We start from the raw sequence: 61,854 nt of genomic DNA, 5'->3' as shown, positions 1-61,854 counted from the left end.
TGAGACTCCAGCTTCTGCCCTTTACTGGTTGGGTGAGCCTAGGATAGTGACTTGCCTTCTCTTGGCTTTAAAGGTTTCCTTTGTAAAGCATGGGCGCACACACACACGCACGCACGCACACACGCACGCACACACGCATGCACGCACGCACGCACACACGCATGCACGCACGCTCATGCGCAAAGCTTATGACCAACATATCTCTGTCTTTCTCCAGTGCAAGTCCATTGTTAGAATGCACTGAGAGCAGAGAAATCAGATGCCTGCAGGAGTCTTAGGGAGGAGATGGTGGAAAAGCTGCAGAGAGAACCAGGTCTTCTCAGAATGTCAGCGAGACACCTGCCTCGGGAACCCTTAAGTCCGAGGAATCTCCAGCAAACCTTTTCCCACTCTCTGGATAGGATCTAGCTTTGTCCCAACATCTCGAAAAACAAAGATGCAGAAATACTTGTGTGATTTCCTGTACACATTCTCAGTCAAAGACCCAGCAGAATCCATACAAAGGCTTGTGGTCAGAATACCCAAAACTTGCCCCACTTTCTTGGTGTACTGATTCAGCTCCTCCTATCCTCTGAATCCCTGATTCTTGGCTAAGAGTCGATCAGAGAGGCTCGGCCCAAGGGGTGTGCGTGATCCGCTTCCTTGAAGTACCAGGAGAGGGAGGATTCTGGGACCTCCGCGGAACTTGTAGAGGGTCTCCTTTGACTAAGGGCACAGCATCCCAGGAGCAGCTTTGATAGCAATCTGGTTTCAAGTTATCACTCAAGTTGGGGAAAATACTTCACTCCCAACTGATGAATGGGCCAAAAGGAGGAGGAGGGTACAAGGGATATCTCTGCTCACGCTACCGTGTTAGAGAAGAAGGAGGGTTTAATCTAGGAAGAGTCCTGGACTTTCCTGCGTCCCTACACCATTCCGGACACACCCTCTCTACCCTTGTTCTTTTGGCCAAAACTAAAGAACGTGTTTGATTGCTAAGGCGATGCCGCTTCCTAACATCCTTTCTTGTCTCTCAATGCCTACCCCTCCATCCTGAAAGAGCTGTTTCTCTGCTCGTTATTTAATTTCCACGAGTGCTTTGATCAGAGAGGTCTTGATCCCCTGAAAGCCACAAAACAAGGTAAATAAATCAGGAAAATCCCTGCGCAGCCGGAGCCACACCAAAACCACAGGAAAACCCGAATTTCTTGTGGCTTGTTCAAAGTAGTCTCGGGGCAGGCAGTTTCTTCTGTGCAGAGCTCCACCTCTGCACTCAGTGCTCCTGGGTTGCTAGGGCAGAGAGGGCGTGGTAGGAGGGAGGTAGTCTTGTCACGCCCTCCCGCCCGCCGCTCTAAGCTGGTCCCAGTAATTGGTCTCATTAGTAACCTGACCGGAGCCATCCAGCTGTGCGGATTCGAGAGCACTGTCATCCGCTTAGCGCCGTCGCACCACCCGCGCTCCCTCCCTCCCGCCACTGCCACTGCCACCGTCACCCACAACGTCGCCTCTGCTCTCCTACCGAGCTCAGGGCATGCTCCGAGGTCCAGCACCCGGCCTCGGCAGTGGCCAGGCTTTCGACCCTTCCGCGGAGACATGAGGCGTGGCCCACAGGCCGCCCTGGTCCTGGGGCTGCTGCGCATTTACCTAGGTAAGCGGCGAGGGCCCTGGAGGGTGGGCGTCGGTACCCCCCAGGGGAATGCGAGGACGGAGGCTGCATTGTCCAATTGCAGACCTCAGGAAGGGGGCAGGTTTCCCGCCGCGAGGCAGGACGATGGGACTAGTCCCTGGGCACTTCTTCAGAGACTTAGAGGCAGCATCCCGGCAGGCTCCTAGCTCTGCCACTAGATGTTTTGTCTCCTCCAAACTCACAGCGAGTTTGAAGCAGGGGGGCTGCTTGAAGCAAGGGGTCTGAGTGAAGGTAAGAAGTATGACCTTGGCCGGATACACTGCCTCTCTCTAGGCTCTTAGATAGGATAGGATTGTCCGTTAGCTTGTTTCTAAGTGCCTGCTATAAAATGTGTCCCTGAAGAGCTTGATCTCAGCCCAAGCATACCTTCCCCAGGTGCCCTAGGGAGGAGCTCCTTGCAGGGAGGCAAGCCCCTCCTTTTCATTAGCTGGGACCAGACAGGCGACTTTGTTGGTGTCAAGCTCTCTCAGGTTGTCTGGGTGTCTCTTTGTCCTCCTCTCTTCATTCTTTTCCTAGCCCAGGCCAACTTTGCCCCTCACTTCTTTGACAATGGAGTGGGCAGCACCAACGGAAACATGGCCCTGTTCAGCCTCCCAGAAGACACTCCTGTAGGTAAGAAAGTAGCTTTGGCCATATCAGCCATTCCGGGTCTCCCCAGAGGGAGTTTCCCCCAGAGGGCAAACTCACCTCCCCAGAACTCAGTGACACCACTTACTCGTGACTCCCTCTGGCACGCGCATGCCACACTGTGTTGGCTCCCGTGGGTACCCTGTTTGTGCTCTGAAGGCCCCAGGGTAATGGCAAAGAAGGTCACTGCTGCCATGGTGACCTAAACCGGACCCCTGGTGGAGACTGGGATGGGGTCTTCCGATGATGGGGTTGGCTGGCTCTCTCAGAAACTTGGTGCTCCTTAGGGGGTGACCTTGAACAAGCAAACATATTTGCATGTACAAGCCTACTGTATTTAGGATTCAAAGCCAGACAAGAACCTTTAACCCGCTGAGAGTGGTGGGGAATTGAGAGGAAGGGTTCACACTCGTACTTTACCTTGTCATGGTTCATCCTGGGAAGAGAGCAGAACAGAGGAGCTTGCATTCGGAAATCCCTGAAGAGCCAGGCCCTTCATTGGGAGGCAGTCAACCCCCTCCTGGGAGTGTCTGTGCCTTACTCCACCTAGTTTCTGATCCAAGAACCCCTCTAGTTTCAGCATCTGGGAGAGAACTCATTCCAGGCAGAGGGGAAGTTGCTACCATTAGATACCTCCTTCACAGGCTGTATTACAGATCCCAATCTGTGAAGTGGTTAATGAGAACATCTGAGGACTTTGAGGAAGAAAGATTAGTAGGAAGCAGGCAGCATGGCTGAGGACCTCAGCACTGAATAGTAGTAGTTGACTCTCTAATCTCTGTTTTCAGGAAAAGTTGGGTCCCCAGGTCCAGATGTTCCCTTTGTCTCCTTCCAGGTTCTCATGTGTACACGCTAAATGGGACTGACCCCGAGGGAGACCCTATCTCCTACCATATCAGCTTTGACCCCAGCACTAGAAGTGTCTTTTCTGTTGACCCCAATTTTGGAAACATCACCCTGGTGGAAGAGCTGGACAGAGAGGTATAAACAAGAAGAGGGGGAAATTGGGCCACTGCTTGTTAATGTTCAGACACCTCTGTGCTGCTTCCTGTGGAAGAGGGTGTAAGGGAGGGGGTGATCCCCATACTGCAGCTGTGCCCCTAGACTGTTTCTCATGAGCAAAGACTTCCTTATTCTTCTGGTGTGAATAGTGGCAATCCCTTCAATGGCACCTGTTAGCTTTGCTTACCTTTAGACATGTTTAACTAAAAAATTGTGTTTAAAAAGTTTCTGAAATAACCTCCCTTAGAGTGGGATTTTAAGCCTAACCTTGGAGGAGCTCCCACAAACTACAGGGAGCACCACAGACTGGGCTAGAGAGAAAGTGAAAGAGTGCATCTGACTTTAGAAAACAACACTGATTCTGGACACTTCTGAACCCTGGAATAACAGAGCTTGGGTTTCCTTTCCCTTCCCTTTCGAACATAACCCCACCCGAGCTGTGGAGCTACTGCTGTTTCCGGTTCCACAGTAAAACCTACTGACCACAGGTCAGCAGAGGGAACAGGAGAGAGGCTGAGGGGAAGAGCGCTCACCACTGCGGTGCGGGCTTCCTGACAGATCACTGCCAGCACACTGCCCTGCGAATGTGTGGATCTAGTAACTTCCCGAGATCCCACCAAGTCCTAGGAAACACTTGTGACATGAACATGGACCGTTGCCAAATCCTGGAGTGTGGAGAGATGTGGGAGGGTAGAGGAGACGTGAAGAGGACTCCTCTCTTGAGTCCAGCAGGGTTGCCCCTCTTGTTTTTCAAGCAAGACAACATCCGCTGGGGACACAAGGAACCCTCTGGCTCTCTGAGAACTCTGGACACCCAGAGCATCCCCAGATAAGGTGTGGCAAGAAGGAGCTTCATAGGCCTTGCATACTCTTACCTTGTTCAGCTCCTGGGCTCCCTAAAACAGCCTTCTCTGACAGGGGTGCAGTTTAGCACAGCCTTAAGCAGCTCTCGGCTTTTCAGAATCTACACACTCACTCAATGCCTTTGCTTCACAGAGAGAGGATGAGATAGAAGCCATCATCAGCATCTCCGACGGCCTGAACCTGGTGAGTCGGTCTTCCTCAGACAGTGTTCTGGCCTGAAGGGCGTATGGTTCCCTTTCCAGTTGTGTGACTCCCTGATCAAAGCAAAGCCAGGACAGTGAAGACCTACTCAAAGCGCCCACATCTGAGGGGCATAGTGAGACCATAGGTGAAGGAAGGCAAGAGACAAGTAGAGACTAAGACTTCTGAGCTTCACGTTACCCTGCGTCTTCTCATACCCATTCCCTCATTCTCTGTCTGCCACTGTCTGCCACTGTCTGCCACTGTCTGCTGCTGGCTCTTGGCTCCTGGGTGCCAGGTGTTCTTCCTCACCCCACCTCACCCCCCACTCCCACAACCACCACTTTCTGCCAGCCACTTCAATGTTGACAGGATTACAACAGGCCTCAGAGGGCTCCCTGACCACCCAATCTGCATTTAAAGTGCTGTCACAGCTTTCACTGTGAAACCTAAGTCTGGCGGCCCTCCAATTGTGAAAGCACTGACAGCTGGCCCTCACCTCCCCCAGGATGAAATCCAAGTCACCCTGCAAGGCCTCCCTGTAGGTGCCATCTGCTTCTCCCAACCCTTCTCCCCATCCATCCATCCATCCATCCATCCATCCATCCATCCATCCATCCAGTGTCTACTGTACTCTGAACTCCCTGTGTGCCCCTCTCCTCTTGGCTTTGCACATTGACACCGACTTCCTGGCTCACTTGTGCCTCTTCGCCCTGGCAAAGTCACTTGAGGATTGACACCTCCTATCCCAGGGGCTCCCAGCGTCCACCATCACAATTCAGGCTCCTTGCAAGGCGTGTGGGCGCAGCATTCAGCATGAAGGGCATGTTGGCACAGGTTATAGGCACAAACTACCTCAAGTGGTTCTCTTTAGGGGATTGTTCTCAGGACTCATTTATTACATTGTCATTCTAAATGCTATCTCTAAGCACTGGTTTCTGCTCATAGCTAAGCCACTGTGGTCCCTGAAATATCCCATCAAAGGGTTCAGTTCCTACAGTGCTTACTTGTCATTGAGGGATTGCCTAACAATATTGTTTGCATGAATAAACAAAAGGAGGGACGGAGAGGGGGAGAAAGGGAGGGAGGGAGAGAGAAGATACACCTGGGCACGTTAGGAGCTGTTATTTCTACTCCCAAGAAGGTCTTCCTGCCTCAACTGCTGACCCTTCTACTCCACAGGTGGCAGAGAAAGTTGTGATAGTGGTGACAGATGCCAATGATGAAGCACCCAGGTTCCTCCAGGAGCCTTACAACATCCTGGTTCCAGAGGTGAGTAAGAGATCTCTGGAAAGGGATGAAGCTCCCACATGGGCCCATGGCCTGACCTCAGGCTGCCCTATGACCTGTGCAGGGGACAGGGCCCTGAGTATAGCACACCTGTCCATTACTCATTGCTCCCAATTGCTATTTTCACTCTAATCATAAGTGCACAGTCATTGTAGACATTTTATATGTGTTTTTAAAGCCCTCTACTTTGAGATCTCTCTAAATTTTGGTGTATTTCTTTTTTAATATTTTTCCATGTGTGGTTATAGGGTTTTTAACTCCTTTTGCCTGACTTAAAAGATGCTTTCTGAATCCAGTTTTTCCTTTCTCTATAACAGAATTCCATTCCTTCAGTATCAAGCTTAGGTCATTAGCATCATTTTCATAGCTTCTGTCAAGTGAACAGCCCAGCAGACACAGATAGAACCAAGAATTCCCTTAGATTTCTATACTTAAGCATTAAATTTCTACTTCCATAAAATATCAACCTTTAATTACAGCTTTTAGAAATATTTACTTATTATTGTATGTGCATGTGTCCATGTGTGTATCACATAGATATGGGACCTTTACAGGCCAGAAGTAGGGTCAAGTCTCCTGAAACTGGACTTAGAGATGACTCTTGGCTGTCACGTGGGTGTTGGGAACTAAACCCATGTCCTTTGCAAGACTCAGTGTTCTAATCCACTTAACTATTTTTCCAGCCAAATACAGTCATCTTTTCCCCCTTTAATCTTGATTGCTTTCAACCTGGATGTGATGATACACATCTGTAGTCTTATTTCCTGGGAATCAAGAGTGTCGCCAAAAGGTGTCACCAAAACCAAAAGGTTTTGGGCTTTTTGTTTTTGGGACAGCTTCGCTATGTAGCAAGAATGACCTTGAATTCTGGTCCTCCTGTCTCCACTTCAGATCATTTTGTCTTCTGACTGGGGGTGAAGTCCAGTGACATAAAACTAGCCAATATTGACTGGGACTCTGTATGTCCTCTAGTACAAAAAGAATTCTTAAGACGGAGTAAAAAATTTGAAGTTACTCTACTGAGTCACACACATAAACTCTTTTAAAATTTTTTATTATTTATTTTTATGAGCATAGCGTTTCACGTGAATATGTATCTGTGCACCACATGTGCACAGTGTCCCAAAAGGCCAGTGTTACAGATGATTGTGAGCACCATATGGGTCCCAAATTGAACCCAGGTCCTCGGGAAGAAGTCACTTATTTCTTATGTTTCCAAAAGAAAAAGACCAAAAGGTCACCTTGTTTATTTATTCTCTGCTCTACTGTACAAGAGAAAAATTGTCTCCTCTCTAACGTTTACAAAGGGGGCACTCACATAGATGACTGGCTAGAAGCTCGCAATCCCGATGATCTGAGTTTGATCCCTAAGACCTACAAGACTGAAAGAGAGAATACACACACACACACACACACACACACACATACACACACACACACACACACACACACACACACACACACACACACACACACACACACACACACACACACACACAACACATGCACACGCACACATACACGCATGCTTCAGAAACATGTTTTCTAAGTCAAGTCAGTGGTGGAAGATACTCCATTCTTGCTGTTAACCATGTATGTGTTCTCTGATGATCCTGAATATGTCCATGTTTATGATCCCGAATACGAGCTTTGCCGTTGTTTATAAATTAATATTTTCTTTTAAATCCTTTAGCACTTAGGGGCCTAGTATTTTCTTCTCTCTCCTTGAGGACATCCTCGGCCCTCTTGGCTTGCCTTTTGTCCCTTCCTTTGCCTTGTATCCACTCCCTCAGACCCGCTGTCCCTGTCCCCCTCCATTCTTGTTGGATGCTTTGTTTGTCACTGCCCCTCACTAATCTTTGATCAGCCATGACCCCTCAGTCCCATGGCGCCCATGCCTCTGCCTCCTCCACCATCTTGTCACTGACACTGACACATCTCTGTGTGTGACCCCTCAGAACACGCCTGCTGGGAGCAGCATCTTTAAGGTCCAGGCAGAGGACAAGGACACAGGCTCTGGAGGCAGTGTCACCTACTTCCTTCAGGTAAGATGGGACGCACAGGATGCATCCAGAGCCTTGAGATGGGGAGGGTACCTGAGTGTCTTCTACTCCCTCACCAGCTAACCCCCATACACCCACTAGTGCCTCTTCTCCAGGATACTCCGCAGGTGCAAAAAGCAGAAAGAAAGAGGAACTCTTCCTCTCATGGGCCCATCTTGGCTACCTCAGAGTTGGCCTACCCCCACCTCTAGGATTCTGGGCCCCTCAGCTCTCTACTTTCCCCATTCCTTTCCTTAAAGAAATCCTGGACATTTAGCACCCACACGGGATGCAAGAAGTCCATTTAGAACTGAAACAGTCAATAGGAAAAGGAGGAGAAGAAACCATCCCGAAAAGAGAGCCAGGATGCCCCAGCGCTCACTCCCATCCGTTCTCTCTGTGTTGGCAAAGACGGAGGCTTTTCTCCTGAACCTCTGCCTTCTCCTGGTCTCCTAAGAGCTGCTGTCCACCCTCTCATGGCTGCTGGTTTTGTGCAGTGCCTCCTCCCTTTCTTTCCACATTTGGTCAACTGCTCTCAGAATTCTCAAAGTAATACAGCCTCACGGCGAAACCTACAAGTCCTAGAGAAACCCTCTGAACTCATAGGCGTTAGGGAGGAGCCCCATAAACACACACTGACCACTCATAGTCCCCCAACACGTTCCTTCACTCTTCTACCTCAGCTTTCTCAGGTTTAAGCCGGGAATGAGAAACATTGGTTTGCTTAGTCAACCAACATGTAACTCTCCAATTACGGTCTCTGGGGCCTATGTCCTGATTCTTCCCAACTGGAAGAGGCCCTGAGCACCTTGCCAGAGGCGAGTGCTTTTACATCCTGGTTACTCACCATCTCCTGTCACACACTACATCTTATTACCACAGACCTGGTGTGGTTTGAAGGTCCCACCTCTCTCTCTCTCTCTCTCTTGCTACCACACTTAATCTCCAGCTTCAACCAAGTTAGAACACTCTTTGAATGTTTCTTCCTGCCACGAGCCAGCAGGATTTTCTGGGAGGGAATGAGATGCTTTTGACTGAGGGATAGAAAACCCAAGCAAAACTGGTGAAGGAAAACCTCAAGTTCAGACAGGGTTCTTGAACGTGGAATCTAAGCCTGAAAGCCCATGCAAGGAAGACCAATGACTCATTCAGTAGTCAGAGCAAGTGCTCTTGGTGTAGTTTTCTCCCTGAGTTCAGCTGCTCCCCAACTTTACAGAGCCTACACTCCTCCAAGTTCACCGTAGACCGTCACAGCGGGGTGTTGCGACTCCAGGCTGGGGCCACACTGGACTATGAGAAGTCGAGGGCTCATTTCATCACTGTGGTTGCCAAGGTAACAAAGGAAGATACAGTGGTACTTCAGCCTTTGCTAGGTTGGAGCTCAGTGAGGTTCTATGAAGGAGCGGGGATTTTCAAGAGCAAAACACATAATATGGGTAAAGAGGGACCAGAAGGCAACTGCTTTGAATCTCTTCTGCTTGAACACGTTTTCCAGGAAGGCTGGTGTTGTTAGCCTAGAGAGACCACATTTCCCTCTGAGGGTTATCATACAACTCCTCAGAAACTTAAATGTTAGGCCCTTTCATAGAGGAGGCAGCCATGACACAGATATTTGCGTCCCTCTCAGAAGCCCCACTGCCTCTCTCTCTCTCTTGCTGGCCTGACTGGCTCGAGAGGCTCTTCTTTGTTGTGTGACCAGCTACCTTCTCTGAACTCAGTTTCCTCATGTCCCCATTACTGAAAATTAATGAAGGCTCTCATTTCAGTTTATGAAACACACCATGGGAGGTTGGGAGTTAGCAGGTCCTCAGTCAAGCCTCTTGCACAAGGGAGAAGGAAAACCCAGTTGTCCTATTAGGCCTGTTGGATTCTTCTGCATCAGTCCCTTTTCAGATCACTGCTTTCCTATGGGCCACCCTCCTACAGTCTGTACCAGGAGATTGGGTACCACTCTACCTGCTAGCTGCTACTTCCCTTACTCTTAAACAGAGAAAGGCCCAAGTCATATTCCTGGGATGCTTTGGTCCCTAGCATAGACTGGACATATGGAAAGTTCTTAGAAATTACTTGAGGCTTGGTTTTCAGCTAGGAGTAGGAATTTAGGTCTGGTTCCTCCTCCTAATCACTCATCATACATAATGTACCTGGAGAGTTAATTAATCCTGTATCCAAGAAACCTGCCAGACATTTGCCTTAAAAATTCCATGCATCATTGCTTTGGCATGGGCAACAGCAGTGAGAAAGGAGAATGGGCCCCAGAGACCCAAGAACAAATAGGCACTAAAAGTGCCCAGCTGGCTTCACACCCAGGGGGAGGCTAGAGTCCCATTCAAGTGGAGCTTGTCACCCTGAGGACAGCTTGTCTTCATCCTTCTCTGGACCGATTCCTCCCCAGGATGGTGGGGGCAGGCTTCGAGGAGCTGATGTGGTGTTCTCAGCCACCACGACTGTCACCATCAATGTGGAAGATGTTCAGGACACGGCCCCTATCTTCGTGGGTACACCCTACTATGGTTATGTGTACGAAGACACCCTTCCGGTGAGTGGTTGAATCTCTCAGCCAGTGTTTCCCTAGGACTACCCCGACGATGACGGAACTCACCACCAGTCTCCCCTCAAAGCAAATGGCTAAGAGTTAGGAGGCAAAGAGTTTCTGCAAACTCATGCTTTGATTCTGGGGGCAGGGAGTGGTGAAGTTCACTCAGGTGGTTCCTTCAGCCCTGGGAGGACATAGCAGGGTCACCTTATGGAGCCACCCAAAACCTAACTCTTTACCTGAGTGGGATGATACCTCTTGTCCAGGATGGGGCAGTGTTGGGTAAGGGGAGAAACCCTCATTACTAACAACCTCAGAACAGCCTCTCCTGTTCTCCAAGGGCTCGGAGGTGCTGACGGTGGTTGCCATAGATGGAGACCGAGGCAAACCCAACCACATCCTCTATAGGCTCTTGAATGGTAAGTGAGGGTAGCTCTCTGCCTTGTTTCCTCACCTATGGGAGGGAAACGACAGGAAGCTGGTGCAGGGGGTGGGGGGTGGGGCTAGTCCCCTCAGATGACAACTTTGCTCTATCCCTGCTTGTCATTATATCCAGAGAAGAAAGAGAGAGAGAGAGAGAGAGAGAGAGAGAGAGAGAGAGAGAGAGAGAGAGAGAGAGAGAGAGCGCCACAGGCTCCTGAGAGCCGTGTGCACTCTCTTTGCCCTGGACATGGTCACCAATGGCATGTGTAGCCACATTTCTCACACTTTGAGAACTGATCTGTTTTGTTCTCACTCTCTTTGACTGGGTCAGAAAATCAAATGCATTAGATACAATGACATTGTGGCATTTCCATAGCACCAGGCCTGGGTGTTGAATACTGAGGTTCAGAGGAGCTAATAGACACTGACTACTTCGTGATTTTACAAAGTCAGATAACTCTGGAATGTTCTCTTAATATAACTGGACTATTGCCAAGCAACAGCAGTGTCCCTGGGGTGAGCGCCACAACCCTCAGGAAACCATGTCAGATCCTAGATGCGTTCACAGCTGTAATTTCCCCGAGACACACTGGAACACAAGAGTTCAAATCCAAACATGCCCATGACCATCCAGAAATCGCCCATGCATGGGCCCCTTTTCCAGGTGTCTTCTCTCACCCCACCTCTGGAACCATCTTGCAGCTATAGGCCATTCACCCCATGCCCTGTCCTTACCTCTGGGTTACACCCTCCATCTTCAAGTTGCTTCCTGTCTTTTCTCTTCCCTCCTTCCACTCCCCCCTCTCCACCATCTTCCTTTTCTTATATCCTTCTCTCCTTAGGTCTTCCGGTTCCTTTTTTCTTACACACACACAGGCACACACACACGCACACACACACACACACACACACACACACACACACAAAGGGACATGAGATAGATTCTGAGAGCAGTAAAAACAAGTTTGAATCTAGATCTGTACTTCTTCACTGGCTGGGGGACCTTAAACAAGTCCCTCTAAGACTCAGTTTCCTCACTGGCAAGACGCAGAGGGTTGCAGTATTATAGTCTATGAGAAGCCCCGTCCACCGTGAGATACCAGAGGAATATGTGGTATGACTCCCTGGCTTCTGACCTTATGCTAAACTGCAGGATGTTTTTCTGTGACAGAGAGTGATGGACTCTTTGAAATTAATGAGACATCTGGAGCCATCTCCGTCCTTCAGAGCCCTGCCCAGCTCCGAAGAGAGGTGTATGAGCTTCATGTACAGGTGACGCTCCACTAGTCTGGCTTGCCCCACCCACTTGTCAGTCCTAGAGAGCAGCAAATGTGATGGGAGCCACGGGCTCAGTCTGGGGAGGGAAGGAAACATTCCTCCAAGGAACCTGCATCAGGCTGCAGAAAGCACTTGCAGAGGGGAACATGCGAACAAGCAGGAGTAGTGAGAATGCAGAAGGAGCATCGTGTCATGGGCTTGGCCCTGGATTCAGTACAAGAAGAGAAAGCTAGATGCGTTCTAAGCAGGAGCAGGCCATCAACACAAGCATGTACATTCCTCATGCTCTTGACTGTGAATGGGATATGACCAGTTACCATTAAGCTCCCACTTCTGTAACTTTCTCAGCCATGATTAGCGGTTCCTGAAACAGTGAGCAGGGACAAACCCCTTTCTTCCCCAAGTTTCGTTGAGCCAGGGTGTTATGTGACAGCAACAGGTGTGGAGGGACCGAGATATTCAGGATAGCTATGGAGGGACCAAGATATCCCCCCACCCCAGGATGGTTGTGTCAAGAGAGGAGCCGCTGGCAAAGTTCACATCTGCAGAGCATCAGAGGTTAAGGGAGAGGAGGATGTGGGAGGAGTTGGAAGAAACAGCAGGGCCTGAAGAAGTCAATGAGAACTTGCCAAGAGCTGAGTCATGTAACCTAGGCTGTTGAGCCCTCTGACGCTAACCGGTGTGAAAATTGTAAATGTGGATGGGTGAGGACTGAACGGGGTAGGATGGAAGGACAGCATTCAGAGGCTTCTGAGGAGGAGTAAGCTATAGACAGGTGTGGCACGGGGACTTCAAGGGTCACCTTAGAGCAGCGGTTCTCAACCTGTGGGTCACAGCTACCAAAAGACCATTAGAAACCACAGATATTCACACTGTGATTCGTAACATTAGCAAAATTACAGTTACGAAGCAGCAGTGAAAATAATGTTATGATTGGGAGATCACCACAACATGAAGAACTGTATTAAAAGACCATCAGAAACCACAGATATTCACACTGTGATTCGTAACATTAGCAAAATTACAGTTATGAAGTAGTAGTGAAAATAATGTTATGGTTGGGAGATCACCACAACATGAGGAACTGTATTAAAAGGTTGCAGTATTAGGAGGGTTGAGGAAGAGTGCTTTAGATTGTCTTTGTAGAAGTAGCATATCCTTATACAACACAGGAAAGAGGCCCTAGCAAAGGGATGCTCGTCACAAGTTTTGCATGGTACCTGTGAATACTCAAGGCCCACAAAAAGGGATATTTGACACAAGTTTCATGGGTTGCCTATGGACATTTAGTCTTGACTTTATAGCCTATATCATCTAGATAATGCCTCATGAGAAATCATATTTAATTTAGTCGCTTAAGACAGTATAAAGTCATATATAACAGTGTGTGGGTGGGTGTCCCAGTCCAGCTTGACTGGATCTTGGATTCCAAGGTCACTGACATAGCTGCCATCAGATACTCAGGGCTGGGGTCTCATCGAAGGCTTGGGTGGAGAAGGACTGGTTTTCTGCTCACTTGGTTTTGGTATGACCCGGTTACTTGATGGCTGTTGCCTGTGGAGTACAGGTAGCTCCTTATCCCATCCATTGCCTCTCTAGCATAGCTGCCTGTTTCACGAAAGCCTTGGGAAAGAGAAACTCTGCCAGCAAAACGGAATTATAATCTCTTATAATCTAATCATGCTGTCCGTCAAAAGCAAGTTGTCAGGCTGAGTCACACTGAGAGAGAGCAATTACAAGGGTACAAACACCAGGACGAGAAATTCTTAGGACCAGTAACAGTCTGCCTGCCACACAGCCATAGCCGTCTGTCCCCATCATAGGTGACAGAGGTCAACTCTTCAGGAAGCCCAGCTGCTCAGTCCACAGTCCCAGTGATCATCAGGATCGTGGACCTCAATAACCACCCTCCAACCTTCTATGGGGAGAGCGGGCCCCAGAACAAGTTTGAACTATCTATGTTTGAGCACCCGCCCCAGGGGGAAATCCTCCGTGGACTCAAGATCACTGTCAATGACTCCGACCAGGTATGTGTTCATGACTTGAAATTGACTAGGTCTGTGTCCCGTGCTAGGTTTTAGTGAGAGGGCCTAGGCAGGGCACAGAATGAATAAAACACTGTGGTGTAACTAGCAGAGGGATGGTGATCAAACCCATACTATTTGCTTACGCATCATCAGTTACAAAGTAAAAGCCAGTCCGAGAAAGGCCCTCTCCATCTGACCTTTCAGTTGCACATCGGTAAATGTTTCTGCCTCCTCCTATGCTCAGCACAGAACTGGGCCTTACTAATTTCTTACCTTGCTTAATTTTCATGCCCTGATAAGTCTGATCCTTAATTAACTCACTTTTACAGAGAAAAATTACACACTGCTGAGGGTAAAGATCATGTAAGGGCTCTACACCTAGCTCAAATATATGATGCCTCTTATTTCTCCTTTATCGTCTATTTCCTCTCTTCAAACTATATCGCTCAGGGAGCCAATGCCAAATTCAACTTACGGCTGGTGGGACCCGGAGGCATCTTTCGAGTGGTGCCACAGACAGTCCTGAATGAAGCTCAAGTGACCATCATAGTGGAAAACTCAGCTGCCATTGACTTTGAAAAGTCTAAGTCGTTAACCTTCAAGGTAGGTTATGCTTTGCACTGCCCTGCATCAGTGGTTGGGCTGGGAGAGGGCTAGCTCACACCACTGTCTGAAGTCAAGGTGGGGTATCATCATCATATCCATACACGAATGTCTCTACTTAGTCTGGCCCCAGAGTCTCTGCACATCCTATGGGCATGTGAACAGTAGGAGGTAGGCTGAGGGTGAGGGCGGAGATTTCCCCACACCCAGCAAAGTGCTCATGGCCTCACCCTTATTGAGGTACCAGTTTCTAAATCACCACTGATTCAGGAATGTAAGGCTGGGGAGTCAAGGGTGCACTACCAATATAGTGTGCTGTGATAATGGATGGAAAGAGAGAAACTATCAAACGCAGTTTCTCATGTGCCTTTGCATTTATCGTCTGTTCCAATGACAACCTGAACAGAAGTAGAGAAGTATACTTCTTTGATGTCATTTATAATTATGTAAAACTGTGAAATATTTATGTATATACATATATATTTCACGTATATAATGCTTACCATATATTGACATGGAAGGAATATATTAATGAAAAGAAAAAATATGTACTTCAATAATATTATTTAACTCATCTTTATTTAAAATTCTATATACTCACAGGGTACATAGCCAGCATCATGGTAAAAAGTGCAACACTAAAAGCTTTGTCTGAAGTTGGGAATAAACAGGAATGAGTGCTGTCACCAAAACAATTTACCTCAATGTTCAGAATGACATCATTTTCAGACAGAGGAAACAAGAGCTGCAATTGTTAGAAAGGAGGTGAAAAGGAATATTATTGTCTTTTTAGACATCACATGATTGTTTTCTTAGACAAATTTAAGAGAAACGATTGAAAGACTCAGAAAGAAAGCAAAATCACAACACAGAGTCAGCACTCTAAACCCAGAAAGTTTCTTATGGATGGAATGAGAGGAGGGGGCGGGGAATGTGAACATGGTGGGATAAAAGACAGTAATGCAAAAGGAACTAATACAGCATTCTGAGGAATAACCCTAAGGAGAACTATGCAGAACTTAATGAAACATGCAAGCTTTCCCAGTGGGATCTAAGGAAGCTAAGGATAGACAGCTGCTCCTAGCCTTAAAAATGCAAATTGTCCCCAAGTTACTGAAGGCTTTAATGCCATCCAGCCATCCCTTGCTGGTTTTGCTTGTGGGTTTGTGTCTGTCTCCTTGTTTGTTTGTTTTTTCTGACAGAGCCTTGTCGCATAGCCAAGGCTGACCTGGAGCTCACTGTGTAGCCCAGTCTGACCTCAAACTCATCATCCTCCTGCCTCTGTATCTTGAGTCATGGGATAATAAGCATGTGCTACTGTGGCTACTCAAACCAAGTTAATGCTTATCTAGAATTTCCTTTGGTGAGAAAATCATACTGGTTTGTATCTGGAGAAATTTGTAAGAACAGGTGGAATTTGGATTACAATGCGGTACGTAGATCTGTAGATAAAGAAAACAATGGCAACACCTGGGCCAGAGTACAAATGGGAGAGATAAGGACATTAGCATTGAGACGATCAAAGGAGGCATGATGCAAGCGAGACTGTGGAGACGGTGTCAGGGCTAGCCCAGCAGGAGCCAGAAAATGGAAACATTGCACATTGGATATGGTGGTGCATGACTGCCATCTCAGCACTCAAGAGTCTGAGAGAGAAGGATTGTAAGTCTCAGGCTGGAATCTGTAGTCAGACCCAGACTCAAATAAAACAACACTAAAGCAACAGAGGTGGAGAGATGAGCAGAGGAGCCCATGGCTGAAAGATGACAGGTGGTGTGTATGGGGCTCATGCTGGGTTATCTGCCCACCCCGACAAGTGTGTTTCTGGATCTTTCTCCAGCTCCTGGCCATTGAAGTGAACACCCCGGAGAAGTTCAGCTCCACAGCAGACATTGTGATCCAGCTTCTGGACACCAATGATAATGTTCCCAAGTTCACCTCTCACTACTACATCGCCAGAATCCCAGAGAATGTTCCAGGGGGCTCCAACGTGGTGGCTGTCACAGTAGGTTTGGGGGCTGACTCATAAGGTCTACAGTCAATAGGTGTCATCTTGAACAGGCTTCTCACTTCCTCTTAACTCTCTGATTCTTCATGTAATGATAGTCTGTGTCTTCCCGCACATCAGGGTCCAGATGAGGGAAGCGTCTTGTATCCTGGCAGAAGGTGCAGTCTCTTAATCTATTCATGGAGTATCTCCTCACCTTTGCCATGAGTTATAGAAGTGGCTAGGCTTCTAGAACTGCTGGTGATAATGGGGATGTACGTGCAAACCCCAAGCACAGGGCCCAAAGCCCATCCCCTTCTCCCTCTCATTTGTGAAAGAATAACCGTCTTCTGGATATGAACCCTTTGGGTTCTCTCACGTTTGATACCTCCCAGAAGAAAACTAGGGTACAGAGAGGCCTTCAGGCTACTCCCTCCCCTGCTGGGTGTACCCCAGACTCTGCCAGCTTTCTTTTGCAAGCTGCCTTCAGCTACAGGAACTACCACTTGCCTCATCACAGTGCCGAAGCCAGTAGGAGCTTTTTGTCTTCCAGGCTGTGGATCCAGATACAGGACCATGGGGCAAAGTCCAGTATTCCATTTATGGGACCGGATCAGACCTGTAAGTAGATCTGGAGGCCCAAAGATGTAGGCAAAGAGTTTATGAGACTCTGGGTGAAGGGATTCTGGTTTATGGCGGGAAGGACCTGGAGAAGGATAAGAACTAAATTAGGGAGGTAAGCATCCCAAAGTACAGGGTAGAGGGGTCAGGAATAGAAGGAACCATGGAGAGCCTGAGATAAAGATAAGGGAAACACTTCTGAGGGGACTGGAAAAGGAGGAGGTTGTGGTCATAGCCTGGAGTATAAGGTGATCAGGAATAGCCTGGGGCTTGGCGAAGGGTAGCAGGCCAGGGGTAAGGAGCACAGGCTGAGTTTCGGGTTGTTGACCTCAATAGTCAACAGCTAGATCTGCCTCAAAGAGGCAGGTCATAAGGATTGGGAGGAGCAGGTGGGATCCTTGGAGAAGTTGCCCAATGTCTTTTGCATATACCTTAGCAGGCATTCATATGAGTGCACGTGTGTGTGCGTGTGTGTGTGTGTGTGTGTGTGTGTGTGTGTGTGTGTGTGTGTGTGTGTGAAGAGGCATGAGCATGAATGTACAAGTGTGCATGAGTTCCTGTGTTTTCTCCTTCCTATGCCCTGCAGCTTCTTGATTCACCCCTCCACCGGGCTCATCTACACTCAGCCCTGGGCCAGCCTGGATGCTGAGGGCACTTCGAGGTACAACTTTTATGTGAAGGCCGAAGACATGGATGGGAGGTACAGCCTGGCTGAGGTGTTTGTCACTCTGTTGGATGTCAATGACCACTACCCCCAGTTTGTACAGAGCGTCCAGGAGAAGACGATGGTGCTGGGGACCCCACTGAAAATTGAGGTAGGTATCAGAGGCAGCTGAGCACCCCTGACTGGCCACAAGAATTGATCTTAAACTTATCCTGCTAGGGGCAATAGACTACATGACATTTTATATGGCTTCTTTGCCACCCCACCTAGAAAACACTAAGAATGAAGACATTACTTGAACTTGAGGTTCAGAGGGCTTGACTGTTGGGCTTGCCTGAATTCATGACTGATCTGCCTGACTTCAAAGCATGCTAGTCCCACAGTACACTGTCTTCTCAGTGGAGAATAGGTATGCATTCTGAATCCCAGCAGACTTGCTTTGAATGATAGATATCCCCCTTCCACCTCATTCTGGACCAGCCACTTGGCATTCAAGCTTTCATCCTTGCACATATAACGAGCCACCAGCACCCAGTCCATAGACTTATCCTGAGAGCAAAGCCACATAATACAGAATAGAATCAAACATGGACCATGGTTCCCCAACTCTATCTACTGCAAATCATATCTGAATCCTTTCCCATCAAACCCAGAAAGCCCCACTATGTATACTGATTTAGCTAATGTGCACAAATATCTTCCCAAGTGCTTTCCCCCTCTTTTTCTCTCTCAGGCCACAGACCAGGATGCAGAGGAACCAAACAACTTGGTCGACTACTCCATTACCCGTGCAGAGCCAGTCAACGTGTTTGACATCGATGCACACACGGGGGAGATCAGGATCAAGAATTCCATCCGCTCCTTGGAGGCCCTACACAACATCACACCCAGCGGGGAATACTCATGGTCCCTACAGGTGCAGGCCAAGGACCGAGGCTCTCCATCTTTCAGCACAACAGCCTTACTCAAGATCGACATCACAGACACAGAGGTGAGTATGATGCTGTGGTCAGGAAAAGGGGGTGGAGAGCAACTTCTGTCAAAGGATACTGAGTTCTACCAAGGAGTTGCTGTGAAATCAAACCCATAGGATTGGGAATCAAGTTGAAATTCTGATTACAATATTAACTAGTTGTGTGGCTCTGGGTTATCTAAGCCTTTGGGTTACCTTTCCCGCATTGAAAGGTAGAAATAAAATCATTCATTATGAGTAGTTCTCAGCTCAGTGGCAGGAATTCATCACATATGAAGTCCCTGGTTCATTTGGGTTTATGGGTCTCCCTGTAATCAAAGACAAGCAATATTCTGCTACTTAAAGAGAACACTCCATGAAAGGAGGAGTTTGGAATCTGAAGGAGGTTATTGTGGTCTGTTGTGGTTTAGTATGCCTGAGGGTCTCAAAGGGGTGCCTTGGGGCAGGATGCTTAACCTGTCAGACTTAGGGAAGCTCACACACCACTGTTCTTCAGGGGATAGGATGAAGCGGCTGAACACAGGGCTGGCTTTCTCTTCCAGAGGCTGTCCAGAAGCTCCATGGCTGCTTTCCTGATTCAGACCAAGGACAATCCCATGAAGGCCGTGGGTGTACTGGCTGGTGTCATGGCCATTGTTGTGGCCATAACCGTCCTCATCTCCACAGCCACCTTCTGGCGTAACAAGAAGTCTAACAAGGTCCTGCCTGTGCGGCGTGTGCTCCGTAGAAGGCCCAGCCCTGCACCCCACACAGTTCGAATAGAATGGCTCAAATTCCGGAGGGCCAAGGCTGCTTCCAAGTTTATACTCAGAGAGGATCCTCCCAATGAGAACTGCAATAACAGCAGAGTGGGAGTCACGGTGCCCCCAAGAGCTCCAGCTCTCCCACCGCCCCCCAAAATGGCATCCAGTACAGTGGCCCAACAGACAGTGCCTACTGTCTCTGGATCCCTTACCCCACAGCCATCCCAACAGTTACCCACACCCAAACCTCTGGGAGGTCCTGTTCAGTCTTCTTTGGTGTCGGAGCTCAAGCAAAAGTTTGAGAAGAAGAGTTTAGGTAACAAGGCTTATGTCTAGAGTGCGTCCCATAATTTTTCTCTTCCCTTCCCCCAATACTGACCCTGAAGGTCACCCCTATTTTGTATAACGTTGTAACACTGTATACAGGGCTCTGCAAAGGGCTTTGGGTGAGAGATGCCTCAGACTGAGTTGGCAAATACATACCCACTGTTCAAATCCTTGGCATAGCTATAATGCTCTCTATTCTTCAGAGAATAGAAGCCCACAAGGAGTCAAGTCTGTGTATTTCTACCCAGCAACCCTACATCCCACAGTCACTGGAGTCCTTCTGGGGCCTTGTCATCCTTAGTTGAGAAGTAGGGCCCCTGACCATGAATAACAAGACTGGCAAGAATCTAGATCTCCAAGCTTCAGCCAACAAGCAGGTCGAAGGAGGCTGGTTCTCAACTAAAGTTGAAAGTCAGTGAGCTTTGTGGGATGCAGAGACACAAATACAGGCAAAGAAAAGGACCAAAACGCTCTGAAAGCTGGTGCTGACTGTGTCCAAAGCCAGTGAACGATAGAATTAGCATCCAGATAAGAGGTGTAAAGTGAGCTCTTCTTAGACTGAGAGCAGAAATCTCCAGCCTCCCCTGAAGAGACCAGGCAAGGTTGTAGGCGTACATCACATTTGAGCTCAGAGAATGCGTCCATTTTGATCCAGCCCTTCTCATATCATTATCCTTGCGGATAAAGTTTAAACTCCTATTGTCTTCCTCCTTGTCCGTGAGATGAAGAAAGCAAACCCCAAGAAAGCAGCTTTAAGCAAGTGCGAAGCAGCAGGATTACAAAGTATTTGTTGGAAGCCGGTTCTCTGGCTACATCTCATGAAGAAAGTATTAGCACCCAGGAGGGACTATGCTGAGTCACAGCCTGATAACGGCTTTCTCCTGACTCACACAGCTTCCCTTCCGTCCCCACTTTCCTCCACGTCACTGTCTCAAAGAACCAGAATCAGGCAGTAAGCTCCAGTCCAAGTTAGTTTGACTCAGACAGGGAAATGAGTCTCCTAGGGTTATTGGCTCCGTGCACTCATTAATCGGTGGCAGGGATTGGTCTGAGAGCTCCTATTCCACACTCTTTCTCTCATTGGGATATATCTTATTTATATGCAATACTCCTGAAGAGGGAAATCCTGAAAACTGGAAGATTCTGGTGTTCTTTTGAGAAAACATTAAGGAAATATATATATACTCACTCTATGAAGCCCTCTAGAATTCCACAGTTATGGATGTGGTCAGACTGTATGAACATGTGTTTTTCTTGATCTCCCCCACCCCCTATCCCCAGTCTGTGTTTGGAGGTGTTACACAGACGTGTGGATGTTCAGAGTCCTGATCTGTAGGTCTGTAGTCACTGGCCCGCACAGTATTGAGGGACAGGCACTAACCTGCTAAAGACCAGCCTGGAAAGTGCTACGCTGGATCGTTTGCTACCACAGGGAGTTCAGCATCTGATAATATGTGTGCTGCTAACCTCTTCTGTAAATGGTAAATAAAATCTATTATTCAAAGAAGAAGCTGACCACCTCATCCTTTTGTGTTTATGTTTATTGTTTTGTGGAGACCCATATCCTTGACTCACAGCTCATTCTGTGGGTGATGTTGCGCCTAACCTCCATCCTGACACTGAGGGATTTTGCATCATTTTGTCTAAATTGTCTGCCTATATCTTTTTTTTTTCTCCATCTTTATTAAATTGGTTATTCCTTATTTAAATTTCAAATGTTATTCCCTTTCCCGGTTTCCGGGCCAACATCCCCCTAACCCCTCCCCCCCCTTCTATATGGGTGTTCCCCTCCCATCTTCCCCCATTACCCCTCCCACTAACAATCACGTTCACTGGGGGTTCAGTCTTGGCAGGACCAAGGGCTTCCCCTTCCACTGGTGCTCTTACTAGGCTACCTATGCAGTTGGAGCCCAGGGTCAGTCCATGTATAGTCTTTGGGTAATGTCTGCCTACATCTTAATTACCACACCTTCGCAGACCTTGTTTGTTCTGGACTTAAATTCTACCCCACCCCCTGCTCCCCGCCCCAATCAAGAAGAATCCAATCAGGATTGCTTGAAGGAAGAAATAGGTCTGGAACATGGACTAAGGACTCTTAGGGGAGTCCAGCAGTGAACGGGTTTTATAAGGCCTTGTGTGTACGGCAGCCAGAAAAGCAGTTTGTCGTGGGGAATGGGGAATGAAAACCTCTGGACTAGAAGTTCAGCTCAGCACTGTGGTCCTTAGCAGCAGGGTGGGGTGCTTTATGGACAAACTCAGGAACTTGGCCCAAGGATAGCCACTCTTAGAAGGGACCGTGGAAGCAGAAAGGGCCTAGTAGCTAACATGAGCCTACTGGGAGAAAGGAGGATAGACCAAACAGTAAGATCAGTAAATGTGGTCAGTACTGGAGGAGACCCCATCAGTGGGGTGACACTTGCCAAGTCTCACAGTGTTGGGATGTGGCAAGTTGAAGGACAGACAACTGAGATAGGCCCAGATCTATAGTCTAGCTTGATGTTAGGTTTCCAAAAGGATAGGAAGAAGGCAGCAACAGCAGATGGGAATGACCCCCCCTTTCTAAAGACTATGACTGGAGCATTAACCCTATGCTCAATCAGTAAGAGTGATTCTAAATGATCGAAAGCCGTTTTTCCTTCCCTGTGAGCCTAGACTTATATGCATGTGTAGGTTCTTATGTGTGTATGCAGGTACAACAGGGGAGGGGTGGTACCCATGCACATGAGGTTAGTGGCCAACTTCAGCTGTCTCTTTCAATTACTGTCCATCTTGCTTATTGAAATAGGGTCTCTTGCTTTTACCTGAAGTTTTCCTATTCCACTAGACTAGCTGGCCAGCAAGCTCTATGATCGGCCTATCTGCGACTTTCTGGGTTTACAAACGTGCTCCATAATGCCAGCCTGATTTTTCAAATGTGGCTCTGGAGATCAAAGTCAGGTCTTCTTGCTTGCGTAGCAAACACTTCACTGACTGAGCTATCCTCCCAGCCCTCTGAGCTCAGGCTCTCTAGTGTTATGAACTGAAAAGGTGTTTTCACAGTTTGACAGTGTTGTAACTTGAACTCAGATTTTACTACTTATGTGTGACTTTGTGCAAAAGACCAAGGCTGTCTGGGTCTCACTTTTCTCATCAGTATAGGGTGCAAAGGCTTATTGCTGTGAGATCGTAAGAGCTAATATATGCTAACACCTAGTGTCTGCTTTGTAGCTACCGATAGAAGTTCAGCTGCTATTCTTAGTCAGATAGGTAACGTTTGAAGATGGCTTGCTGTGGCCCATATACAAAAGAACATATCCTAGAGGAGAGGACCTTTGTATCCAACATGGATGGTCCTCAAAGAAGGGTTACGGGCAAGTGAAAAGACTTTGAGGAAAACAGGTAGACACCATATCATCCATCTGAAACACGCGGCCTGTGCTTTGGCATACTCGTCACTCTAAGCAAAAAGTGACAAGATGTCACCAAGAGAATAGGTGCGACATTGTTCTGCAGTTGCTCTCCCTCAGAGCCAAGTTAGCAAATGTGTCAAAAGGTGTGGATGACATTACTGTCCTTGCTTCTCGTGACCTCTAAGGGTTCCGTCTACGTAAACAATGGTGCTTTGTTATTGTGTTGTTGAGACAGGATCTTGCTGTGTTAATCCAAGTGGTATTGAACTCACGGACTCTAATAATCCTGTCTCAGCTTTCCAAGCGGTTGAGATTATAGATTCTGTGCTTGTCACAATGCGAGCTTTGAGAGAGTCCAGCTAACCTGTTACGGATGCAGGAATCAGTTGGCAAGCAATTACTCTTCTCTCATGGTTATCAAGACTCTAGTCACGGGCAAATGGGCTGAGGTAAGAGAGGAGGTTCTACATGAGGGCCAGTGCTATCCACCACACACATGGACACACGGAGTTCCCTTTTAGAGAGTCAGAAATAACTAAAGGAGGGGATGTTGGAGATGCTCACATACCATTATGAAACCATACACCGCCTTGGCTGAATGACAGTCACTTGTCATTATGCAATAGTGCATCCAATAACGCTTGTACTCATACATATTTAGAGTCTATCATCGATGCCAGACTGTTCTCTATCTCTGAGGTAGACAGGCTCCAACAAGACGGAAGAAGGAAGGAAACAATATCCTTCAAGTTTCTGGAACTAAATGATGGCTTAATCCTAAAAATTACTTAAAAATTACATGGTCTGGAACTTGAGCTACATTTCAGTGTTATTGTTCTTGTCAAGTATGGGTGGGGTAAAGCCTCAGATTTTATCCCCAACACACACTTGTACACACTTACATGGTGTGGTTGCTTGAATAAGAATGCCCCCCCATACCTTCATGTATTGGCATGCTGAGCCCACAATTGGTGAACTGTTTAGGAAGGGTTAGAAAGTGTAAAGTGTAGTCTTAGTGAAGGAAATGTAGCACTGGGCATGGAGTGCAGGGGCTTGAGGTTTTCAAAAGTTCATTCCAGGCCCAGTCTCTTTCCTGCCCCCCCAACCCCCCACCTCTCACGTTCTCGCTCATTCTCTCTGTCTGATGCCTGCAGATCAGGATGCAAAGCTTAAAACTAAAGTTCTAGTACCATGACTGTCTGTTTCCCACCATGATGATAATGGATTAACCCTCTAAAGCTGTGAGCAAGCCCTGGGTTAAACGTCTTCTTCTGTAAGTTGGTGTGGTCGTGGCGTCTCTTCGCAGCAATAGAACTAGAGTAGTAACTAAGATACATGGTCCATGTTTGGTTGCTGTGCTTGGTTAAGTAAAGAGTATTAAAAACAACTTTAGCTTAGAAGTTTTAGAATATTTACCAACACACAGCAACCAAACAACCTTAGCAACACAGAATACTGCGATCTCAGCTGTTTCTCCTGCAGTCATTGCCTGGAATCCCAGTATACCTAGGGAGAATCACAATGTGCATCACTGACTCAGGGGAGGAAAAACCCAACATTCAAACTCAGTTTTGTCTCTGCTAGATGCATATTGCTTTGTACAATTCTAATGTTGAAAACTTAACTACAACTATAAGCTTATGACCATGTGTAATGTGAATGTTTGGGGCTTTCTAAGTGGTAACTCAAGAGTCTTTAAAAATCCCCTATTTCAAGAAGTCCTATCCAGACCACATTCTTCCTCCTCAAATTTCTAAGTGTGTACAGGCAGCTGGACACCGCTCATCAATATGCTTCTGACTCTTTCTTCTAGGTTTTCTCCTTTACTATGGCCCTTGCTTCTTCCTGTCATTCTCTTCCAAGCCATCACCAAGGTCATTGCATCTTCTCTCACCTTTACACTAACCCTAGACCCCTTCGTGATGATTGTATCCTCCCCACCTCACATACCTACTTTGTTACTCCTACAGATGGAATCATAGAGAGGCCAATAGCAGCATGATTTCCCCTCTCTCCAGACACTTGCTTTAAAAAAATGTACCAGCGAACATCTTTCATTAACAGTCTTACTATACTATGTCTGTGCTGTTAAATATGCACATATCTAATACATGTATAAAATGTAGGTTTTTAGGGAATGACAATAATCTTGTGTTATATTATTTTAAACTTCTTCTGTGAAACAGTGAAGTATTCCAGGCAAACTAGTGAGAAGCTTGGACTTAGCTTTAAAATACTATCTATCTATCTATCTATCTATCATCTTTCTATCCATCATTATATACATACATATATATACATATATATATATATCATCTTGTCAGACAAAGATCAGACAAAATAAAACTAGAAAATGTTAAAAATTTATTGAAATTATCAGAAGGGGAGAAATGTGATTTTTTTCTACTTTTGGTACAATAGTGTCTTAATTAGGTTTCCATTGCTATGCTGAAACACAATAACTAAAAGAGAAGTTGGAGAGGAAAGAGTTTTCACTTCTGTATCACAATACATTATTGAAGGAAGACAGGACAGGAACTCAAACAGGGCAGGAACCTGAAGCCAGGAGCTGATGCAGAGGCCATGAAGGGTTGCTGCAAAATGGCTTGCTCAGTCTGCTTTCTTTTAGAACCCAGGGCCACCAGCCCATGAATGGCACCACCAAAATGGGCTGGGCCAACCCCCATCAATTACTAATTAAAAAAAATTCCCCACAGCCCGAATCTTGTGAAGGAAGTTTTGATTGAAGTTTCCTCCTGTCATATGTCTTTGGCTTGTGTCGACTTGACATAAAACCAGCCAGCACAAATGGGGAGTGTCCATTTTAAATGGTTTAATTCCCTTCCTCTAAGAAAAAGAACCTGAAGAAATGAAGGGTGATTATTTTCAATACGAGTGTTGCCATCAATTTCTAAACTGTTGTTTCAACTGCCATTGATTCTCAATACATCCACATGAGCACAGTGTCTGTAATAGTACCAGTCTCTGGCTCATTTGTAAAACAAAGAGATCCATCCTCTGTAGACCAGTGCCCTGCCACTGGCTAGATAAGTGGTGGGCCGATCATCGACCTCCTGAGATCAAGTTTCTTACCTACAGTAAGGAATATGCTGCTTTCCTTTGCAGGGTAATACATATGAGATGTTCTGTGTAAACCCTAAAGGGCTGTGTATATATAGGAATAACATTTATTAACTTCTAGCCACCCTCAGGCATACTAAAATTATCAGTTTAATAAGTCAGAGTTCCATTACCTTTCGCTTTATGAAGATAAATACTGTGTCCCCCTTTTTTATGTCTAAACTCTCTTCATCAAGTACCTTAATTAGAACACAGTGGCTGCTCAAGAAATACTTGTTTGAACAATGCCAACCAACCAGAGCTTCCAGGACTAAGCCACTACCCAAAGACTATACATGGACTGACCCTGGCTCCAACCTCATAGGTAGCAATGAATATCCCAGTAAGAGCACCAGTGGAAGGGGAAGCCCTTGGTCCTGCTAAGACTGAACCCCAGTGAACGTGATTGTTGGGGAGGCGGTAATGGGGGAGAATGGGGAGGGGAACATCCATATAGAAGGGAAGGGGGAGGGGTTGGGGAATATTGGTTCAGAAACCAGGAAAGGGAATAACAATCGAAATGTAAATAAGAAATACTCAAGTTAATAAAGAAAAAAAGAAAAAGAAAAAAGAAATACTTGTTTGGTAAATGGTTGGAACCAAGTCGTGCTGTCATGGAAAGTTGGATTCAGGGACTGAAGGTCTATTCATTGCTATGTTATGGTGGGCTGTTAGCTGGTGCCCTCCTTTTCTATCTCCTCATCCTTCTCCACAACTCTGTGACTCTCACAATCCTCACAGACAGCTGAAGGATCTGTGAAAGAGTTATCCTTACACTGTGGCACTGCTTGTGGGCATCTTAGGGTTTTCCTGTGAAGAGGAAAACAGCGAAAACACCACTCACTGCAATTGCACGGACCCTGGGATGCCCAGACATAAGCACCCACAGGCAGTGCCAGGAGCACAGCGCACAAGACCACAGTGACATGTAAGAGGTGCTCGCGGCCCTCCAGCTCACCACTGCCTTTGCCGGTCACAAAGACCACACACTGGCCCTGGCCTGGAGGCTGATTCCTCAGGCCGAGACATGCTTTATATTTTGTAGCAGGGAGGAGGTCATCCACAGCATAGGTGTTGATTCCAGGGCCTATGTGGACCACCTTCTTCCCCAGAGCTTCATCAGATGCAATGTAGAGGGTGAACCATTGTTCTCCAGCAAGGTTGGTCACTGTGAGCCACTCCAGCAAGATACCATGCACTGTCTGCTTGACCACCCATAGGTCAACATAGGCACTGCCCTCTGAAGAGGTGGAGAGGGAATGCGATCCAGGCGTGGCCTGTGCAGGCTGGACATAGAGTGTGATGACAAGAGAGCTTCGGCCGATGGAGTTGAAGGCCATGCAGGTATAATTAGTGCCGTCTACCAGTTGAGCTGCTGGGATGACCAGCTGGGACAGGATGAAACCTTCTGCAATTGGCAAGGCCAACACTGCGTGAAAAGGAGAACAAAACAGGTGTGCTCGTCTGTGACAGACAGCTGGAAAGTTCTAATAAGGCTAGGTCTTATGTTTAGAGGATGGTTATCATTTATTAAGTGTGTTCCTTGTGTCAGCGGTTACCTTTCTTGAAACGCGATAGAGTAAACATTTAATTTGCTATAAAGATGCTGAGGGTTGGAGCAGCTGATTAACTTATCCATGCTTGTTCAGAAGTGGCAATTATGTGGAGCCCATTTTTCTATCTAAGGAGATGGATGAAGCCAGGCATTCCTTCACAGCCAGAATACAGCAAATGATTGAGCCCCCGTTGAAGGAATGAAAAACTGGGAGCCTCGAGACCCCATTACTGAAGCCTGGATACCACAAAGACTATACATGGACTGGACCCTGGAGATTTTTAAAAATGGTGTGATTAAGACTGAACCCTAGTGAACTAGATTGTTGAGGTCTGGGGGAAGGAACTCTTACCCGGAACCGAAAGGGAATAGATGTACAGTTCCTCAGTACCTCGAAATCAAATACTTGGGCTCCCACTTCTTTCAAATACGCCATACTGGGAAACATACCTAAGTTCTCCTAGCCTCAATTTCATTGTCAAGAAAACTAGGTAACATGCATTCTACAGGTTTTATAGAACAGTGTCAGTAAGCCTTACCTATCATTATTTTTAGACATAACACAGTATCAAGAGTAATTATAGTGGGGCTGGCAAGATACCTTGCAGTTAAGGAGACTGGCTGTTCTTTTGGATGACCCTGATTTGACTCCCAGCACCCACATGGTAGCACTCCAGTTTCAGGGAATTCAATACACTTTTCTGGCCACTGCAGGTATTGGGCATATGTGTAGTACACAAATATGAAGAAGGTAAAACACTCATTGGCAGGCTAGTTTTATGTCAACATGACACAGCTAGAGTCATTGGAGAGGAAGGAGCCTCAACTATGAATATATTTTCATAAGATCAGGCTGTAGGCAAGCCTATAGCACGTTATCTAAGTAAGTGATTGATGAGGGGCAGGGCCACCGCTAGGGTGGCTGTCCTGGTTTCTTTAAGGAAGCAGACTCAGCAAGCTCTGTGGACCAAGCCAGTAAGCAGCACTCCTCCATCCATCAGCTTCTGCCTTGAGGTTCCTGCCATGACTTTAATGATAAACAGTAGAGTGATGATGAAGTATAAGCTAAATAAACCCTTTCCTCCCCAGGTTGTTGGATCACGGTGTTTGTCACAGCAATAGGATTACTGAGTAGGATACCATACATATAAAATATGTAAATAACACAGTTTTGAAATTAGTGATGACAGAGCATCACTAGACACTGTCCTTCCCTCCATCCCTCACCTCCTCCATCACTCCTTCCTCTTCTCCCTTTCCCCCTTCTCTTCATTTTTTCTTCTTCCCTTCCTGTTTTATGGGTTTTTGGTTGTTGTTTTGTTTTGATTTGGTTGTTTTTTGGAGACAGCCCTGGCTGTCCTGTATCTGTCCAGTCAGGCCTCACACTCAGAGATCTGCCTGCCTCTGCCTCCCAAGTGCTGGGTTTAAAGGTGTTTGCCCTCACTCCCCACCTAATTTATTGATTTAAAAGAAAACTAGAATGATGAATCCCATCTTTTTCTGCTGTTAGTATTTACCACCTTGCCAATACAGTAAGATTAAAAAATGGAAAAAGTAAAAATTTCAGTCAGTTGGGTATTTTTTTAAAATCTCCCAGAGGCTCATCATCATATATGGAAACTGACTTGCTTGAATCCCTCAGATATTACTCCATTTTAGCTGTTTTAGACAGGGGAAGAGTAAAGATACTGTTCTCCCAGCTCCAACATGCTCCTGGGAACCCTTACACGGCTTTGGGAAATGCTAAAACCTACTCCAAGAAACAAGGTGCTTTTCTTGGTGCCAAGAAAATCAAGTCCTAGTTCTTGGTCCCTGGAAGTCATTCAATCTCTCTGGGCCCTATAATTTTGAGCTAATATTGTCTTGCTAACATGATAATAGGAAGTAAGTATTCGGTTGATATATAGGACTTGCTATCCTTATCTTATGTACATCACCCAATGGCAACACAGCAGAAACACATATGTAACAACACATATTGTTGGCCTTGCATTCACCAAGTTCAGATCTCTGGAGCAGGGCCTTATAAATCATATTGCAATAAGCACCCCATGTAATTCTGGTGAGGCAAGTCTAGGAGATAATAACACCTGCTAGAATAAGTCCTATCCAGAAATTTTAGTATTCTAAAATGTTTTGTGCTTTTCATCCAGAAGGTTCTCAAACAGTATATTTGCTTATTTTTAGTTTATTTTCAGTGCTATTAACATTTCTACACTATAGGAGATCATTAGGTCCAATATATCTATTTATATATGAGATCTGCCTGTACCCACTTTAAACAGTGCTGTTAGAGAAATATTACCTTGGACTCTTTTCTGTTCTAGGGAATTAATGTACATATATGCCAATCTTACCTGCACCCATCCTTTATGACAGGCACAGAATTAAGACAGAGTCCTAACAGACCTTTACCCTGAATTTATATATATATATATATATATATATCATATGGCTTACCATCAAATTTTCTCCATGTACTCAGGGGATACTTCCATGCAATAGTTGGTGAGGGACTGGCTTGTGCCAAACATTGCAGGGTCACGTTCTTTCCTACCTGGATAGTGACATTGGCCCTAGGAGTTGAGATAATTGGTTTCATACAATCTCCGAGCTCAGTCTCATGTAAAAGCTGCCCTGCCTTAGAGACAGGACCCTGGCATATCAAGTAAGAACTCACCAAGATGAAAGGGGGACCAACGGACTTGACAAACTGAGCAAGCCCCGTTAAACGGCAGTCACACAGCCAGGGATTATTGTGCAGCGACAATACCATGTGCGGGAGAATCTCCGCTCCACAGCCAAGCTGCTGCCGTTTCTGATAGGCTGGCCAGTTCAAGAAGACACCCTTGGATACAACTGTCAGCCTATTGGAGGATATGTCAAGGTATGTCAGGTTGGCTAGGAACTGAAGAGCCAGTTCAGGGAGCGCATCAATCCTGTTGTGTTTGAGATCCAAAACCCTCAGGAAAGGCGTCGCGCGGAACGCTGTCCACGGTACTGAACGGAGTCTGTTCCCCTCTAGTCTCAGCTCTCTCAGCTGTGGCAGGTCCTCCAGGGCGCCTAGGTGGATCACAGTGACGTTGTTGAAGTTGAGCCAAAGGTATTCCAAAGTGCTCAAGTTGGTGAAAACCCCCTGGGGAAGTTCAAACAAGGGCGAGTTTTCAATTCTCACTTGCTTGAGTCCTTCGGGAAAGTTGTCTGGAATCTTTCCCAAAGACATAGACATGCACTGAAGGCTCCTGTATGAGAAAGCAGACAAACTTTAATAAGCATGAAGGAACCTATAAGTGGTATTTAATGGATCCTGTCATTAGAAATGGGGACTAGATAAAAATAATGAACTCATAATAAAAGAGATTGCTTTTGGAAAAAAAAAAGTTCTGCTCAATAAACTCCAGAACCAACTAAAATGAATTCTGTGGAGACTTAGCTGATTTTCCACAAACTTTAAGCCTGTATCACCCCATATCATTTTTAAAGAAAATCTCCTCTACCCCCACATCACCCTCTAGAATCCTGTCAGCACAGCACACCTGCCAAAACTCTCCTCTGAACAGGTACACTCTGGCAGACACAATGGTCGTGCTGCATGTATAACCCAAGAGACCAGAACTTGCAAGAAACAATAAAAAACAAAAGCCATATTTATCTGTAGGCAATACCTTGTGTGGTTTGGGTAGGTGTGGTCTCAGCTTCTGAGTAGTAAATCCTATTATTGGTAATCCATAAAGATGTAGGTCAGCACAGCAGCACTAAAGCCCTGAATGCCCCAAGGTCTGTTAGAGCCCAGCTCCCAGACTCAGGAAAAGCCCATGTCCAGATGTTGTGTCTCTTAACTCAACTGAGAGAGCTGTGGTGCTTGAGGTTAGAAAAGAGAAATATGCATCAGACGTCAAGCTCTATTTTGCTTCTACCTTCTCTCAGCTTCTTACAAAGAAGCCAGGGAAGCAATCAGGTGTCACAATCCTGAGTACCATAGCTCAGGATTTGGTCAAAATGCGTCTAATGCTTCACAGTTCACAAAGGAATCCTGAACACCCAATTTCCAATTCTTTTCTTGAAGTGGAAGCAGATGATGAGCAGCAAAGCAATCTCGTGATTGTTTTCCTTGCTTGCTGTCTGCCAGCACCGTGGGAGATGAGTTTAGTCACACTTCTACTGCATTAAGTCAGATGCTTCTGCAATTCATATCACTGGAATTGGAGAAACATCAAGGTATCCTCCCAACACAGAAGCTTAAAGACGTAAGGACAAAGCTTTCGGGTCCGGGGCAAGAAGTTTGATGGTATGTCTTTTCCTTGACTTTTCTAAAACAGTGTATCATGCCACTAAGAGCAAGTGTCAGGCTTGAAAATGTCATCTATGACAAGATACTTCTCTATCACTCTTCACACATTCATTGTTCATTCAGTATAAGTCATGTTTGCTAGGCACAACAGTGGTGAGAAAATGAATGCTATAGATATTCCCTCATTCATTCTTCTTAGTGCTTCTGCCTGAGTCTGGCAGTTCAGGGAATATCTTCTAACTTGTGAGCCTCTGTGTCTCTTCTGCAGAACAAGAATTATCAACAAACATCTTACAGTTTATATAAGAAATGTTTAGATTAATGAAAAAAAGTACAATAGGTGTCCCATAATTCATTCCCTCTTGTGACAGAGTCTAGATGAGTGGAACTATCAGCTTTCTTATTAAATGAGGGCACATCAATAAAATGCCAAAATTCTATGAGTTCTTGTAAGATTCATGATATATATTATACCCCCACAAAAGGCTTCAGTGAAAAAAAAATCCGCTTAGTAGCTAACCAGCAAGGCGGAAATGGGTCACCAGCTAAGCTGCTTACATTCCAGGCTTCCCACTCATACCAGATGCATTTTCTGGCATTCCTAGGCAATCTACCTCGACATGTGGAGAGATCTCTGCAGTTACTTTCAAGGTAAAAAAAAATTGAAACAAGGAATCCACCGTGGCATGCACAAAGTCTGTGTGAGATGGGGAGATGCACAGCTCTCATTGTCTTTCATACGATGGGAAGGTGAGACTCAGCTGCAAGGAGAGCTTGCACAAAGCAAGGTCCTTCCCAAAGCAGCACACACACACACACACACACACACACACACACACACACACACACACACACACACACACACACACACACACACACACACAGCGATGGGCTGGGGGAGACTTTGGTTCTCGCCAGTTGGTCTACAAAGAATCAGCACTGAGAGAAGTTTGCTCCAAAACCCTTTGCCAAGTTTCCCACAACTTTAGACTTACTTCCTGGGACCCTGCAATTCAATGAATGGCTATCTGAGAGCACAAGACATTCCTTCCTTTCCTCTCACACCTAAATATGACAGCCCAAAATTAAAACTCATCTCCCTTTCCTACACTTTCTTCTCTGTTTACTCCATGTCCTACTTAGTATAAATTCAGACCTACTCGCTTTTCTAGATGTTGTCTTAGAGCTTGTCTGTATCTAGATAGATATGGGCAGATTTATCTATCTATCTATTTATCTATTTATCTATCTATCTATCTATCTATCTATATACAGATATAGATAAGTGGATATATTAATCCATATTTAGATGGATATAAATATGTATATATCCTACATAGATATATATACATAGATATACATACTATGGATATAAATATTGATTCACTTGATCAGTTTGGTTCCTCTAGAGAACCCTAATATACTTACTTGGTTAGTGTTGTTACTTAGCTTAAGTGACCTGTTACCAAATGTAATTATAAAAGTCATAAGACTCCAAAATCAAAAGAGAGAAAGGATTTGAGAATATTTCATCTTTATCTCTCCTCCTGAAGGAGGCTTTTAGTAATTTGAACTGTAGTATTCTCTCAAGACATAATTGTTGGAGAAGAATTACTGTGTGATTATGGCATAAATATAAATTACTGATGGGAGAGAGTTCCTGTTTTATCTGAATACACTCTCAATAAAAGGATTGAAAAGTGCCACTTAATCCTCCAAATAAGTCAATATGGACAGTTTAGAGCAGACAGAGAACTGGGTGCGTTACTAGGTAGAACACAGATATCCTCCCTTTTCTCTGGATAGAACCCTTACCCCTTCTGTCTTTTGCCAAAATCTCTGAAATGGTCCCTTGACTACTCATGCTGTATAGTATGCCAGTGAGAGAAATGCAGACCACATTTCAAAGCCCCTTGAAATATTCAAGCTATATGACCCAATTTTTACTACTGAGATGTTAGAAGTCATGATATTTGAAAAACCCTTTCATGATTCTCTAGTCGTGTTGTGTTTTTCCTTACTGAGGTAACTGTCAATATTCCAGATGGTGGACTTTCCTCATAGCCTAGATGTTTGAGGACCCGAAACAGAACCCTCCCTCCATCATTCCACTCTCAGTCAGTGAGCAGACTACTTGAGCAAGAATGAGTCATGCTGTGCTAGGCCACTGAAATGTGAAAGCTGCTGCCATAGCATAAGCTGGCTATGCCCTTCCTACAATGCCATTGCAAGCAAGCAAAGTGTAGTGCCTGCAACTGATGACTAGATTCAGTAGACTCGGCTCTATCCCTCTGAACAAGCTCTTCAGTCTCTTGATTCAGAGCCTAGAATGATAGCTAACATCTCCTTTCCAGCACATAACTTGGTTTTGTCTGTTTATATCCTGCAACCTGGAAAGGCAACTGAAACTCAATCAGTTTGGACATACCATCTGTGTGGGCAGGAGGAATACAATCATGCTGCAGTCCGGAAAATATATGATATACACACCATGACACCATGATTTACATCGATTTGCAACTCCTAAACTAACCACCCAGGGGCAGTGTACCACAGGATCACTGTGACCCAGATACCAGCTGGTCTTTAGTAGAGAAAGACCAGGAATTCATTTTCTAGGCTATTCAAAGAACATTTAGTTTTCGGGGGATGTTACACTAAAAGATTAGTATGTAAACCAGATACTGTTTATTTATTCATTTGTCAGACAAGTTTGTTTTGGTCACATAAATACCCACGAGAACACTCCAGAATGATTCTTCCCTACAAGAGAAAACTCAGGGCAGACAGAACACATGAAGGAAAGTTGATACATGGCCATTAAGAGGCAGTGATCACCCACACCCTGAAGGCAGCCCTCCCAGACTGCTGGAAAATTTGATCACATCCCTATCTTTTCCTCTTTCTCCTCTCCTTCCTCCTCCTCTGTCTCTCAGTCAATATTGGCTATACTAGTTTTATTTTTTTTATTTTTTGCTTTCAAGTTCCTGGTTTCTCTTTCACAAAGTTCAATAAAGCTGATTGGATGTTGCTTCCAATTTGTTATCTGTTTTTTGTGAACGTCTTATTGTATCACATCCCTGCCCATTAACTCACCTGTAGTCTATATCCATTAGCAATGACAGAGCTTGTAATATTCATTATCTAGTTTTGTTTACCCAAAAAATGCAGACAAGGCCATTACTGTCCACTCAAATAGCTTTTCTTGCTAATCATAATGACCCATAGGTTATAATCAAATATAATCTTCATGGAAGTGACAGAAAAATATCAAGTTTGGTGACTCTAATATTCATATACACATTTGTTCTTGTGGTTCTGATCCCAGGTTTTGGTGGCTGCCAAAAATTCATTTTTTCACAGTGAGCATTCTGAGGACTACACTTCAAAGATCAATAATGAGCAAAGATCCAAAAAGTTGTCAAAACGTGGATTCCAAAAGAAAGTCTATATCTTCCTTCTATACATATACTCAGTTCTTAGTTTCCTCATCTGTAAAATCAAATATCCCAACCTTGAGAATGGGCTGTTAAGGGCATGTTGTGAGATCTTTTGGAAATAGAAAGGGAATTTATATCTAGTCAACATTCACATAATATCAATTATCTTGTGTGGTACTAGTTAAATAATTTCCTTGGTTCACTTCTGAGTGTAAAAGTCCACAGCTGTTACCAAAGGACTTGACACTCATTTTCTCTGTAGACAAGTAATAAACGGAGTTTTCAGTAGGAACTCACTCCTGTACACCAACATCTCAGCTGTCTCTGCAAGAATTCTAATAGCCTGCTGGATGACCAGAAAAGCTCCTACATGCTTTCTAAAACCAAGCAAATTTCAGAAAACACTGCAAAGTCTCCTCTGTAAGGATGGGCTGGCTGTGAGACAAGACTGACTGTGATGGTGCCCTCTGTTGTAGAAGTCTCTTGGCTCTCTCCAGTCTGGCGTACTGAGAACAAAAGAGCAGTAGTCTTTAGAATTTATTGCAAATAAATTCTTCAAGAATTTCTCCAAGATTATCTCCGAGAACTCCAAAGGATAAATGTTAAGGACTTTTCAGTAGAACCAACTGTCCAACTGCCTGGTCCAAAGCTAGAGCTGCCACTTCCCAATGGCAATACTATAGCGGGCCATTCGTAAATTTATTTAGAAATGTTTTGTCTCCCATCATCATCTTCAGAGGATTAGTGCCTCTGCTTGCCTTGTTAATGTTGTCTTTGGCCATGAGACTGTCTTTGGCAGATACAATATGGGTATGAGCAGCAGCAACGTGCTAGTCTCACATGAAGACATTCAGAGGCATCGCATGATTTTGCCCTTCCCTCTTATGTCATCTAAGAGAAGTCTGCCTCATGTAGTCTCCGTTGCTCTCTACCTCTGAGCCCCAATAGAACACACATAGCAGAGTCATGTCAGTCAACCTATAGACACATAGTGTGAAAATACATATCTAAATGCTGCATACCAGAGAGTTTTTGCTTTTATTTGTTAGACAGCAGAAACTGACTGATACAGGCCAAATACTTGACACCTGTTTCTTCTCCAGGAAAATAGAGAGAAAAATGATGCCTGCTATTATGAAAGTTAAGTGAGTGAATACCTATGAAGTCCTTTGGATGCTGGCTGGCACACAACGAGTGCTTAAAACACGGTGTTAACTGTTGTTGATGTAAATGTACAAGTAACCAAGTACACAAAACAGTCAGGATGGCCGAGCACTCAGTCAGGTGTAAAAGTAAGTGTATCAGACTGAAGAGGGAGGTGTTAGTGGCGACTCAGACTCAGCAGAAGTACTCATTGATGCGTCTGCCGCCCCTGACACCCAAGACCTGGGAGTCCAGGCTGGAACGCGCTGAGAGAAGCCTATCTGCTTCACTGAGGCTGCTCCTGGACAGCTCCTCCGAGCCATCTTCACTGTGGCCCAGTCTTTCCAAATTAACATAGGCCCCGGATGCCTCTGCAGAGCCCCCAGCGCGGCACTTGTGGCAGCGTCTTCGGAGAGCCCCGCAGCAAACCAGCAGAGTGGGGGGCAGCGCGATGATGGCCGCCACACTGATGACCACCATGTTGATGAGTCGCTGGGTGCCCTCTGCATCTACCACCTCATCAGTAGAGAAGATGACACACTGTTCCTTCGTAGGCACCAGGCCCCGCCCACAGACACATGCCACGTACTTGGTCTTTGGAGCAAGCCCTTCAATAGTAACACTCGTCTTCCCGGGCTCCACAGTCATCCTTCGCATGTCTCGCTGTCCAAAGACTGCATAAAGGACACTAAAGGCAGTTGTGTTCCCAGCTTGAGGGGCCTTCCACACCAAAGACACGCTGTGGTAAGTATCTCCTACCACCTTGAGAGACCTGACCATCTGTGTCTCCTGGTGTTCTGATGGCTCTCTGGAGAACTCTCCTGGGACGTCCATCTGAAAGTTCTGGAGAGCCAGCTCCTCCTTTATGCTGGGCACTGAGGGCTTGGTAGCCAGGGCTACAGGCTCAGGAACATGAGGAACATGCCTGGCCACTAGCTTGTTGTTGTAAGCAGCAGCTTCTGCCCCTTCCCCTGTCCTTGCCCACAGGGCCCCTGGAATCCCAGTATATTCTGTAGAAGTCTGTGGCTCAGTGACAATCAAGGAGATGAGAGTTTCAGAAGCTCCCAGAAAGTTCTTGGCTTGGCAGATGTAGTCCCCAGAGTCAAAGAGAGACACAACAGGCAGATCCAGCAAAGTCCAACTTGAGCCATCACTGGAGACTTCCTGGTGAACTAGGGAGAGAAAAGGCATAGGGAGGAATGAATGTGTTGTCTTCACAGTCTCTCTTCCGAGGCCAAGGTCGCAGTGTGTGGTCTACACTGTAGTGAATACCCGTCACCCCAAGAAAATTTTGGCACACACTCAAATTTCAAGTCCACCTCACTCAAGAATAAACTGCCTAAGAAAAAAATGCCTTCTCAGTCTGAGGTGTCAAGAGTTTATCCTTCAGGCCCTAGAGAGTTGCAAAGATGTCCCTTCGGGGAAGCAGGCAAGTGCATTGTGGGTAGGTAGGTTCAGGGGTGAGCAGGAGGCAGAGGATAATCTGGAAGAGTCGTACCCACCCCTGTATACCCCAGTAGGCATAGCCAATCAGCACCTTTGCCTTAGTGCATTTACACAGTGGAGCCTTTTGCCCTGCTTTGCAAACTAGTCCAATCCCCCATTCTAGGGTAACAGTTGTCAGTCATGTAGGGGGAGCCAGGAGAAAACTGGGCATGATGGGAAATTTGCCAGTTAAGTACAAGAAATTATTTCTCCTCAACTTATCTTCTGCATGTATACGGCTGCAATTCTTGTCCCTGATCCCACCATAACAGAGACGATCCCTCTCTGCCCACACAGCTCAGCCAGAATAGACATTTCACATACACTCTGAAGCCAGAGCCAGACGGACTGGAGTCCCAGCTTCTTCACATGTAAGTTGTGCAATATGGGGAAAGCATTTACCTCTCAACACTTCTTTTGTCATGAACAAAATGAATCTGGTTGCCTTTTACAATTCTGTTTTATTTTGGCTGAGGGTTGGGGTGGTTCCAAGAGAAAGTCCCACGTAGTTCAGTCTACTAACCCCTAACGTAGCTAAGATTGCCCTTGAACTTCTAATCTTCCTGCCTCCCAAATGCTAGGGTTATAAACCCAACCGTGCCTGCTTTTTAAAGTTCAGTGACATAATGGACATAATTTACTTAACATAAGGTTGACCCCATATGAAGATCATATGTCAATCCCATCATTAATTATTTCTGATGATTCTGGATTACTATTTTGAAAAGAAGAACTTGCCAAAATCTTAAGTAAACTAGTAGTTGTTTTCTCCCTAAAAGTCAACTTTGTATTTCTCCCAACATGGGCTCTGAGTTTCCGATAATGAAGTGGATAATGAGGTATAACTGGATGGATTGAGAGCCATTGTTCTAGTCAATGCCCAGCATATGAGCACATTCGATCCAATTACATTCATACAGGTGAGAGCCCAGACTGGATTATACCAGTCCCTACTAATACTGTCCACTCTCCCCTTGGGAAGCGGACCCAGCTGTATCAGTTCAGCACTCAACACAGAAGTCTTGTTGCGCACACACCTGTGCCATTGAGTGGTCGTCCATTGGCTCTCCTCCAGCTCATCTCAGGTCCTGGGATCCCAGTTGCTCCACAACGTAGCAACACCGTGCTACCCAAAGGAGATATGATGCTGGTCACCCCTGGACGGAGCTCTGGGCTCTGACACTTTCTTAGCTCCAGCTGACTGAAGGCCACTCCAGCCAGGCTGCGTGGGCTGCCACACCTCAGTCTAGCCTCGATGAAGATCAAGTTTGAAGCCCAGCCATCTAGGAGATGAACTAGGTCATAGAGCCGACAGTCACACACCCAGGGGTTGTCCTGAAGCCCTGTGGAAGTGAGAATAAGCAAGAGGTTAACCCTAGATCTTCAAAACCAGCTCCATTTCTCCTCTGGAAAGATGAGGCAGTTTTTCTACTCAGAGTCAGCAGAGCTGACCTCCAATCCCAGCCAGCGTCTTGCCTTGCCAGATAAATGACCTGAGACTTGTTTTTCATTCTCTGTAATGGCATTGGTTTCCTTCACAGTTTCTTTCTTCATTTATTTAACATACTCACAAGATCAAGGACGGGAAGTCACTCAAAGATACTCACTGGCTTGGTGACTAAAGCCATCAGGATGAGTATGAGGACCAATACCCATAAAAGTCAGGCAGGCATGGTGGAAGGCTGTACTCCTAGCTCTATGAAGGCAAAAACAGGAAATTCCTAGGGCAAGATGGCGTTAGACTAGCTGAATCAGTGACCTCTGCTTTCGGTAGAGACCTACCTCAATCATCAAAACGGAGATTATGGAAGACAACTGACATCAACTTCGGGTTTCTACACACATGCACACACACACATATGCCCATACACGTGTAAGCATACAAACACACATACCACATACACATCAGTATGCAAAACAACCTTGCTTAGTACGAATGTCTCACACACATTTCAGTGGTGAAGACTGAAAGTTATACCAGCCTTTTTAGAAGCAATCAAATTGATCGTAAAATTTTAGCACATGGACTGTTTTATCTGGCAAACTCAATTCTCACCTCCCATTCTTCAGAGACATTCGCACACATATATTAAGAACCCATGGCTAACAGAGAGCTCAAGAACACTGAAAGAAAAAAAGAATCCAAGAGAATAAACAAAGCTGGCCCTGTAGGGGCTCACAGAGACTGAACCTCCAATCAGGGCCTGTGCGTGGCACTGACCTACACATATGCACATATGTTACAGGCGTGAGCTTGGTGTTCTTGTGGAACTCCTAACAGGGGGAGCAGGGGCTGTCTCTGTCTCTGTTGCTGGTCCTTGGGAGTCCTCCTCCTACTGGGTCAGCTTGTCAAGTCTTAATAGAAAAGGACATGTCTAGTCCTGCTGCAGCCTTAATCTGCCATGGCTGGTTGATATTCATGGGAGGCCTCCCCTTTTGTGAAGAGAAATGGAGGCAGAGTGGATGAGGGGTAAGGAGGGGAGAGGGGGGCAGGGGGATGGACTGAGAGGAGGGGAGGAACTGTAATCAGGATGTGAAAACTTAACTAATTAATTAAAAAAAAATACATGGCCGAGAATAGTTTTTGTGGCACCAAAGGTGTTACTGAGTCAGTGGAAACAATTTAAAGGCCTTGGGGTGGGTGGCTGCTGTACTGTGAAATATTTAATTCATGGACTTGTTGCATTTGCAGTTACTTAAAAAGATCTCTGAGACATGTTGTCTGGATGAGAAGGTTAGTGCCAATTAATACATACAATATGCTTTCAAAAATGTATCGCCCAGGGCTGGAGATGGCTCTCTGGTTAAGAGCACTTGCTGCTCTCCCGGAGAATCTGGGACCCACATGGAGGCCCACAGCTGCCTATAACTTCAGGTACAGGGGACACAACGCCCTCTTCTGGCTTGTGAGGGCACCAGACACATATGGTATGGCACAAACACATAAAATGCCTTAATGTCACACAGCTTTCCTGTGTGTGTGTGCATATGTTTGTATGCACATGTAAATCCGTTATAAAAGATAAGGAACTTGCAAACAAATGTGATAATCAGTAGCTGCCCTTGAGAGAAGGAGAAGAGATAGGGGTAGGAAAAAGGACAAAGGAATCTTTAGCCTCTTTGTTTTGTTTCTAATGGCTTTTCCAGCTACACTGTGTCTGTCAGCCCCAGGAACAAGCAGGTGCCCTGGGCAGCAAAGGCTTGCCTTGTTTTTTGGTAAATTTTTGGGTGTTTATAGAGCAAGGAGGGATAGAAGAGGAAAGGAGTCTGGCTGATATATTTTACTGACTCATTCCATCCTGCCCTGGGAAACCGAGTTTAACAGGGCCACACACTGGTTATGTGACTGGGGACCTCCTGAGTCTCAGTTTTCTTATTTCTAATTCTGGAATAGGAATTGGCTCGGTTTTTCTTGAGCTATTAAACCTCTGATTAATGCCAGCATGATTCCATCCTCCCTCAAGTAGGGAAGGTGAGCATGATGTCATTCAGACTCAAAGAGCTTGGATAGTTGCCCAAGACCCCAGGATGCACCTGAATGGCTCCGGGTGAAGGATGCTACCTTGATTACCTAAGACTAGCCTGGTATGATGGCTGGAAAGATAGGGTCTGGTCTTCAGGTGAGCCCACGTATCCAGTAGCTCCTCAGGAAGCCTCATCAGCTGGTTATTGGAGAGGTCCAGGAAAGTAAGGTTTTCCAGGAAGTGTGCAGCCTCGGGTGGCAAGGTCGAGAGGCGATTGGCCTGCAGGTCCAGCAGTTGCAGCTGTGGAGTGTCCTTGAGTGCAGCCCAGGGGAAAGTGACCAGGCGGTTCCCAGGCAGCCGCAGCTCTCGTAGACGTCGCAGACCCCTGAGCATGAGGGTACTAAGCTCACTGAGAGCGTTGTAGGGTAGCCACAGCTGCTCCAGGCGGCTGAGAGGCCTGAAGGTCTCTCCCGGCACCCTGCGGATGGCGGTTCGCTCTAGGCGCAGCTTGCAGGTGTCCGGAGGAATCGAAGCTGGGGGCAGAGTCAAGTCAGGGTCGCTGCACACCACTGTCCTGGTCACAGAAATGGAAAATATTTGAGCAAAGACCCCTTCCTTCTGAGTTCCCAGATCTGCCTGTTAACACAGACACCAACTGCGGTGTCTTCATAGATGATACTCACGCAAACGGTTCCAAACTCGGAAGCTTGGAAAGAAAGAGGATGCCAGAGCAAAGTCACAGTGCCTGTCCACTGCTGTCGATAATCTAGCCAAGGAAAAGAGACCCTAATACAGGGTAGGATGCTAGGAAGGAAGAAGGTTTGGATACATGTGAAGGATGGAAACTGATAGGGAAATTGTTTCTAAACCGGGCAGGGGGTGGTCAAAAGAGGATTTAAAGGGTTGTAAGAGGCTAAAAAAAACTGAAGAGAAAGGAGGAAACATCTATTTAGATGCAGCTATTGCTCCTGTCAGCCGCCTCCTAACACACTCACATCTGCAACTGTAATTCCCGGAGGAGTACATACTATGTTTAGGATTTGAGTGTGAACTAGAAAGGGTGTTAGGATAGCACTCTGCAAGGTTAAAGCTGAGGAAGGCAGCCTACATACAAAAGGAGCCTTGATCTCAGTGTATAGCCAATGCCTGTGGCAGATAGAGACCTTGGGCTTGCCCACAGCCTCTTGTGGCCTCACTGCCCTCGAAGGAAGGATACTCTATGCAGATGATCGATTTTGCTGTTTCCCATGCCTGGCAGAATTTCCAGAGTCTAAAAGTTAGATCCATGGATTCTGGCACTGGTTCCATGGCCAGTGGAATGTGACTTCAAGGCATTTGCTCTGTGAGGACAGTGTCACCTTTGTGTCCTGAGTGATAGAAAGCAATCACACCATAATGTCCTTAGTCATCAGCCATTTTCCAGGCTGATTAAGTGCCAGTCTGTCTGACTTAATGGGAAATTTAGTTTCCATATGAGTTAAATCATCAAACATGTCAAAGATGGAATGCTTTCTTTTTTTAGGGGGGGGTTTCTGTTTAATTTTCAGACACCATCATCTCCGATCAACCCAGCACTGCCAGGATCATGTGAAAAGGGTTCCAATAATACCATTTCCATGATCAGAAAACATACACGGCTCTGGAGGATTCACATAAGACAAAGAAGAAAGGATGATGGATCCCAGAAGATTGGAAAGTTGGTAGGAAAAGCCCTGAGTGAGGGACTGAAATGCTTGTGCAAGTTAGAAAATACGTTTCCCACTGACTAAGCCAAAGAAGAAAGCATGCCTTAAAGTTCGCTAGCAGGAGGAAGAAAATGAATTTCATGAGGAAAGCAGTGCCAACCAACCACAGAGGCTTTGGCTTCAAAGGTCTGTGAGGAGGAGGAGACAGCAAGGGGGAAAATCAAGGACTGGGCTGATGATGAAGGGAGCTTGAAGTGGGGAAGGTCCATGAACTATGGGGGCAGGTATCCCACCATGAGTTAGGAGGCAAACATCACATGAATGGGACTGTGTGTCTTGTGGAGATCAGGCCTGAGCATGGGAGATGCCTGAGACAGAAGGAGCTTCGAGATACAAAGATAAAATAAAAATGGAAGAAAGCAAATGAAGAGGAAGAAACTTCTGGACCTTAAGGAGGGCCTCTCTCTACCATGAACACGGAGGAAGTCTCAGGAAGAAGATCCGGAACCCGGCTGGTACATGTCCCAGGCCCTCCTGGGCAGAGTAAACTCCCCATGGACTGAGCATGACCCAGAACAGAACACGTTCTCTCCATCTCAGATTTCAAGGGTCCCAAATCCAGCATGTCAGGTGGGAGCCCGAGACGTGGAAGTGGACAGTTGCTGGACATCTGACCACTCCCAACACTGCCTAGCCGATGTACCTAAGAAGGCTTGGCGACCCACCCCCCGCATCTGTTGGTGTCATACCTGGCCTTGCTGCCGTCACTCAGGATGTGCAGGCTGCAGCTGCATTGAGAAGGACAGAAGCTCCAGGCCTGGTGAGGTCCCCCAAGTGCAAGGAGCCAGAGCATGCCCAGGGCCACCCACATGACTTCTGGCTCCTCTTGGGCCCAGGCAGGGACCTGTCCCAGGAGTGCTCTGCCCTGCTTGTCCAGTAAGTCCAAAGGCTACCCACTTACTCATCAGTCTGCAACCCCCACTCAAGGCCAGGGGATAAACACAGGCCGGGGATTAGGGGGGGAGCCCCAGCCCCAGCACTCAGCAGCTTACTGCTGGTGAATCACCCAGTCTTGAGGGGAGGGAGAGAATCCCTCTATAGCAACAATCCCAGGCCAGAAGAAGCCGGGGCACAGCAAGATAAGGCAGATGGGCAGCTACCCAGAGGCAAGAGACTTGTGACTGACTGGCTAACTGAACCGTCTGCTTGCAAAGAACCCCACTTTGACCAGGCCAGGGGTAATAAATCTGTGTGTTTGGGGTGCTAGGTTCAGGAGAAAAATGGATACAGAATGCTGGCCTCTAAACAAGGGCCTCTAAAAATTGTCCACTATGATAGTCTGTAAAAGAGAAGAGTGACATGAAGCAAGTCCTTCTGAAGCTGGTGGAGGAGGCTTAGAAAGAGTCCATGCTTCAGGGCCCGACACCTGCATTCAGATCTCAGCTCATCAGTCACAAAAGGAAGTAAAGCTTCTCCACCTGGAGTACTGGTGGAAATTAGCCCAGGCTTGCCCATCCTTGACTGTCTTGGGAGACAGAACCTTTCTGAAAACTGTCAATTTCTAGTACTTACAGGCACTTGTTCACAGAGGAACTGGGAAGATTCTGACCTTGCAGGTGGACATGAGAGGTGCCTACATATGCTCATGAACATGGGCAAACGTCTGCCTTCCTTCAGTGCCCCATGGGAGCCTAATCACAGAACCCCAGGATGTCAGTGGAATTACCACTTCTGAGGCATTGCCGCCCATGCTGAAAACCAAGGGAATCACTTCAAGAGAAAAGAGGTCTCCCCTCCTCAAGCATAATACACCAGGGAAGGTCCTAGTGCTGGATCTTACAGAGGTTTTGGAGATTTTGTTTTATCTTCAAAATTCTTCTCAAGATGCCAGGCAGGACTGAATACTAGACTTGCTCAAGTCACCTACTTGCTGGCTTCATCTTCTGTCTCAGAATACTTGGTCCTCTGAATTCCGATAGACTCCACATTCTGGCATGCTCAGAAGGCTGGTCTAGACTCTTCAGGTTTAGTCAAGGAAGATGCCTGGGGACCGTGCTGGATAGTTTTATGTCAAGTGAACATGTATTGACGTCATCTGAGAGGAGGAAACCCCAACTGAGAAAATACCTCTATGAAATTGGACTGTACAGAAGCCTGTACGGTGTTAAAATTAGTGATTGATGTGGAAGCGTCTAGTCCATTGTGGGAGGTGCCATCTCTGGCCTGGCAGTTCTGGAATCTATAAGAAAGCAGACTGAGAAAGCTATGTGGGGCAAGCCAGTGAGCAGCACCCTTCCATGGCCTCTGTATCAGCTCCTGCCTCCAGGTTCCTACTCTGTTTGTGTTTATGTCCTGACTTCCTACGATGATGGATAGTAGTATTGAAGTATAAACCAAATTAACCCTTTCCTCCACAAGTTGCTTTGGTCGTGGTGTTTTGTTGCAGTCTTAGTAACACTCAGACATGAACTCAGGGCATACACATACAGTGCCTAGGTCGATACCAAGTCTGTTGGACAAGATCAGCTTCTGAAAGATGATGCTTCTCGTATCTTCTCTTCACAGCCAGCCAATAGCATTTTCTCAGTGCTAGGTAAGTACCTGTTACCTTCCTCTCTAAATCGGGGTGTCTGCTGCTGCACCCAGTCTGCCTTTTTCTCTGTTTGGAACACCTCTACTCTGACCTTATCTAGCTGACCTTATATGTTATTCCTAACCTTGTTCCTTCTCTTCTTTCCTGATGTCTTTATGGTCTTATGGGAATGGGAAAGAGAGCTGCAGGTGTTAACTAACAGGTTAGAAATTGGAAAAGAGTAGGTAAAGTCCTGGAGGATATAACTGGAACTTTGGACCCTAGGAATCATTAAGTTCAGATTTAAGTAGGAATTGAAAGGAGGGAAGGTTTGGGATCTGGACATTGTCAGAATAGAAGGAATTGCTCATCTAGAGGGAAGGAGAGGATGTGTGGGTGGTGGTTTGAATATCCTTGGCCCAGGGAGTGGCACTATTAGGAGGTGTGGCCTTGGAGTAGATGTAGCCTTGTTGTAGTAGGTGTGGCCTTGTTGGAGTAAGTTTGTCACTGTGGGGGTGACCTTTGAGACTCTTCCTAGTGGGAGATAGTTTTCTGTCTGCCTTCAGAACCAGATAGAGAACTCTCAACTCCTCCAGTGCCATGCCTGCCTGGTCTCTTCCATGCTCCCACCTTAACGATATTAAATGGAACCTCTGAACCTGTAAGCCAGCCCCAAGTCAATGTTGATTTTTGTAAGAGATGCCTTGGTCATGGTGTCTCTTCACAGCAATGGAAACCTTAACTAAGGCAGAAGTTGGTACCAAGGTATTGCTGTGATAGGCCTCACCATGCTTTTGTTTGGAGAAATGTGGATTTGGGAACTTTGGATTTGGAAGGCCATGGAATGCTTTAAGTGAGGTTTCATGGGACATCCTATTAGGAATATAGAAGACATTGGTGCTAAGGGTTATTTGAACTGGGGGGCCTGGATCAACAGGTTTTGGAGGAGAAGAATGTTAGTAATGTATCCTAGACACTGTTTTTGTGGTAATTTGGAAGAACATGGCTGCTTTTTGCCCTTGTCTGAAGAGTCTGCCTGAGGCTAAGGTGAAGAGACTCAGATTAATTGCATTGACAAAGGAAGTCTCAGAAAAGCCCTGCATAGACTTTCTCCTCTGTTGCTTGCCCATGAAAAGCATTTTAATCAAGTGTAGCAAGCTTAAGAAGAAAAACTATAAAATGTATGGTTCAAGTAATAAGGGGGCACCAGGAAGTGAAATGGAGCTGAATTCTGTGTTCAATGAGATAAACAGAATAAGGGAATAGTGATCTCAGGGCAAGATACCATCCAGCTAAACTTATTGTTTGTGTTTGCAGTTGAACAAGAAGTAATTTGTACTTTTAATCTGGAAAGCACACTTGTGATCCAGATCCTGAGGCTGAAAGACACAGGTTTTTGATCTGGATCTTGAAGAATAGTAGTAATGAAGAGCTTAGGTCCAGGCATAGTGGTATGTACCTTTAATGGTAGAACTCAGAGGCATGCAGCTCTCTGAGTTCAAGGTCAGTCTACAGAGAAAATTCCAGGACAGCCAAGCTTAAGCAGTGAAACAATTGGAAAACAGAAAGCTAGTGAAGATGTAATATCCCCAGCAAGAAGAGTAACTGAGCAACTTTGGCCATGTAGCACTGGCTTTAAGGTCAAGAGTAAAAAGGGTTACTGGGACAATCGATGCTGGTTAGATGGAGCTAAGAAATTATTGGTGATTAAGAAGAGACCAGCATCACTGAAGTGAAATCTTCTGGGAAGTGTTTTCTGAGAGCACAAAGAAGCTGTGTTCCAGAGATAACCAAGTTGGACCTTGTGCTGCCTCTGGACTTGGTAACGTGTAAGAGTGACCCAGGTGATACTGATTTTGAAAGCATGAAGGGGTCATGGAGAGCAGCTGAGGTTTGGAATTGTGAGCAGCCAAGAAAGGCCATTGGTGAAGGTGCAGCTTGCATTTGATGGCCCAGGACTGAAGGGTTCATGAAAAGGAGTTGAGGCTTGGCACCCTAAAGAGAGCCTATGAGAAGCTATTGGTGAAGCCATGTTGCAATGAAAACCCCCAGTGTGTTAGAGATGCCAGTACCATGGCATGACCACCAAGAGCAGAGGCACCAATGGAGTAGAGTCAACCAGACCCTGGAATGTTACATAGAGCAGAGCTAGAGAAGTGACCCCAGCTCTTTGGAGGAGCCCAGATCACGTTTGGGTCCTAGACATTGAAATGAGAAGCTATAATGAGGATGTTTTAGTGAAGACCTCAAGATGTTAAAGATGCCAGAGCCATGGGATACCTGACGAGAAAAGCTGCTAAGAGGGAGAGGAACAAGACCAGGAGGAAGAAGTTCGTTACAGTGAACAAAGATGAAAGGAATTGGAGATCTGAGGAGCACTTTGACGTCAGAAATGGAGATGCAGAGTGGAATTTGCCTAGCTGGGTTGGTTTTTGTTTGTTTGTTTGTTTTTTGTTTTTTGTTTGTTTGTTTTGGTCTTGTTTGTTCCAGTATTTCCTCACAATGAAGTTATAGATTGGTAATGTATATACTCTGATATATGGGGTATGTGATCTGCTTTTTGATTTTGACTTTATAGGGGATTACAATTAAGTGATTGAATGAATCTCAGAAAAGACGTTGACCTTTAGACTTTTCACATCCTTGAGAAGGCCATAGACTGTGGGGAAGTTGTACTAAATGTTTTGCATGAAGCTATGGCCAGGTATAGCCCCATAGACTCATGCGTTTGATCAAGCCTACGGGAGGCCAGGGAGTGGAATGTGGTGGTCTGAATATGCTTGGCCCAGGGAGTGGCACTATTAGGAGGTATGGACTTGTTGGAGGAAGTGTGTCACTATGGGGTAGGCTTTGAGATCCTTCTCCTAGCCACAAGTCTGTGTTCAGAACAAGACGGAAACTTCTCAGGCACTCCAGTGCTATGCCTGCCTGGACTCCCCACTAAACCTGTAAGCCAGCCCAATTAAATGTTGTCTTTTATAAGAGTTGCCTTGGTTGTAGTATCTGTCACAACAATGGAAACTTTAACTAAGACAGGGGGGCAATGGGAGGTACCAGAGCTTCATGATGAAGTACACACAGGCTTTGTTGCAATTGTTGCCCACTACTCACTACATGGCCTTGGACTGATTTGTAACCAACTTCTCTCCAATGTCCTCATCTGAAATAGAGATGTACTGGCATCTCATCCACGGGGTCATTTTTAGGAGTCTCTGGTTGGTCATCCATTGGTGCAGTCCCTAACTTTAGTAGACACGAGCTCTTTTGCTAATAACCCTCTGGGACTTGGTTTCTCCATCTGAAAATTAGTTGTTCCATAGAGCATTCTTTTCTGTTGTGGATTTCAGCACAAGCCAGTACAAAAGTTGTACCAAGACCTTGGTTGCAGAAGCCGAAGTTCTTAGTGGGTCATGGGGTACTTTAAAAAGAACGCAAGTCATTCTTGATCCTGGGAGCTATTTTATGATTGCATAGCTCAAAGGCTGTATGTGAGAGAGAAAGTGAAGCCCTGAAGTCTAAATCCATGATGGATTTCAACCAGCATTTAACTAGGAAAGCGCATGGAGCACACATGCCTAAGTTGAATAGAAAAAGCATCTACTGGCAGCAGTGCAGAGCAGAGAACCAGCCATGGCAGACTCGGTACCAGAAGCCGAGGGTCGGGTCCTAATCAACGTTTATTTTATAACAGCAGGAGTTCACAAACTTCATCCTCCCCTGAAATGTTTGCCTGCATATGCCTATGAGCCAGTGAATGAACACACACACACACACACACACACACACACACATTCAAATGTACATGAACGCATGCACACACACACACACACACATTCAAATGTACATGAACGCATGCACAAACACATACGCATGCACACATGCACGCACATGCACATGCACATGCACATGCACAGGCAGCCTGTCAGCAGCTATGCACTTACAAGAACCTGGCTACTATCCAATTCTTGGGGACAGCTGCAGCTCAAATCCTTTCTTCCACTTCCCTCCCTTAGTTATGCAACCCTTTTCCAATTCAGCTTTCACTCACACATCATTAGGATCCGAGACCTTAATCCTGCCTAGTGGGCTGAAATGAACAAGACAAAGCTCATTCCAGTTTCACAAAGGCGGCACTATCCATCTACTGAATGGATTCCTTCTATGTGCGCCAAGAGGAAGACTTAGAGAGGGTAAGAAATAAAGGAGTTCCTAATCTACCATAATCATCTCCATGTGCCAGTCAGTGGAGTGACCGTTTAAAAGGAGGAACCTGAACCTGGCTTCAGAGAGTCAGAAAAGAGCTGGGTGGCTGACACCGGGAGTCCAAGGATGGCAGCAACCAGGGCCCCGCCTGCTGGTTTTGGGGAACTTGAGGTGCTGGCTGTAGGAACAGTCCTGCTGATGGAAGGTGAGCCAAGCAAGACCTTGGGTGAAGCAAGGACCCAGTGGTTCCCACAACACAGGCCAGAACTGTGGGGTGGGCAGTAGACCAGGTATCATATCACCTTGACTGCCTCTCCTCTGTGTCTGGATCCAGGAGCCCCTGTGGGATGTACTTTCTGCAGAGGAGTCAGGAGAGAGAAGCCAGGCAGGGGTCAAAGACAAAGAGAGACACTTGGATAGGAGCCATCAGCTCAGGATGTAACTGGACCAAGTCTACGCATTTCAAACCCCCCCAAGTCAAGGGACAAATTTGTTCTACTCCCAAGAAAATTTTCTAGGAATCTCATATAATAACTCAGGAGCTTCTGGAGGCAGACAACTCAGCCACCTGCTCTCTGTGGGACTTGATCAAGTAATTTCATCTCTCTCTAACTCTAAGAGCCTAGTCATTAAAAGTGGGTATCTACAGAGATTAAGTACAATCATTACTATAAAAATCATTCTCTAAATAGACATACAAGGAATTTAAGTTCATTATCCCCCTGCCACTGCTGCCTATGTCTATTCTACCTGGACGATACCTACCGCCAAAGGCACTTTTCCAGAAGCAGCAAATTAGGCTTAAGAGATACCTGCCTCAAGTTAGACTCTCTAAGATGCTCAGTGAGGACAGAAATGGTCCTTCCTGAAGCCAGGCTGATGGGGTGTCAGATCAGGCCCAGAAGAATAATCTGTGCATTCTTTCACTCGGTGAGAACTGACAATACAGAGGACGTGACAGCCGCTAGGACTATTCTGAAGATACTGGACACCATTGAGTGGGCCCCATTTCCTGAGAACTGCTGAAACTTACCCTGATTTCTGGTCCTCTAATATGCTGTGAAATTTTAATTTATGTCACTATCTATGCCTCTCTTTCTTTCTGGGACCCTTTTGCATGCACTGACCTGCACAGTTTGAAAGGAGAGATCTTTCCTTCTCCATCATTTTTCCCCTTTCTAGTGAAAGCAGGATGTTGCTGAGGCTATAACCCAAGGCCTTGTGCAAGCTAGGTAAGTTCTCTACCACTACCTTATATCCTTAGTCCTCTTTTCACTTTGTACTTTTGAGGTGGGTTATGTAGGCTGACTTTAGACTTGTAATCCCCTTGCCTCTTCATCTTGATCAACTTGGCCACAAGGCTCAACTCTTCAGTTTTGAAACAAGAAACCAAGGTTAAGAAAGTTCAAGAAATAGCAAGGCAGTGGCCAAGATGAAACTCAAGGTTGGAGTTCAAGCAGAGAACCTCTCCTGGAGTTTCACATTGCCTAGTGTCCTGGGTTCCTATGGGCTCTAAGTTGGATCGTCTTTTCCAGGGCTATTCCTGACATTGCCCAGCAGTCCTTGAAGAAGGCGTTTTAAAATGTGAAAGAGTGGAGATTGTCCCTAGCTCTGGTCCTTCCTAACTGCACTTAAAGCATGCTATTTAGCATGGGGAGAAGTCTGAACGAAAGGATCCATGCACAGTACTCTGCATGGTACCTGTTTGGGTGCCTGGTACCTGCTTGCTCAGCTCTTGTCAGTGACTGATTGTCACAGCATGGGTCACACTGGGCTGTGTAGTCTTCTACATCTTCCTGTAGATGGCCAGTGAGTGGTGAGCAGGGAGAATCACAGGTTTAATGCCTGAGGGTCATCCCACCAGAGCCGCATTTGAAAAGCTGTACTGAGAGGTCACTGATACGGAATCTGGAAGGTTACGGAAACTCCATTAACCCAGACCTTGCTTCTGACACCCACATGGCTCTCACCAGTCTTGATGCCAGCCCTCACCCTTCCTTTCAGCGCTCTCTGGCATCAGCCTCAATGGCCTGACCATCTTCTCTTTCTGCAAGACTCCAGATCTGCGGACTCCCAGCAACCTTTTGGTACTGAGCCTGGCACTGGCAGACACTGGGATCAGTCTGAATGCCCTTGTTGCAGCTGTATCCAGTCTCCTCCGTACCAGCCCCTCTCTCTCCGTTCCCCCCCCTCCCCTTCCCCTCCCCTTTCCACTTCCACAGCCTCTGGGGTCTTGCTTGGGGCTTCAGCTTGGGGTCATGGGTAAGTCTTTCTCTCTACCTATAGAAAACCATCCCAAGGTCAGAGGTTAGGCAGACTAAGTTAAACTGCAATGTCTGACTATTGCCAATATCTGGAATGCAGGGACTGCTCAGACATGACCGAAAAGACAGTGGGCTAGAGGGATTCAGAGTCCAAGCCCCGTATTCAGGAGGTCGAGCCTCGAGTTCCTGCTCCATTATTTCCAATCTTGGGGAACTTCTGTCAATTACATATTACAACCTAATTCGTACATGTTGCTAGATGCGTCTGTTTAATTATTTACAAAGAGCATGAACTAATACTGCCTGGTAAGCCCTAAATAAATGCTTATTAAAGCAAACAGGATTTAGCTCAGCATCTAATGCCTCATGTGTACACCAGGGGTTTGTCATGTGACCTGCAAAGTTGCCTTCGGGCCTGAAGCAGTAGCCATTCTTCCTCTCTATGCCTGCTGACACACCCACATGGCTTGCACCAGTCCTGATGACTCGGGGGTTTAGCCTCTCACTTTGCTTTCATCTGTTGTGCTACCCTGTGTACCTTGGCCTCAGTTTCCCCACCTGCAATGGAGGCATATGATCGTTCAGAAAGACCCTTTGGTGCACTGGTGGTCACAAAAACTCACTTAAACCACCGGGCCTGCATCTAGCAGACAGATCGTTTTAGCCCACTGCACTCAGCTCCAAGACCTCAGTCCCCATAGTGGGAAGACTTTGATAATACCGTCCTCCCTGCATGAGCAGGGCTAATATGGAGGAAGCTTTCAGGTTCACCTGGACGGGCGTGGGAGGTCGGAAGGATGGAAGGAAGGGTCATTTTGCCCATTGTTTCCCACAGGAGCTGGCCACATGGTTCAGAGGGCTGCCGGGTTCATGGTTTCCAGGGATTTGCAACAGCACTGGCCAGCATCTGTGGCAGTGCAGCCATTGCCTGGGGACGCTATCACCACTACTGCACCCGTATGTCCTGCTGCCCCCTGCCACCTGTAGGGACACTGGAGTAAATGAGGATAAGATAGGGCAGGGTGGTCAGTATTCAATTCTACCCAATGTTTTCAAACAAGAGAATGGGGGTGAGAGGGAGGGCCCATGCATACAACATGTAGACACTCATTTTGGGAAAAGGGGGAGGGTGGACAAATCTGCAGAATGCCTGCTTTGAGAAGCATTATTTTAAAAAATAATCTCAGAGATTCATTTTTAAAATCATATGAGATCATGGATATTGAAAATTTCCTAGTAGTCTCTGTGTGTGTGTGTGTGTGTGTGTGTGTGTGTGCGCGCGTGCACAGGCACACAGGCACAGGCCTGGTGGTGGTGGCGTTGGGGCTGGGTATGTGCCCATTGCGAAGCTGCACTAGGATGAATCCAGGTCTAGATTTCCCAAGCCTCACTGTTAAGAGTTTGTTATTGGTCTGCCACCTGCTCTATGGTTGCTTGATATTTTTGTTTGTTTCACTTTGTTTTAAGCAAGGATTTCACGAATCCCAAGCTGGCTCCAGACTCCCTAGGAGTGCTGGAATTACTGGTGTGCACTTTCCTGAATGGTTTAGGCAGTGGTAGGGATTAACCTAGTGGTTTGTGCTAGCGAGGTGAGCGTTAGACTAAGTGAGCTATGTCCCTAACCTCTGTTTGTTATTTTTCCCCAACAACTGAGAGTTACTTTAGCATTTTAAAAACATTTCTTTCAATCCTATAGGTTTTGTTTTATTTTGTTAGCTTTGTTTTATAACAGAGTCTCATACAGCTCAGACTGGTTTTGCATTCTATATGTAGGTAGACTGACCTTTAAGCCCTGGTCCTTCTGTCTCCCTTTCCCAAAGTACTAGGTATTACAAGTGTGTATCACTGTGCCCTGCTCACTTCTCTTTAGAACTTAATTCAAGATCTGGTTATATAGCTCAATTGGTAGGATCCTTATTTAGCATCTGCAAGGTCTCAGATCTACCCCTCAGCACCACGTAATCCGGCCTTGGTGGTGCATACCTCCAATGCCAGCACTGAGGGGAAGAGGCAGAAGGATCAGGAGCTCAAGGAGAGAGGCACAGAAACATACTGTGAGGAGCTGTGTTTCAGCTGACCTACACAGGAAACCTCCAGTGTGCAGCCTAAGGTACAGTCATCGAGAAGGCAAACAATATGACCTGCGTCACACAGTAGGTAAGGCTATAACTGGCACTGAGTAAGGCCAGGATGTTTCCAGAGGTTGTTGTTCCCCTTCCCAACTGACTTCCAAGTCTTCTGCAGTGGATTTTGATCAGCTTGAAGGGTCCCCTTGGGTCTGTGACACCCATAGTCTAATCATCAGACATCAGGAGCCTCTCTCCATTGAGAAACTCCCTTGTTCTTATTCTGAGCGATGGTGTTAGCTTTTCCTGTCAATATGCCTCGGGGACACCTCTATCACTACTTTCATCCTGGCACCTGTTCCAAATATCCCCAGGATCACCACAGCGCGCGCACACACACACACACACACACACACACACACACTCATACACACACACACTCATACACACACACACACACACTCACACAGGCACGCACATACTCACACACACACACACACACACACACACACAGAGAGAGAGAGAGAGAGAGAGAGAGAGAGAGAGAGAGAGAGAGAGAGAGAGAGAGAGAGAAGAGCATCTTCTAATAGCCACAAATCTCTCTGTTGGAGTAGAGGGTGCCTTAGTGGTCCTGGGCTACTTTAACAAACCAATAAAGAGTGATGGTTTAAACAACAGAAATTTATTTCTCTCAAGCCTGAGATCAGTGCCAGAATGGTCTGGTCTTGGGGCAGTTCCTCTTTGCAGATGTTCACCAAGCTCTATCTTCACATGGAAGGGAGCAAACTCGTGGTTCTCATGTCTTTTCCTCTAAGAATATGAGAGTCGAGGACCACATTGAAGGCGAGAAAGATTCATACTACAGGAGCACTAATCACACCCAGGGACCCCCTTCATGATTAATGATCCCCTTCAAATGCCATCACACTGGAAATTATAGCGTCCCCACTTGGATTTGAGGACCCAGACCTATCTTTAGCAGGGAAGCACATTATAGAAAATCCCATCTGAGGTGATATCAAGATAGGCTAAATATGGTGTGAGAGAAATTGTAAACCTGCTCTTTGCTGGTTCAAACCTGTCTGGAGTCCTGTCCTCTGACTTAGGGTCAAGGAAGATAAACACATAATTCACAGATAAGGACACTGGGACTGAGACGGATGTGCTGAGGCTAGGTCACTCAAGGAGGCTGTGGAGGACAGAGGGAAGAGGACAACAGTTCAGTCAGGCTGGGTCACACCCTAAAAAGCTGTCAACACAATAGCTTCTGCCATCAGCACTGAATAGAACCCAAGTCCCTGAATTCTTATAGAGTATCCTCAAAGCAGACACCCTGCCTCTCAGCAAAGACCTCGCCTCTACCTGAACTACCGCACGTGTCTTATCCTTGCCCTTGGCTTTGGGAGACACATCTGTCTTTTGTTTTTCCTCCCTCCCTCCTCACCTCTGTTTTCTGAGGATGATTTAGGAGAGATGAGGAGACCACCACTACCTGCAATCTCATCATAGTCCTCAAAGGCATAGAGTGCCATGCTGGTTATGGAGGCTCAAAGACACCCCTGGCTTGCCTGAGGCACCATGCCGTTACTATTGGACTAGGGATTTGGGGACACTCTGCAGCTACAGAGTCCTTTCTTTTTCACGTGGTCAACCTAACTCTTTACAACCTACCCTTCCTCTCTCTTATGCAGGTAGACAGTTGGCATGGGACACTGCCATCCCTCTGGTGCTGTTTGTGTGGCTATCATCTGCCTTCTGGGCATCCCTGCCCCTGATGGGCTGGGGCCATTATGACTACGAGCCCGTGGGGACATGCTGTACCCTGGACTACTCTAGGGGTGACAGGTGAGACGGAAGCTTGAGGCTTTCTTCCTCAAAGCTGACAACTCCACTGGAACAATGTTAACATTTGGGGACATCTGAGCTCCGTAGTTATGAGGTTCACTCACAGACTGTCACTGAGACTGGGCAAGCAGCGTGAATGTTACATAAAGGACAACTCCAATTCAAGCGTCCAAAGGAGTGAGTCATTTGCCTGTATCAGTCAAAACTATCATGGAGCCCCACTATTCTTTGGCCTTCTTCAGCATAAAGAGTTGTCTTGGCTTGAACTTCATTGATTTTGAGAGGCACCCATGCCCTTAGATTAACAGATCCAAAGCACGGAAGGGCTTTGCATTGGTGGGGACCTCTCAGCATGGGGGATCAATCTCTGAGCATCCATGACAAGGTAGGACTGAATTGTGCAGTCTCCACATCCATGGAGTTTTCTTCTATTACCACAACATCATCTCCCACAGCTCTGGGAGAAAAGAGCTTAGAGACTTCATCAGGGATCATTTGAGGATGGGTCACATGGCCTCTAGCGCCATGCCTCCCACCTCTCCCTCTTCTTGTTTCCTCTGACCGTCCTTTCTCCCATTCCTCCTCAATGAGGAGCAAAATCTTAGTGAATAGGCTCCCCTTCATGAAATCAGGATCTGCTTTTTGCTGATTCCTACTTTTTTCTGGTCATCCTCCTGTCTCCTCAAGGCCTAAACTGAGATCACAGTTTCTCTTGTGGCCTTTTTAATGGGTTTTCCATTGTTGATAGTTTGAGACATGATCTCACACTGCAACTCAGGCTGACCTGGAATTCACTATAAAGCCCCACCTGGAAGTGTTCTGTGGTAATCCTCCTGCCTCCCAAGTATGAGTCACCAATTTCTTAGTGACACAGTATTCAGTCTCTTTGTCATCCAAACATTATTTTCAAATCCTTATGTCAAGGAAGAGATTCCCTTCGATAATCTTTTCTCTTGGTCCACTGTTTCCTCCAGGATTCGGCGAATCTCTCTCTGTCTCTCTGTCTCTCTCTCTCTTTCTCTGTCTCTCTCTCTTTCTCTGTCTCTCTCACACTTGCTTTCTCTCTGCCTCTCTGTTTCTCTGTCTCTCTGTCTCTGTCTCTCTGTCTCTGTCCCTCCTCTGTCTCTGTCTCTGTCTCTGTCTCTGTCTCTGTCTCTGTCTCTGTCTCTGTCTCTGTCTCTCTCTCTCTCTCTCTCTCTCTCTCTCTCTCTCTCTCTCCCTCTCTCCCTCTCGGACTATTTAGACGCACCAGCTTCCAATGACGGCATGGTGACTTTTAACCTATTTATTCTAGTTCATGATTGACACATGGCCCATTATCTCTTATTCACTCCCGATATGTCCAACAACTTCCTCCATGTCTGGCTGGTGAATCCTGCACTTCTCATTTTTTTCCGTCGACTCTGCCTGGAAGTCTTACCTTTTCTCTTCTGCCTCAGCTATAGGCTGTCAGCTCTTTATTAAACCAATCAGAAGGTGATGGAGAAGAATGTTTACAAATTACTCAGGCATGTGATGATCTAATAAAAACAACAATACCAAAGTCTACCTGTACTCCACTCTCTGCCAGTACAGAAATCAATATTTGAATAATACAAAGATAACCTTTACACAGAGCATAGAAAGATTATCCCAACATTTTCCAAATTGAAGAATCCCATCCTCCATGCTTGGCTAACAAAACTAGACAGCAAGGCTGAGCATTGGAGCTTGACAAAATACCTCCTCACCTCAGCTCCTGGCTCCCAAACACAAACTTTGGAAGATCCGTGGCCCCTGACTGCTGGGGAGAGTTCATTTGGGTACTGGAGCATCTACATTTTGAGTGCTTGTCTCGGACGGGATGCTACCCCTCACAGTCTAGCACAGATGCTGGCGGGCCTGGGCTGTTGGCACTCTAGAGCTGACCTCCGTTTTTCTATCCTGTCCCTGTAGAAACTTCATCAGTTTTCTCTTCACCATGGTCTTTTTCAACTTCCTTGTACCCCTGTTCATCACACAGACTTCATACCGGTTCATGGAGCAGAAACTCTCCAGGAGTGGTCATCTCCAGGTAAGAAGCCAGCTCCTACAGCAGAGGGAACCTCTTGGTCCTCTCCGAGACTCTGGAAACACACATGGCATGGTGGAAGTCAGTGTTTTCTGTATTTGTAACAATCATGAGAAAAGTCAGCTTGCATAGAGAATATGCTGTTAGGGCTAGAAAATACTTTCCTGTTGCTTGCATTCCCAAAGCTCAGGGAGCAAAGGCCATAACAGGACAGATTTACCCAAACCCTGCAATCCCGAGATCCAGGCGTTTCCCATACGTCATACACGCTGTTCCATTCCACTCTTCCTAGATTCATGGCTAAACTGCAGGACTCTTCAAATGGTGCTTTTTAAATTGCTTTAAGATGTTTAATTTAATCACAGTCACAGGCTATTACCCACAATGAAAAACCACACCTGCAAGCACATTTGTCCAAGAAAAATCATGCTTTAAAATAAGACCTGCTGGCCATTTCAGAATTTCTATATTAAAATTCCCTTGCCAGAGGTTTTCATTTAATTTTGCTACCTAAAAAATTAACAAATGAGTCATAACAAGCCACAAAAGGTTTTCTTTTTGTGAAAGCAAATATTGATATTACAGGTGTTGTGTGTATTTTCACTTCATCTTTGTGAATCTTTTCTGACATATAAAAGCTTTATGACTCCCATATCTTGGACCGGGCTGCAACACAGGGAAAGGAGCTAAAAGAGTCACCAAATGCCACACACTTAGTAATAGCAGAGATCGATACAAACCCAGATTTAGGGCCCTCAACAAAGTGCTCAAATTTAGTGCATAAAAATATCCTTGTTATTAAGACAATCTGCCACTTAAAGTTATTAGAAGATACCATTATAAATTAGTGTCGTCTGTGGATCTAGCTAAGGGCTGCGGAGGTACAAGAGTCCTGGATCCTATCCTGGAGGCTGGAGCACCATCTCCTCCTTCTCCTCCACATTGCTCATCTCCACATTAAAAGTATTTTTATTAAAAGTTATTTGAGAATTTCATACGATGTATTTTTATGCAGTCCCCTCTCCTCCCTGTAACTCCTCTCAGGTCCGCCCCCACTTCCTTAATCCACAGCTTCATAATCCCCCCCCTTGTTTCTTTTTAAAGAATTAACCCACCAGCCCTACTGTGCGCTGCCCACATAGTCATACACGTGGGCCCATTCCCTGGAGCATGGTTAGTAAAGGCGAGGCCGCACCTGTGCACGCTATCAACTGCGTATAGCTTCCAGTTAGGGGTGGAGCTCAGGAACCTCTTCACATGCTAGGTGCTGCCTGGCCTAATCTTGTGCAGACAACCTCGGCTGCTGTGACCTCCTGAGTGCAGCAGGGTCATGTGGGGAAGACATGACACTTTTTAACCCCTGGTTGTGACAGTCTGTGCTCCATCTTTATGTTTCTGGACCTCTGTGTGTGTGTGTGTGTGTGTGTCTGTCTGTCTGTCTGCCTGCCTGCCTGCCTGTCTGTCTGTCTGTGTCTGTGGGTGATATAGGATATAAATGTCCCATCTGTGGCTGGATACTCCATTGACATGTATTCTCTGCACTTCAACCAATTACAAATTTCTGCGTTAACTATCATGCATTGCAGAGTGCACACACACACACACACACACACACACACACACACAGAGAGAGAGAGAGAGAGAGAGAGAGAGAGAGAGAGAGTTTGATACTATGTATGTTTAGCAGAATAATACTTGTGGGTTAGCCTGTGGGGCCTAGGTGTTCCACAATCATGGGTTACAGTACCAGGCATGTATTTCCTCCTATGCAACTTGGCCTGAAATCCAATCAGAACTCGAATGGTTACCCCTATAACTTTTGTGCTGCTATCACACCCCTGGGTATATCTTGCCATGCCGGAAATGATTGTCATTCACAGAGTTCACAGCTAGGTAAGACTGTTAATAACATTTGTCGTAGCTGCCTACATAACACTTTTCAGTTGTCTGAAAGTTTGCCAGCGTGGGACAGTGTCTTAGTCAATACTAACTTCATATCCTTACGTGCTGTGATTAACATGTGTGGTGTCTTCAGAAACTGGGCCTTTCTGTCAAGTTCTTGTGAGCGACCAAGAGCAATAGCAATAGCCTATGTTGTTTGGGAGAGTCTCCAGGACACCTATGACCAAATACTCATGGGCAGTGCTCACCTCTGGGATATTCACACCTGGAACTGATCCTTTCATTTCTCAACCTACGGCATCTGAGGAGGAGCATAATCCCCTATGTTGGTTAACTGCGGGTACCGTCTCTTATCTGAGTGCAGTTTATAAAAATGGTGGATTTCCATTTGGTTTGTTCACACATCTTTTTGTTACTAACCCCTCCCCCGCTGTACTGACAGACCTCTCCCTGCTTCTCCCTCCCTGTTTTCTCCCCTTCCCATTTACCTCATTGCTATTCTGTTCTAACCCTCTTCCTTAAATCTCGCTGTTTCCCCACTAATGTCCCTTTCTTACACTCTAGAGTCCTTGCCTTCATCTCGCAATAACTTCTTTTTAGAGAGAAATTTTTTTAGCAGAGTACCCTAGAGTCGACAGGTCTTCCAAATTCTACACACAAATAGAGAGATTTGAGGGTAAGATTTGCATGAGTGAGCCTATGTGATCTTGTCTTTCTGGGTCTGGATCTTACTCAGTGTACTTGCCAGTTCTACCCTCTGACCTATAAATTTCATGATTTCACCTTGCTTCACAGATAAATAAAATTCCATTGTCTATTACTATCTGTTCTCATTATCCGTTCATCTGTGGACAGACTTCAAGACCTTTTCCACTTCCTAGTGATTGTGACTAGTACAGCTCTGAACATGGATGAGTGTGGGTCTCTGTAGTAGACAACAGGGTCCTTTGGGTACGTACCTAAGAGTGATATTATTGGGTCATACGGTTAGATCTAGTTCAAGTTCTCTGAGGAAGCAACACACTGATTTCACAGTGGCTGCATCAATCTTTGCTTCTCCAACAATGTATGTCATGACAACTTAAAAACAAAATTATTGGGCTGGAGAGATGGCTCAGTGGTTAAGAGCACTGACTGCTCTACCAGAGGTCCTGAGTTCAAATCCCAGCAACCACATGATGGCTCACAACCATCTGTAATGAGATCTGATCTTCTGGTGTGTCTGGAGATAGCTACAGTGTACTCATATACATAAAATAAATAAATCTTTAAAAAACACACAAAAAAAACAAAAACAAAATTATTTGGAGGTAAAAGAAGGTTGATCAGTGTGAGCTTCCTTGTTTGCACGGGCGAGCACACGCATAAAGATGAGAGAAGAAGTTGCCAGAATCAGTTGTCTCCTTCTGCCATGTGAGTCCTAGGGTTTGGAGTGAGGTTGTTGGGTTTGGATGTAAGCATTTATCTACCCAGCCATTTCACTGGCCCTGCCCACCCCAACTTTTCTCTGTACACACGAAGTCTTCA

The 61,854-nt window shown here is 46.1% G+C and overlaps 4 protein-coding genes across 5 annotated transcripts in view; 2 read left to right on the top strand and 2 right to left on the bottom strand.

Annotated features, from left to right (window-relative positions):
* Positions 1 to 1,188: 1,188 nt before the first annotated feature.
* On the top strand, positions 1,189 to 20,516 carry Cdhr1 (cadherin related family member 1). Its single transcript, XM_032919080.1, has 17 exons — positions 1,189 to 1,627; positions 2,183 to 2,278; positions 3,129 to 3,274; positions 4,292 to 4,342; positions 5,522 to 5,611; positions 7,588 to 7,674; positions 8,888 to 9,004; positions 10,067 to 10,210; positions 10,548 to 10,626; positions 11,802 to 11,902; positions 13,732 to 13,935; positions 14,386 to 14,538; positions 16,379 to 16,543; positions 17,079 to 17,146; positions 17,733 to 17,961; positions 18,544 to 18,801; positions 19,326 to 20,516. The coding sequence occupies exons 1-17, from the start codon at positions 1,573 to 1,575 to the stop codon at positions 19,860 to 19,862; spliced, it is 2,580 nt and encodes an 859-aa protein (XP_032774971.1). The 5' UTR covers positions 1,189 to 1,572; the 3' UTR covers positions 19,863 to 20,516.
* Positions 20,517 to 27,033: 6,517 nt separating this feature from the next.
* Positions 27,034 to 31,563, bottom strand: Lrit2 (leucine rich repeat, Ig-like and transmembrane domains 2). Its single transcript, XM_032918423.1, has 3 exons — positions 31,454 to 31,563; positions 30,378 to 31,159; positions 27,034 to 27,791 (listed from the first exon to the last, which is right to left on the bottom strand). The coding sequence occupies exons 1-3, from the start codon at positions 31,561 to 31,563 to the stop codon at positions 27,034 to 27,036; spliced, it is 1,650 nt and encodes a 549-aa protein (XP_032774314.1).
* Positions 31,564 to 36,667: 5,104 nt separating this feature from the next.
* On the bottom strand, positions 36,668 to 44,353 carry Lrit1 (leucine rich repeat, Ig-like and transmembrane domains 1). Its single transcript, XM_032919457.1, has 4 exons — positions 44,175 to 44,353; positions 41,848 to 42,314; positions 39,314 to 39,619; positions 36,668 to 37,963 (listed from the first exon to the last, which is right to left on the bottom strand). Exons 1-4 carry the CDS (start codon positions 44,294 to 44,296, stop codon positions 36,987 to 36,989), a joined length of 1,872 nt encoding a protein of 623 aa, XP_032775348.1. The 5' UTR covers positions 44,297 to 44,353; the 3' UTR covers positions 36,668 to 36,986.
* A 5,973-nt stretch (positions 44,354 to 50,326) lies between these two features.
* Positions 50,327 to 61,854, top strand: part of Rgr (retinal G protein coupled receptor) — a 13,626-nt gene continuing 2,098 nt past the window's right edge. For both annotated transcript variants that reach the window (XM_032919267.1, XM_032919266.1), the window contains exons 1-5: positions 50,327 to 50,405; positions 52,205 to 52,360; positions 53,269 to 53,421; positions 56,222 to 56,375; positions 58,311 to 58,428. In XM_032919267.1, coding sequence (XP_032775158.1) covers positions 50,327 to 50,405; positions 52,205 to 52,360; positions 53,269 to 53,421; positions 56,222 to 56,375; positions 58,311 to 58,428 — 660 coding nt within the window. The remainder of the gene's footprint in view (positions 50,406 to 52,204; positions 52,361 to 53,268; positions 53,422 to 56,221; positions 56,376 to 58,310; positions 58,429 to 61,854) is intronic.

Source organism: Rattus rattus, chromosome 13 (genome assembly GCF_011064425.1).
Source record: "Rattus rattus isolate New Zealand chromosome 13, Rrattus_CSIRO_v1, whole genome shotgun sequence".
Classification (NCBI taxonomy): domain Eukaryota; kingdom Metazoa; phylum Chordata; class Mammalia; order Rodentia; family Muridae; genus Rattus; species Rattus rattus.
This window is presented reverse-complemented; position numbering and strand designations above follow the sequence as displayed.

Excerpts from the sequence above, each read along its gene's own strand:
- Cdhr1 (XM_032919080.1), top strand. The coding sequence starts at position 1,573 with ATGAGGCGTGGCCCACAGGCCGCCCTGGTCCTGGGGCTGCTGCGCATT. Across the intron at positions 3,275-4,291 it reads TGGAAGAGCTGGACAGAGAG|AGAGAGGATGAGATAGAAGC; the intron begins GTATAAACAAGA and ends TTTGCTTCACAG. Across the intron at positions 5,612-7,587 it reads ACAACATCCTGGTTCCAGAG|AACACGCCTGCTGGGAGCAG; the intron begins GTGAGTAAGAGA and ends GTGACCCCTCAG.
- Lrit2 (XM_032918423.1), bottom strand. The coding sequence starts at position 31,563 with ATGGCTTTTGTTTTTTATTGTTTCTTGCAAGTTCTGGTCTCTTGGGTT. Across the intron at positions 31,160-31,453 it reads TCAGAGGAGAGTTTTGGCAG|GAGCCTTCAGTGCATGTCTA; the intron begins GTGTGCTGTGCT and ends TTTCTCATACAG. Across the intron at positions 27,792-30,377 it reads TACATGGAGAAAATTTGATG|TGTTGGCCTTGCCAATTGCA; the intron begins GTAAGCCATATG and ends CTTTTCACGCAG.
- Lrit1 (XM_032919457.1), bottom strand. The coding sequence starts at position 44,296 with ATGTGGGTGGCCCTGGGCATGCTCTGGCTCCTTGCACTTGGGGGACCT. Across the intron at positions 39,620-41,847 it reads TCATACCAGGCTAGTCTTAG|GGCTTCAGGACAACCCCTGG; the intron begins GTAATCAAGGTA and ends TCACTTCCACAG. Across the intron at positions 37,964-39,313 it reads ACGACCACTCAATGGCACAG|TTCACCAGGAAGTCTCCAGT; the intron begins GTGTGTGCGCAA and ends TTCTCTCCCTAG.